Genomic DNA, 72089 nt, shown 5'->3' with positions numbered 1-72089 from the left:
AGTCTGCTGAGTTGAAACCCCGAAAGGTTGGCTTAGGCAAAAGTTGAGACATAAGCTTACTAAGTTGAAAACCCGAGAGGGCAACTCAGGCAAAAATAATAAAAGAGAAAAATAGATATTTGGTTGTATGCGTGCAAGAGAACGAGGCTGCTACCAAACCGTTGATGGATTTTGTACATGTCTAACCCAATGATGTTGTCAGCTAAGATGACTGGAACTGGATTTGTTCCATGCTCTACCTAATAAAAAAGGCCAGCAATTCTAATATCTCCCGCTCCTTGAGGAGAAATCATAAAAAATTGGGCATAGACAAAAGCCTAGCATCCTCAACTAAGCAAGTGCCCATTTCCTTCTTCTCACAATAAGAGATTAAGGAAGTGAGAATAATTTCGCCAACAAAATGAGAAAGTACCTTAGCTGGGGGCATGTTGAATAGCTCTACCAATTTGTTAGGAAAATGATCATCAAGCCTTGGCAAAGCAATCAAAACGGTAAAATCTTTGGGGCTTTCGAGAATGGCAGAGAACTCTTCAATCATGGGACACAATTCTTACACATTGAATCAGAAAACATGGTCTGTTAGGCACCAAAATTTAATGGTAGAGTGAAGAAATCGATAATCAAACTTGATGTGTTGTATATCATTAATGGAGGAAAGGTGAAATTTTCCAAGTTTGATCCATTCATCACCAGTTAGGGTTTTGAGAAGAGTTTGGAGGGCTTTTGTGCTTTTCTAAGTCATGATTCTTTTTGAATTTAGAGATATGAATAGTGTATAGGGAAGTATGAGGGGTGCACCTGTATTTAAAGGCCTAAAAATAATGTTTAATTCAGACTCTGCAACTGCAGAGCCGAATCGGCTTAGCATACAGCCAAATTGGTTGTGTGATGTCATCAAGCAGTTTTGCGGTTTTTTTGAGGGATTTTCGGCATTTTCTCAGCCACAAGTCATATATACACCAAAATATAAAATGTTGTGAAGAAAATAATATCGGAGCATGGATCAAAATATCAAAAGTGCGAGATTTTATATCTCAGAAAAGTCAAGTTTTACAAAAAAAAAGTATCAAAATAGGGCAAAAATACAAAGAATGATAGAAAAATCAGAAGTCGGGGCTCTCTCCCAAGTTTTCCATCTCCTCATCAGAATCAGTGTCCATCCCCTAGGTCCACAAAGTAGATAGCTGGAGCGTCAGAGTGTCGATCCTTTGCTATTGGGCCTTGATCTGCCACTGGCAATCATCTACCTACCCTCGCATACTCTCAAGATCCCTTTGAAAAAAATCAAAAGGAGTTTAGTTAGTATATTTCATACATGCATACATGATAGGTCATAAATAGTTATACTTATTATGTTTAATTCCCTTACGATTTGGTTGAATAATGTACTTAATTATGAAAATTTTGTTTATTCTGACTTAGGTGATGAAATATCAATGATGGAGCAAAATTCAGTCTAAAGACATGTTTTAAGTCATCACTTGTCAAGAACCAAGTCTTTTGGAGGAAATGCAGAAATTTGCACAAAAGATCATTGTCGATAAGGCGTGACCACGCCTTACAACCCATGAGCTCCGCAGAAATCTATACAGAAGACCACTGTCAACAAGGCGTGACCATGCCTTACAATCCGTGAGCTGCTGGAACCTGCAGAAGAGAGCTTTGAATTTTTCAAGATAAATTCGTAGTGGAGCCACTTTTATATAATTTCCTCTCTTTTTGGAAGTGCTGGATAAAGAGAACTTTCTCTCATATATTTAGGATTTTAATTTGTTTATATTACTCTTTATATTATCCTTCATTATAGGGATAAGATCATATAGGAAGTTTATTTCTTTTTAATAAGGATTCTCTTATTAGGGTTTAGGTTTAACTTCCTATATAAGGAGGCTAGTTCTACCAAGTAAAGTACGGCTGAGTACTTGGATATTCTTATTCTTCTTCTATTCTCTACAATTCTTGTGAATTCTTGCTCCACCATGAGTGGCTAAGTTTTTAGTTTCTAATTCAAGAGTGAATAAATTCTAATAAGTTTTTACTCTTTTTTAATTCAAGTATTCTTTATTTTTTATTTTTATTATTTATGAATTTTTGATATTGATTGAACTGACGACTCAACTTTGATATTGATTTTTCTATTGCTAAACTTTGAGTTTGTGATCCGTAATTGTTATGAATGATTGACACAAGTAGCAAGGAGTTGGCTCATGTGTGTGTGATTGCGGCTTATTCGAATTACATAGCTTGCATGATAGGCTTTAGGGAAATAAAGGAACAAGGTTAATTCAATTGCAGTTTTCTCAATTATTTAATGTTGGTTTAGTCATTCTCATTATTCTTAATGCTATCATTAAGTTGATATGGAACGCTATCGTGCCCAGTTGACTAATGGTAAGTTTTGATTTGGATGTTGGGTTTGAGTCAACTATATTAGGAGAATTAGACTTTTTGCGGCTTTTTCGAATAAGTAGACTAAGTACTTGAATAGAAGAATTGATATTTTAGCCTATGATCATGATTACAATTGGATGGAATTAGCACTCTTGAATTGGAAATTAGTTAAGATTGATTTTTATTTACTTTAATATTCAGCCTTCATTATTTTCTGCTTATTTATAGTTTTGATTCAAACATTCAAAATCCCCCCATTTTTATTTTACTTTAAGAAGCTATCCACATTAGTTCCCTTGGGATTCGACTTGGTTTCACTTTTTCTACAAATTAGTTTAAGAAAATCAGTAATTTATTTTGAAGGCCTTCGACAACCCATTTAATACATGCATACACTTTGCATTTCATGATTCTTACCCGCTAGTCCTCATTGAGGATAAATAACTTCCTCTTTGTCGCTCCGACCAGCCGATGTACATGCTCGAATTGATCTCTCTAAACTTGTATGATTATTTATATATGTTACTAACATTTCAGGAAAGAAAAGATGTGAAGAATCAAAAAGGAATAGAACTTACATGCGTTCAAGTACTCATAGTGAACTCCAAAGATGCTCTATGGCAGCAGCGGGACTCTAGTATCAGACCATCGGATCTAGGAGAAATGCAATACTCCCAAGAACCACATCTGATATTGTTGTGGGAGGTGTGTTATCACTAAATCTTTCAAGTCAAATATTTAATAAGCCCGATTATGAGACATTTTAGCTTATGGAATGCTCTTGAATAAATAACGCGTGTCAAACCTGTGGAAACCGCCTCGAGGATCACCCTTGAAGTCTTGGGACACCAAAAAACCACACCTTAGCTAGCACGAGTTTGAGCCTAAGTTGGCATGAGGTCAAGGCTGAGCTAGCAAGAGCTCAGGCCAAACCTATATAAACCGCCATCCACCTTTACTTTAAAACACACATTCTACATATCCAAACCCCACACTCTCTCTCTAATCCTCTCACCTCTCTTCAAGCTCTCTCTACACACACCCTACATACCAAAACCTCTCTCTCTACAGACCAAGACCTTTCTCTCTCTACACTCCTCCAAACACAAAAATCAACCCAACTTTATTCATCCCCAAAAAAGATCCTATAAAGTAGTTTTAAAGGTTTTATACTCGTTTTTTATTTAAAGATATCATTTTGATTATATATTCAAATCCATCACTTGAAGGCCAAATCTAATATTATTTGATATTCGGTGCAAATTTCTTTTAATTTTGTTTCCATTTTTGTAATTTGGGGTGGAAGACCCATTTGCTCTTTCCTTTGTAAGGTGAACACGCGCGAGCTCAATCCTATACCCGTGTGGGTTTAACCTAGTCCTTTTAGATTTAAGTTGTTAGTATAAAACGCAATTGTTTTAGCACTTTCAAGCTTCTAGAAGCTTGACCTTAATAGCCTTGCACACTTATCATTTTTTTATTTTACCTCGCCATTTAATCTTTGTATAATAGTATACATAATTATTTGTAGCTCTTTATTCACCTATTTTGAGGACTTGAAGGCCGTGGTTTTTAATAATTTCCCCTAAGCACCTCGATCTCTCCAATCTCTTTCTATATATGTTTAAATTATTGCTAGGATCTCACCTCACATGTAAATAAATAAATAAGATTGGACTTAGCAATTATTATGATCATCCCACATGCTAAGATAATAAAATCGGAGGCTTACCAAAGTAAGCCCCCGTATCTCGCATGTTTTTTTTACCTCAAATGCTAAGGCTAAAATGAATCTGGCACTAGATTAGGGTTAATAAAAAATGTAAATGATGTGGGCACCAAGACATGTCAAAGATAAAAACCTAAAACACCAATGTGCCTCCCGATTAGGAATAGTAAAGGCACCAATGTGCCTCCCATCTAGGATTAGTCAAGGTACCAAAGTACCCCATCCTTAGGTTAGTTCTTGTCTATCTCACTTCAGATGCTAATAAGATAAAAAGAGGTTGGTGAATAAAATGAATATAGGGTAAATTTAGGCTAAGACAATTTTATTAGGATAGGCAAAGGCTCGTCTACTCTAGTGGAGGCTAGGCTTCATCGCCTAAGCAGATAGGGGCGCTTTCAAAAACTTTCCCTATTCATACCTATCTTTTTGAACCTAGAATCTTTGATTTTAGGGAGGGGCAAACTTAGGCTCTTCACAAGGGGTACAAAGCCATCATCCTCACTCCTGAATTGTCCCAATCTCATCGGTTGGTGACTACTTCTCCAAGATGGTCTTGAGAACTTTTTGTAATCCCTTAAGGCCCTCAACCGAATAGATCATTTCGAAATAGGCCTAGTATGAAAGAGCAGTCCCCGAACCAGCAGTGGAAACCTCATAGAAAAAGTTGGCCGCTCATAGTGGCAACTCCGTTGGGTACTCGAGAAGTTAACTCTAAGGAGTGGATGAGCTTTTGCCTTTTCTAACATTATTAACTTAGCGCTGCATTGCATTTGCATTAGAATTAAGGAAGACCCTATATTCTTAATGGCTTCGGTGTAAGGGATATCCATGTTTCACTCTAACAGGAGACGACTTGCACTAATGATGGCCACCACCCTTGGCCCGTACTAAGGAGGTTACGCACTTATCATATTGAGTAGTGCCAACATAATTCCTCGCTAACTGCAAAAGGAATAAGTTTCTTTGAAGTATAAAAAGGTTTCTATACTTCCCTTTTCTTCAAAAGGGAGTTTTTGTATATCTTAAATAATTCCCTTTTTTTGTTTGATGTTCCCCTTTCTTCTACATATCATGTATACATGCATTTGCATTTACATTCCATATATACCTTTCTGACCCTTTATGGTCGCAGTTGCATCATCGTGGCTTAGTTTAAAAAGGAAGGGCGACCCACACACGAACAATAAAAATGGCAGGAAGTAGTTCTACTAATGTACGAACACTAGGAGCCGAGATGGATGTTGTTAAGGATCAGATAAAAGACCTAATGGAAACTGTCAAATAGCAGTCATATCTCTTGAAACTGGTCATGTTCAGTAGAAATGCAGCGATCAGTAGTACTGCTATGGCCAATATTGACAACGCCAACAACGACGGATAACCACCCATTACTCTAGATTTCACTACTCTTATCATGGAAAAGGACAAAGGAAATGGCAATAAATCTGATTAACACATGGACAATGATGATGAGGTGCGATTCCTTCCGGCATCTTCACCAAGGCTCACCAGTATTCCTCCCAAAAACTCTAAGTTGGAGGAGATGAGAAAGCAACTGGATAATATGTAGAAGTTGCTCAAGCTAAAAGGTAGGAAGCTGATGTGTGCTACTCGTGTTAGCTACAATCTAAGGCAGTGTACCTATCGATGCAGTCTAGCACTAATGGCGAGTATCAAGGTCGTATTCCTCGGGAAAGTGAAAGCCCAGAGTTACTCCTTTGTTCTTTGTTATATTAACCTAAAATTAGCGATAAATAATTTCTAAACTAACTAATAGCTACAAGCTAAGTCCTAAGAGAGATGCAAGAGTGATTGATAAACGAAATAACTAAGGTAAGAAGACAAACCCAAAGGGAATCTTAACTAGTTGGCAATCAAACAAAAGATAAAGGATTGGTGAGTCTAATTATGCTACCCGTGGATGAATTCTTAACCGAGTTCGGTTTCTCTCTCGAGATAACCGAATTCCTAAATCTAATAACCTAAAGTTGGAATCTCTTCCTAACGATTGATTCTTAAATTAGCATTAAGCTTTAACCCGCCTCTATTAAGCTTTGTTAATTCTTAATCTGGCTAGTTAATTATCCTTATCTCTAAGCGATTATTAACCAGTTCTTGCTATTCAAAATTCCAATTGCCAAACGGATTTCTCAATCTCATAAAGCAATCTAAACATCACAATTCACAACGTCTCATGAATAATGCATTATCTTATTAACACTGCAAACAAGAAGAATACAAAACAAACTCAAACAATCCAACAATATAATATCAAGCCAACATAGTAAAGAAATCCCAATGGATTTAATCAATCTAGCTAATCATGTTCATTCTCAAAATATACAAGAATTCAATTACAACAATAAGCAAAGGTAGAGAAAACCCGATTACACCCTTGGATGAGAGTAAACAGCCCCAAATCATTTTGCTCCAATTGAATCGATTCTTGTTCCTCTTGCTCGATTTGAAAATCAATCAACAAACCTCGCCCAATCTTCGATCCTTCAAGGGAATCCGATTGAAACCTTGATCCAAGTCTCCTTTCCCTTGGTTTCAGCTCAAAAAACCCTTAGAGAGAGAAATATTAGGGTTTAGGATGTTCTAACCCTAGCCTCCTTCTTCTTTCCTCTCTTTTTTTCTTTTAACTAACTCCCATGTCGCCTCCAACACGGCCGTGTTCCTGGTCGTGTACCCAACACGGGCTGGTGTTCCTGGCCATGCTCCCTAAAAGCTTCTTTTTCTTTCATGTTTGACGCATACAACACGGCCGTGTTGGTGGCCGTGTTGGTAACACGGCCAATGTTAATCCAACACGGTCGTGTTAACCTTCCACATGGGCATACTTAGCTCGTTTCGGTAGCTTTGACGTCCAATTATGCTCCAATTCTTTCCTTTATCATCCTTTGACCTCTTTTGGACCTAATGCACATAAACATACATATACGGTGAGTGTTGAGACCAATTCACACCCAAATGTCCATAAAATCAATCTTAAAAACCCCATTTAGATGTGTGTATTTTACGCACATCAAATAACCCCACACTTAGCTCATTGCTTGTCCTTAAGCAATCAAAAGTAAAATAAGGAAAATAAACTACTAAGGAACAGTACTTAAACTGACAAACAAGCTAGAGAGCTCCTGCACATATCCTTAACAAGCGTAAGTCAAACAAAAAGAATAGAAGCAATCAATTCAAGTATCACAACCAAGATGCCAATAATTCACACAATACTGTCTCAACAAAATTATTCAGAACCAACTCTTCACCAGATTCACTCTAAATCACTCAAAGTGTTTAAAGGGTAGTGTTTAATCGCTCAATGCATCAACTACTGCCTTACTTACTATATGCTTGCTCTTAAATCCTACTCCTACCACTTATGGAGAGTCAACAACCATGTCAAGAGGTCTTTATAAGGGTTGTAATGGGGATTAGGTAAGGGTAGGTAAATTTGGTCAGAGTTGAACCTATGGTGTTCTGCAATGAAATACATGACATGCACATAAGTCACAATGATCACAAGGGGTAAACAGTGGATAGTAGTCCAAGGTGGGAAATAGGAATCAAGTCAAAATGTTTAGCTCACTTACTTTCTTTCTTTTCATCACCTTTCCCTCTTATTCTTATTTTTATATATTTTTCTTCTTTCTTTTTTTTTTCTTTTTTTTTCCTTCTTTTTTTTGCTAAGGGAAGAACATTCACATAATAGAGTGAATTTCGTTTTGGATTGAAGTAAGCTGCTACAAGATTCTAAAGCTATTCCCAAGACAAAAATTCCCAATAAAAACAACTCATGTGCAAAATCATAACCCAAAGCAGAATAAAACTAAGTGGTAATGGAATATGATAAAAAATGGTGAAAGAAAGGGTTATCTACAGAATCAATAAACGAATGAAGGCTATTTGGCTAGAATGAAAAACCTAAGTGCCTTTATCATACCAAAGTGTTAAACTCTCCTTGTGGCCCTCATAAGCATTACCGAGCAAGTTCTAAAAGTAAAGAGCGATGGTGGCACTCTCAACAAGAAATAAATACAAGCATATAAAGTGTATGCTTACAATTTAGGCTCAATTTCTCACAAGTGTGCTTTTGAGTAGGTTCTAAACAAAAATCATCAAAACAGAATTAAATAAACCAAAGCAACTTAGTGCAAAACTCAAACTAATTATCTTACATTCTTCCGCAAAACTCAACACTATCGGTTTTACCCGATCACATGGACATAAACATGATTTCAAAAGTAAGTCAACAGTAAGAGCATCGAAACAAATTGAAAAATTTTCAAACTTTTACAAAGAAATTGCACAAAGAATAAACAAATAATTAAGATGGGATAACTATCACCCACCCCACACTTGAAGGACACACTGTCCTCAGTGTATAAAATATAAGAAATGCAAAAGGGAAAAGAACTAATACTGCCTTGACTATGGCTCCGGAGTGAAAAGAAGTGCATCATTAGGGATATCAGGGCGCTGGCTAGTCTGTGGTAGAGGAGTGGCTGCAAATAATAAAATAAGGAATTAAAATCGAAACTGAAACAAAAATTAAATAAAAAATGAAAACTAAAACTAATAAAATGTTTCAAAATGAAAGGGTAAAAAAATAATTAAAAATGAAAAAGAAATAAAATTTGGGGTGCCTCCCAAAAGCACTTCTTTTTTATGTGATGAGTCTTCTTAGTTGGACTCATGGTGAAAAGCAAACGATGGGGATTGACGACCATCCATCCTTCTTCCAAGCAAATGGCTTCAAGTATCCGCTTAAAGGGATAATCGTCGACTTCCTCTTCCGGACTGTCAAGCAAGCTGCCAGTATGATGGGCAAAACTCGCTCCTCATATAATTGAACGTAGTTATGATGCTCTAGGGGCTCTTCCAATTTGAAAGCTGGAGTTTCAACAATTGGAAGGATCGATGGTTGGGCAATTTCTTCAGGAATGTCAATGGTTTTCTTCAGTCCCTGGCTTGGTTCACTTGCTAGAAGAAACTCGAGCTCCTCCAAAACTTCTTCATTCAATAACTCGTGCTCATCTTCCATCATCGAAGGGACTTGTGGAAAATCTACCAACAATTTCTCTAACTGCAACTCAGCATCATCAACTGTACATTCCTGTTGATAGTCTTTCAGAGGAATCATGTTTGCCTCTTCCTTTTCTGGTTCTATCTCCATGTTCAAGAAATCATCCTGCATAGAAGCATCATCGTCAAACATAGTAGATAAACCAGGAAAATTCTCACCTGAACGCAAAGTGATGGCGCTCAAATGCTCCTCAAATTCAGTAGCGTTTGATGGAGTTCCCAATTGCTCTTCAGCTAGTAACTTGAAGATCAAGCCTACTTGATGCTCTATATTCTTAATTGAGGCTTGTTGACTTTCAGTACCCTCTCTGTTTGTTGGAATCTATCATCAAGACTTGTAATGAACCTCATCATCAGCTCCTCCGACACTAACTCTTCATCTTGAGTTGAAGGTGCAAGATTAGGCTACTGATGTGGTTGCTGAGATTCTGGTGGTTATGGGCCATCTAAGCTCCATCCAAAGGGTGAATGAGTGCTCCACTCTTGATTGTAGGTGCTTCCATACGAGTCATTTGGCCAACTTCCCGTATAATTCACCTGTTCAGAGTTATAAGAACAATGAGCAACATCACTATATAATGGACAATAATTACTCAAATGTAAACCATAACAAAATTCATAAAAAACTTGAGATGAAAGGATAGGAGTGGAGAGTTGATCGGTAGCCCTGCAAAACGATTCCACTCGAGCTTCTAAAGATGCACGGGTATCCCAATTTTTAGCACTCTCTTGGTTCCTAATCCCATTTTCCAATACGTCATACAAAGAGTTTAAGTTTAGCATTGAACCTCCTTATCATTCACTATCTGAATCATAAACTTAAATTAAATAAATATGTACAAATAAAATAAAATAAATAAACAAATAAAAATAAAAATAAAAAAATGGCTAAATTAACAAATAGCAAATTTCACTCTAGTTTTCATACAATTCCCCGGCAACGGCGCCAAAAACTTGATGTGTGCTACTCGTGTTAGCTACAATCTAAGGCAGTGTACCTATCGATGCAGTCTAGCACTAATGGCGAGTATCAAGGTTGTATTCCTCAGGAATGTGAAAGCCTAGAGTTACTCCTTTGTTCTTTGTTATATTAACCTAAAATTAGCGATAAATAATTTCTAAACTAACTAATAGCTACAAGCTAAGTCCTAAGAGAGATGCAAGAGTGATTGATAAACGAAATAACTAAGGCAAGAAGACAAACCCAAAGGGAATCTAAACTAGTTGGCAATCAAACAAAAGATAAAGGATTGGTGAGTCTAATTATGCTACCCGTGGACGAATTCTTAACCGAGTTTGATTTCTCTCTTAAGATAACCGAATTCCTAAATCTAATAACCTAAAGTTGGAATCTCTTCCTAACGATTGATTCTTAAATTAGCATTAAGCTTTAACCCGCCTCTATTAAGCTTTGTTAATTCTTAATCCGGCTAGTTAATTATCCTTATCTCTAAGCGATTATTAACCAGTTCTTACTATTCAAAATTCCAATTGCCAAACGGATTTCTCAATCTCATAAAGCAATCTAAACATCACAATTCACAACGTCTCATGAATAATGCATTATCTTATTAATACTGAAAACAAGAAGAATACAAAACCAACTCAAACAATCCAACAATATAATATCAAGCCAACATAGTAAAGAAATCCCAATGGCTTTAATCAATCTAGCTAATCATGTTCATTCTCAAAATATACAAGAATTCAATTCAACAATAAGCAAAGGTAGAGAAAACCCGATTACACCCTTGGATGAGAGTAAACAGCCCCAAATCCTTTTGCTCCAATTGAATCGATTCTTGTTCCTCTTGCTCGATTTGAAAATCAATCAACGAACCTTGCCCAATCTTCGATCCTTCAAGGGAATCCGATTGAAACCTTGATCCAAGTCTCTTTTTCCCTTGGTTTCAGCTCAGAAAACCCTTAGAGAGAGAAATATTAGGGTTTGGACGTTCTAACCCTAGCCTCCTTCTTCTTTCCTCTCTTTTTCTCTTTTAACTAACTCCCCTGTCGCCTCCAACACGGCCGTGTACCCAACACGGGCTGGTGTTCCTGGCCGTGTTACTCTCTGTGGCCGTGCTCCCTAAAAGCTTCTTTTTCTTTCATGTTTGACGCATACAACACGGTCGTGTTGGTGGCCGTGTTAACCTTCCACATGGGCATACTTAGCTCGTTTCGGCAGCTTTGACGTCCAATTATGCTCCAATTCTTTCCTTTATCATCCTTTGACCTCTTTTGGACCTAATGCGCACAAACATACGTATAGGGTGAGTGTTGAGACCAATTCACATCCAAATGTCCATAAAATCAATCTTAAAAACTCCATTTAGATGTGTGTATTTTACGCACATCAGAAGCCATCGAAGACATCGATGAGTCCGTGCTAAACACCCCTAAAAGAAAGGTGAATCTCCCTGATCTGCCAAATTTGATGGCTTCGGTGATCCCCAAGCTTTCTTGAATGCATACCTGGTCTGCATGTCTACTTGTTCCAACCTGATAAGACAATAAATAGTCTAGTACTTCGGTCTCTATTTAACTAGAGCTGCAGCCTAATGGTACTGGCAATTGGATGAGAAAGTCAGCAGGACTGGAAAGACATGGCTAGGAGATTTATGGACCAATACAAGTACAAGACCAAGGTCGAGGTGGGCACCCGGGACTTGGAGACTACTCGGTAGCTCTCTGGTGAAATTGCATCTGACTACATCTTACGATTCTGTACTAAGGTGGCAAAAATGACCAACTGGCCAACAAAAGGGGATCAAGTGTGCTTCGCCATAAATGGTGTGTTACCTTACCTCTATGATAAGGTTGGCTCCCTATCCCATCAAGAATTTTGAGGATCTGAGGGATTGTGCTATTAATGTTGAAGAAGTTGAGTTCAACAAGAGGACCTATAGGCTGAATAATACAACTCGTCCCGTTAATTTGTATAAACAATTTGCATACTATTAATTAAGCATTTTTATGATTATTCTATTTGCATATTACTTTTTTATGGCCCATCATTCATTTGATTCAAGCATAACTGAGGTCACATTCACAAGCTAGCTTAATTCCCGAGGGAAGGGTGAGAAAAGAAAAAAAAATGTTCAATTACCAAAAGTGTAAAATGTCTCATAAGTAGACAGGATAGGAAGCGAGAACACACGTCAGCGACCAAGAAGTCATATAAAGCAATCTAAACACCACAATTCACAACGTCTCATGAATAATGCATTATCTTATTAATACTGAAAGCAAGAAGAATACAAAACTAACTCAAACAATCTAACAATATAACATTAAGCCAACATAGTAAAGAAATCCCAATGGATTTAATCAATCTAGCTAAACATGTTCATTATCAAAACCTACAAGAATTCAATTACAACAATGAGTAAAGGTAGAGAAACCCGATTACACCCTTGGATGAGAGTAAACAACCCCAATTCCTCTTGCTCGAATTGAATCGATTCTTGTTCCTCTTGCTCAAATTAAAACCAATCAACGAACCTCACCCAATCTTCAATCTTTGAAGGGAATCCAGTTGAAACCTTGGTCCAAGTCTCCTTTTTCTTTGGTTCCGGCTCAGAAAACCCTTAAAGAGAGAAAGATTAGGGTTTGGGACGTTCTCCCCCATTTTTTTTTCTTTCCTCTCTTCTTTCTTTTAATTAATTCGTCTTGTCGCTGCGAACATGGCCGTGTTGATTCCCGTGTTGGGAACACAGGCTGGTGTTGATGGGCGTGTTTGGAACACGGCTCCGTGCTAATGCCCGTGTTACTCTCTGTCGTCGTGCTCCCTAGCGCCTCTTCTTCTTTGATGTCGAATGCACCCAACACGGCCCGTGTTGGGAACACGGCCAGTGTTAAAACCAACACGGCCATGTTCAAATTAGGGACGAGCGATTCGACTTGTTTCGGCAACTCCGACATCTAATTCTGCTCCAATTCTTTCCTTTATCACTCTTTGACTTCTTTTGGACCTAAAGCACACAAACAAACACATAGGGTGAGTGTTGGGACCAATTCACATCCAAATGTACATAAAATTAGCCTTAAAAACCCCATTTAGATGAGAATATTCTATGCACATCAGTCATCATCGTCGAAAGTAGTCAAGGGGCAAGTAACTCCAGCTCCTTGTGCAACCATACTCTCAAAAAATGAAAAAAAAAATAGAGAAATACAAATAGAAAATAAAAAATGAGATACCTGCTAAGTTGAAAATCCCTAAAAGGACGGCTTAGACAAAACTTAAGGCAAGCCTACTAGGTTGAAAACCTAGAAAAGGGTGGTCTAAGCAAAAATTAGAGCAAGAAAAGAAAAGAAAGTGAAAAATAGTAAGAATAAGAACGAGGGTATGGCTCGCAAATAGGCCAACAAAAGGCATCTCCACATCTCTTCCCCACGATGGTTGAAAGACAAGCACCTGCAAAGCAAGAGCACAGTCTCTAGACTCATCAAACTGAAAGCTAATGCAAGAAGCAGGATTCGACTGCATCTCATCGAACATACATAAAAAAGTTCATAAGATTACTGGCAAAAGTACCCGCGCCCAAAACCACCAGAAGTAGGAAGAATCCAACCGAAGTTTTGAGAAGCTGGAGTGGAGAAACCATAGAAGATCAAGTCTATGTCTAGCTCTCAAAAGCACTGGATTATGCCCACTCTGAGAATCCCTCACAGCCTCCACACATCAGCATCCTCTCTCCTACTCCCAATGCAAACAAATCATGCATAATTAGAGTAGACTCATGCATACATAAACAAACCTATTGACACAAGATATCAAGCTGGAACACTCAAACAATCCTCACGGTTCGGACACAGGCTTCGATCGGGCAAGCAAAGATACCGCCTAAATAAAGCAATTCATGTATGATTCTTGCACCCCCCATTCAATATAGAATACTAACCACAAGCTATTATCATTTTCATATACAAGCACAACTTATTGGCCTCTCGAATACCAATCACCCTCTCAAAAGACCTAGGCATCGCGCCCCAGGCACCCTCAATAAAAGACTTTGGCATCGCGCTTGAGGCACCCTTTAAAAGACCTCGGCATCGTGCTTGAATCACCTTCAACCAAAGACCTCGGCATCGCGCCTGGGGCACCCTCAACTAAAGACTTTGGCATCCCGCCCGAGGCACCTTCAACCAAAGACTTCGGCATCGCGCACGAAGCACCCTCAATTAAAGACCTAGGCATCGCGCCTGAAGCACCCTCTCAAAGACCTCAGTATCACGCCCGAGGCACCTTCAATAAAAGACATCGACATCGCTTGTGAGGCACCCTCTAAAAGACCACAGCATCTTACTTGTGGCACCTATAAAAGACCTCGGCATCGTGCCCGAGGCACCTCACTCAGCATCACGCTCGAGTTACCCTCAACCAAAGACCTTGGCATCAAACCCGGGGCACCCTCAACTAAAAACCTAAGCGTTATTGACCCAAGCACCTTCTCAAAGACCTTAGCATCGCTCCCTAGGAGCCCTCCAAAGCATCACGGCAACATGCTTGTGGCACCCATAAAGTACCTTAGCATCGCACTCGAGGCACCCTCAATAAAAGACCACAGCATCACGCCTGAGCCACCTTCTAAAAGACCTCGGCGTCTAGCTCAAGTCACCTTTAAGCAAAGACCTCGGCATCACGCCCGGGGCATCCTCAATTAAAGACCTTGGCATCGCACCCGAGGTACCTTCAACCAAAGACTTGGGCATTGCATCCCAGGCACCCTCTCAAAGACCTCAGCATCACGCTTGAGGCACGTTTAATAAAAGACCTCAGTCTCGCGCTTGAGGAATCCTCCTAAAGACCATAACGTCGCGCCTATGGCACCCATAAGAGGCCTTTGCATCATGCTAGAGGCACCCTCAAAAGACCTGGGCATCACGCTCCAAGCACCCCCAAAAGACCTCCGCATCGCGCCTAAGGCACCCTCAAGAAGACGACGGTATTGCATTGATGCACAGCCAAAAAGAAGGTATCATACTGACATGTCAGAATAATAAAGGTACGCATTCCACAACCCTACTCTTAAATTCTTGCTTCGATCACATTGATGCTTTCCACAAATGCTTTTCAACACAAAGCCGTCATCCTCACTCCCGAACTGTCCCGATCTCATCGGGTGGTGACTCCTTCTCCAAAATGGTCTTAAGACCATTTTGTAATCCCTTAAGATCCTCAACTGAATGGCTCATTTCGAAATGTGCCTAGTACAAGAAGCGAACCCCTGGACTAATGATGGAAACCCCATAGAAAATGTCAGTCGGTCACAAGGTGCCTCAGATGCAGAAAGCATGTAAGGGTCCTAATGGCGGTGCTTACCCAGCCAATCATTACGAATCTGTAGATTGCAAAGGTAAGTAAGTAGAACTTATGAAACACATATATAACTAATAAATTTTCTTTTTACCTTGTCCCAGGTTAGGGAGTTGATCCACATGCGGTGCACATGGACCTGCGCCCACTACAAAGGGTCGCTCCTGCTCGAGCCCCAGCGGCTTAAATGCGAGAAAGCTCAAAAAGGGCTGAGCCCACCAAAAGGCCAAGCTCCAAGGGCCAAACCTGTAAATCAAGAGTCAATAATTACTACACGAATTCAAGAAAGCATAAAAATGAGAAGATAAATTGGATAGAAGTGATGTGAACCGCGTGCCAAAAATTACAAATCCTCTTGCTTCCACAGACTATAATGTCCATCTAATGGTACAGGAAAGCAAGAGCTGCAAATCCCTAATTGAAAGAGAAGACTTGGTCCAAATCCCACAAAGGGGCCAAGTAATGGAAGTTCAGTGAATTCCTCGAATCACTAAACAAAGTGGTCACAAAAAGGTACACCAAGAAGGCCCAAGCCATCTGATCCACCTCTTGAGCATTCCAAACCGTGAAACCCTTATAGTGAAGTGAAATTTTCTAATAAGCTAAGCACCAAGTGTTCTTCCACACCAGCAAGAACCCAAGTAAGTTTGTGATATAATGCTCTCGGACATTAGATTGTTGATTATGGATCGCATCATCAAAAGGTATAAGCATACCTGTGAAGTCAATCCCTGTAATGGCAGCAAAAGAAAGTGGGGAGAGAGTCAGTTCACCAACCGGAGTGTGGAAGGTGTGGGTGGTGTCCATCCACTTCTCAAGTAGGGTGTAGACTAAAGTATGATCCATCCTCACAATGACCGACGAAATTGTAGCAACAAATCGGCAAAATCTAATGTTATTCATCATAGCCTGTATAGAGTTCGGTATCGTGAAAATTTTTCCAGCGAACTTGATCAATACGACATCGCTCTAAAAAAGTACAAGCATAGGTATGTAGACACAATGCACACACATAAAGACCTAAAAAGTAAGTACATTGTCTATTTATCACTATTTTACATTAAAAAACTCAAAAAAATGGTTCTCAGCATGTGCACAGTTATTTCGAACTATATAGAGCCAATCGACTCAGCAAAGAGCTGAATCAACACTACACAGAGCTGATCGGCTATGCACAAAGCCAATCGGCTTTGTGGGTTAAGGCACGATTCTTTTAACTCTTTCATAATATTTCATGTGTTTTGAACTCTTCGACGATTCAAAACGGCCGGTGAGTGTTCAATTTTACCAAAAGAGGGATTTCCTCCCCTTTAACAAGCTTGAGGTCATTTTGGTGAGAAAATGGTAGAGAAAACTCCCAATTTGGTTCGATTAGGTGCATCCATTGAAATCTAGATGAAGAGGCATCCATTTCAAGACTAATTTCACAAAATTTGGTCAAGAAATGAGAGAGAAATCAAAGAAATAGTAAAAGGGGATTTGATAGAAAAGTAAAGAAGAAAGGGATAAAGTAAATTATGAATGAATATGAGGATATATATATGTCCTAAAGAAGGTAAAAATGTCATTTTGGTCCCTGACCTATTAGAATTGCACTTTAGTCCCCAAATGGGCCAATTACCAATACAAGTCTTTAAAAAATATCTAACCGATTAATTTGCACCCTAAGGTGCGGAATTTTAGAAAAATATCATTTTGGTCCATGACCTATCGAAATTACACCTTAGTTCCTGGATGGACCAATTACAAATATAGACTTAGGAAACAAGGAACCAGTTGAATCAAAGATTGGATGAGAATCTGTACCCTTTATATTATAATTTTTCTTAATTTATTCAATTGGTTGACTCGTTATAAATTTTGATAATCCGGGGGCACCTGTAAGCATCCATTTTTTGGATCTAGATATCAAGGGAATCATGGAAAACCCTATGACTAAAGTTACTACCTTTCTCGAGTCTGGGGAGATTGAGGGCGACTGAATCCAAATTAGGGTTAAGAATAATCGAGCTAAAATCCCTTTTTTAGAATCAATTTGAGTTTACTTGATAAAAAAAATTAACTTTAAGGGGTAAAACGATAGTTTTCATAAGTTCAAGGACCTTTTTCTCACAAAGCCAATCGCCTCTACACAAAGTCGATCAGCTAGCATAGAGCTAAATCAACTTTGTGTAGAGCAGGTTGACTCTACATAGTGCCAATTGGCTATTTTTAAAGATTCGATGCCGTAGGTTTTTTTATGATAATTATTGAGATTTTTATTGGATATTATCGACCGATAAAGGAAAATACTTTTTTTCTTTTAAAAAAATAAAAAAAGATTGAAGTTTATCGCTATATTCTTTTAGGATTTCTAAGCCTTAGCCTTATATAAGAATCATTATACCTTAGGTTTAGGGTTAGCTATGATCCTTAAGCATTAGCAACACTCTGTCAGTAGACAAAGATTTTTAAGAGAAAACCCTACGTATTAAACACAAAGAGTTTTCTTTTAGGAAATCACTAAGAAAGAGCCTCATATTAGGAAACATTTATTTTAGAACGAAAGTAATTTTTTTTTATCTAAAGCAAAACTGTATTCTCAGTCAATCTTTGATTCGACTGCTTCCTTGTTTCTGAGACTCGTAGAACATCAATCTATGGTGACAACCTGAGGGTTCCCCTACATCCATAAAATCAACATCACTCTTCCCCTACTCGTTTGTTTATATTGATTTATGAATTTGGAAACATGATTAGATTTATCTTTGAATGTATGACATGATTCACATCATTAGATTAGGATTTCTCTTGATTTAACATGTTGATTTTAATGGGTTTGAAATATGATAATAGGAACATGTAGGGTTTTGAATTTGATAATCTGATTTTATTGGATTTTCATTCTGATTAGTCAAATGATTAGGAAAACATAATTGACTTGTATTTCTATCTAATTCGATTAGATTTCTAGGGTAGATGATTGAAGTAGGGAATCTGTCTTAAGAAATTATATTTGCCTACTGTCAATCTTGATTTCTAGGATTTACATGTTTTTATGTCTTCTCAATTAAATTTTAATTTTTTAGGTTTCTTACTTCATTTTACATATTTTAATCATTTTTTCTATTCTTTGTGCATATAAAATCGGCTCCTTCGCATGAGAAATTGGAAGAAAATTGCAGAATTGACCTGTGGAAGCCCTAATGCCGATTGGCTCATTACAGAGCGGATTCGGCTCTATGCCTTTGAACAATCAGCTTTACATATTTTGGCCCTAATTTCTTAGTTTTTGATGTATTTGAGCAGTGTTAATATGTTGTACTTAGTTTTTAGGTGTTTTACTTTCATTTTTTTAGTTACTGGAAGGGTTGTAATAATTAGATTTAATTTTCTACACTTTTATTTTTTATTATGTTTGATATATGCCAAAAAACTGTGTATGTAATTGCCTAATTAAAATTGGACACATAGACTCTAGGCTCTAAAAACTGGACCCAACATGAAAATTATAGTCTATTAGGTTAAACATATGGTAATTGGGCTAATTCTAAAATCAATATAGACATAGTGGGTTTTGCCATGCTTTAAATAAATCAATTGGGCCATGTTAGATTTGAGATTATATAATTGAGTTGTACATAACAAGTAGTCCATTTAGGCTTGAAGGGTGAAATCAAAGCATAAATTGAAATTGGGCTAGACTAAGTAAAGCCTTGTACATAATCAATTAGTAAAATAGATTAACTAATTAAACTTGGGTTAGGGCTTAATAATATGGGCTAGACTTAAGAGGACCTCACATGCTATAATGAATGCTTATAAGTATAAACTGTTGTATTTATATGGAATAGCTCGTTATATAATAAAATTAAAGACTAAGATACACAAATAAGGAAGCTGGCTTCTAAATCCATATCTGGATGTGGCGAAGCTTCCTTATAGAATCTAGTACGCCACTTAAATTAGTAAAAGTTTCCCTAAGAATTACTCGAAATGGCGACTCAATCTTTGCGCTAGTCTTTGTGACTAGTTAGCGTGTTTCCAATTAGGTTGAAAAGTATTGCAGTGTTATAGTTGCTAGAGACACTTGGGTATGCGCTTGAAACCGACGCTCACAAAGGATGATCTCTTTTTTGCTCCTATGAACTTCAATTTTGCTTGCTTGTGTGATGTCTTTCCTTATGGTAGTGGGCATTTTAATGATAATGACATGTGCATGTTTGACACTAATTCCATTCAAATTGATTCATTTGATTTAGCCATAGATAAAAGTCCAAGGCATATTTCGATTGCTTATGATATAACTCTTCAGCAGAGGATATAATTTGAATAAATAATAGAAAAAAGAAAATTGATATTATCTCAGTCATACGACGATTTGCCAGGGCTAAACAGAAATATAGTAGAGCATTATAGTCCGACCTACCCGCACATCAAGCCTGTCAAGCAGATAATGAGAAGGCTGAGGCTAGAGTGGGCAGAGAATATTCGAGATAAGGTCACCAATATGTAAAAAGCTAATTTTCTCGGTGTAGTTGACTATCCTGAATGGTTGGCGAATAATTTCCCGATCCCGAAGAATGATGGAAAAGTTAGGATGTGTTAGATTATCGGAACCTGAATAAGGCATACCATAAGGAAGATTTTCCTCTTCCTCACATAGATATTATAATCGACAATGTAGTATCAAGTGCAATGTATTCCTTAATTGATGGGTTCTTCAGATACAACCTAATCATGATGGCAGTCATAGACAAGCTGTAAACGAGACTCATCACCGAGTAGGGTACGTACTGCTACAAGGTTATACCTTTTGGATTAAAGAATGTGGGGGAAAATTATCAAAGATCAGCCACTACCTTATTTCATGATATGATGCAGAATGAGGTGGAGGTGTACGTGGACGATATGATGTTAAAATTTGAAATAAGGGAAGGGCACTTTCAAGCTCTTAATAAGTTTCTAAAATGAATGGAAAGGTATAACCTAAGGCTTAACCCGAAGAAGAGCGTGTTTAGAGTGACATTAGGAAAGTTGCTAGGGCATATAGTAAGTCAACAAGGCATAGAAATTAATCTAGAAAAGGTTAAGGCTATTCAGGAAATGCCAACACCGAAGACAGAGAAAGAGGTCAGACGATTTCTAGGATGTTTGCAGTACATCAGTAGATTCATTTTTAAGTTCACGATGGTTTGTGATCTTATCTTCAAGCTTTTAAGGAAACACTAACCCGTTGTATGGGATAACATTGTCAGAAAGCCTTCAATGGGATTAAAGAGTACTTGATGAAACCACTAGTAATATAGCCACCTAAGGATGGTAAATCATTGACTCTCTACATGGCCTTAGAAGAGGAAGCTATAAAAGTAATGGTGCGGCAGTATGGGCCCAATAACATGGAGAACGTGTTCTATTACCTCAAGAAGAAGTTTTTACCCTATGAGTCAAAGTATAATCTCGTAGAGAAGACTTGCTCGGCTATGATATGGGCTACGAGGAAATTGAGACACTATTTCCAATCTTATAGGATTGAGGCAGTTTCAAAGATAGATGAGTGTGATCCCTTAAACAAGCATTTTTCTTTAATCAAGAAGGCATAGTCCTTTAATTAAGCAGGCTTAGTCCTTTAATCAAGTAAGCATAGTCCTTCAATCAAGTAGTCATGGTCCTATAATCAAGCAGGCGTGGTCCTTCAATCTTTAATCAAGCAGGTGTGGTCCTTTAGTCAAATAGGCATGGTCCTTCAATCTAGATGAGTGTGATCCCTAAAACTCAATAGGTTTGGCCCTAAATCAAAGGTAAAGATCTTGCACCAGCTCGGGCTAACAAAGCATGGCTTCTACAACTCGACACAACTCGACATCATATCATTTTTGTAGTATCCTTGATATTGATGATTTTTCTCAATTTATTTAAATATATTGTGTTTATAAATCTTGATATACCGGGGGCAAATGGTCAGCATCGATTTTTCAGATATAAAATATTGAGAAAATTACTAAAAACTTGATGATGAAAGTTATTACTTTTCTCAAGTCTCGAGAAGTTAAGGTAGGGCGAATCCTAATTAGGGTTGTGAGTAATCGAACTAAAATTATTTCTCTGAATTTGGACTAAGTTTATAGAAAAAATTAAGTTTAGTGGTGAAATTGCAGACTTTGAAAGTACAAGGACTAAAATGCAAAAATTACAGAACTTATTGGCCCTTGAGCCAATCGGCTCAACGTACAGCCGAATCGGTTGTATATAGAGCTGATTGGCTCAGTATAGAGTCGGTCGGCTCTATGTAGAGCCGAGTGGCTCTATACAGTCCCGATTGGTCCTTGTTTTGATTTTTGATGTTATTTTATGTGTTTACTCGATTTAAAACACCGAAACACTCCTTATAGAACCTATTTTAATAATAATTTGAATTTAAAAGGATTTTATTTGGATATTTATCAAATATAATATCGATAAATGAAAAAAAATTATATTTCATTTTCCATGCGATCAGGTTTCCTAGGGTTTCCTATATCATACCCCTATAACTAGAAAAAGAAGGCTCTAGGTTTTAGGGTTAGCAATTAGTAGTTGTTGTTAGCAATTATTAGAGCAATCATTAGTAGTCGATAGCAATTAAGAGCAAGAGATAGTAACTTAAAACTCCCTTTTTAGTAACTCTCAAAGAACGAAAATAGGTTTTCCAAAAGCAAAAAAGCACTTTCTACAATCAAACACCATAAACAAACCCCAAAACCTCTGGATTCATATCCTATATTTGACTTTACCTCCTCCTTATCACCTGAGACTTATAGATCAACACAATATGGTGACAACTTGAGAGTTCCCAAGTCCGACATCATAACCATTGTTTCTACCCTTTTCTTTTAATTTATGTTATTAGAAACATGTTAAGTGGATTGATGATTATGTTTAATATTTTGTATGTTTTGTATGTTTAGATCTAAGGTTTAAGTAATCTTACATGCTTATGTACGGCTGCTAGGGTTTGAATCTAAAAACGTGTTCAACTTTAGGTTTTGGGTTTAATGATCACATAGGTAGGATATCATGGTAGGATTGCCTTTTTTTTATCAATATATACATATGTGGATGATTATATCTAGTTTCAGATCCATATGATAGGTTTTTAGAAAATTGCCATGAAAAGGATTGTCTACTGTAAGCTTATTTTTGGTAGTTTTAGATGTTCTTGATTTAAAATCAATTGCTTTATGTCTTTATTTCGTGCCTTTTTGCATATCTAATAGAATTTTATGTGTTCCATGCATGTAAATTGAATTATGAGCGAGAGAGGACTTTAAACTAAGCGAAATTAGCTTGAGCAGGAGCCTAGAGTCGATTCACTCAGTGCACACTGATCGGTTGTGCATTGAGCTGACCGACTCAATGATCTCATATAATCCGTATTTCTTGGAAGTTGCCCTAATTTGCGGATTTTTGACCCCTTTTGGCAATTTTTGCATATTTTGGCCTAAATCAACATCCTTTTAGTTTATTAGTTGTAGGAAGGGTTGTAATATTTAGACTCATCTACTTTCTTTATTTCTTTTACTTTATTTTATGCTTTATTTTGATGATGTATGATAAATAATTGATTATCTAATTGTTAATTAAAATTGGATATCTGGACCTAGGCCTTAAAATTGGACTTTGGCATGATATCTATAGTCTATTAGGTTAAAGAGATGATAAATTGGGCTTAAGCTAAAATCCATATAGACATAGGTGGGTTTTGTGATGTTTTTAAAGTTAATTAATCAATCCACTTAGAGTAGGATGAACAAATTGGGCCTTGACATGCAATTGATAGTCCACTTAGGACAAATACCTGAAAGTCAAAAGTATAATTTGTAATTGAGCCAGACTAGGTGGGCTTCATACATAACAAAATAGTAAAAGATAAGCTAACAACATAAACAGGACTAGGCCTAACTAAAATGGCTAGACTTAGGTGGACCTCAGAAGCTGTAGTGGTTATTTATAAGGATATAATTGTTGTGTTTATAGAGAATAGCCTGTTAAATAATAAAATTAAAAATAAGGATACACGGATAAGGAAGTTAGCTTCCAGATCCATCTCTGAATGTGGTGAAGCTTCCTTATGGAATTGAAAAACACTACTCAATTAGTAAAACTGTCCCAAAGAATTACTCAAGTGGCGACTCCCATCTCTGCACTAATCTTTGTAATTATTTAGCATATTCCCTATTAGGTTGAAAAGTCTTGCAGTACTATAGTCGCTATATACACTTAGGTGCAAGCCCAAAACTGCCACCCACAGTATTACTAAAATTTCAAGAAGTAAAATATGTAAGGCAATAAAAAGAAGATAACTCACATGAGTACAACTACTCAAAGTAAACTCTGGAGGATGGCTCGATTACCAGGCTAGCTTGTGGTCCACTATGCCGGAAGGGCTCTAATATGACACAATAGGATTTGGGAGGAATGGGATACTCTCCAGGATCACACTGAAATCACTAGGGGAGGTGCCTTTGAAGCTACACTTATTAATGAACCCGAGATGCGAGTGTTCCTAGGATCGCAAGTAGGTCACCCCTATTTTGACTCAAAAACTCTAGGAGCGCCGGGACATGAAAACTGTAATACAGGCGTAAAGCTTAAACAACTATATGATAATAACCAAATAAAGTGAGAATGCTAAGAAAGTACTTGAGTGATAGCGTCCTAGTCTAGGGGTATAGGTCCAAAAATTAGGTCATGAAAGACATATAGTCAATGCTTTGTGACCAGATGGTGAGGTCCTCGAGATCATCATACCCCTCAAGGCACTCTGCCCACTCTTCATCGACTCAATCGGCTATCTAAAACATGGATAGAGGAGGAGATAGGGGCACTAATTGCTGATTGGGCCCTCTTTCCCATTCATAGATTTGCTTGGCTAAGTACCACACCCGATGTGTAGGACCAACAAGGAGTATCCTCTTATACTCAATGTTTGCAGTAGACAACATGTAAGGATCCCAATAGCGGTAATCCCCAAGCCAATCTAAAAATGCAAAGGTAAGTAATCGAACTCTAATTTTATAAATCAAACTAATATGTCTTTCTTTTATCTGATCCCAGGATAAGAAGTCGATCCACATGTAGTGCACATGGACTTGTGCCCACTCTAGGGAAGATGCTTTTGCTCGAGCCTAGTGGCTCAGGCGGGGGAAAGCTTGAGAAGTGTTGATTGGCCAGGAACCTACCAAAAGGACTATCTCTAGGGCCCACACCTACATTCAGATAATCAATGATCAATGCACGGATAAAAGAAAACAAGGATATCCATAACAAAAGGGAAAACTGATGTGAATGGCATACCGAAACCATAGAGCCTCTTACTCCCGCGGACTGTAATATCCATTTGTTGTGCAGATATGCTAGAGTAGCGACCCCAATTTTAAGAGGAAACCTGGTCCACATTACTCAGAGGGGCTAGGTAGTGTAGATTCAACGAGTTCCCTGAGTTACAGAACAAGGTCGTCTTGAACAAGTAGACTAAAAAAGAACTGGCCCTTGGTCGACCTCTTGTGTCGACCGAGGGATGAACCCTGAAATGAAGAGAGATGCTTTGATATGCTAGATAGTGAGTGTTCTTGCATTGTCGATAAGAATTCTAGTAGATCAATGATATACTAGTCCCGAGCAATGGACCTATGATCATAAATGGCATTGTCAAAAGGCACAAGCATACCTGATCCTCCTAATGGTACAGACCAAGTCGTGATCATCCTTTTGATGGTATAGGGTAAGGTGGCAACGAACCGATAGAACCCAGTGTCATCGATCTGAGCCTAGATAAAGCATAGCAATTTGTTAAACTATTTTCAGGCACCATAGAAATTCTAGGCAAACCTAATCGACACGGTGTTGCCGTAGAAAGCATAAAAAGAGGTATAAATATACACACATGCGTATCAGAGTTAAGAAACAAGTAAGTATACTGCTTTTTCAAGTTTTTCAAGCCAGCCCAATTTTTTATTTTGCAAATTTTCTCATCAAATTATGTTTTGTTTGAGTTTAAAAATGACAACTAAACAAGTTTAGCAGAAGATAATACCTCATTAATGGTCGAAAAAGCCCGATATGTGCTCAATTTGGCTAAAATATGGATTTTTTCACTTTTCACAAGTCTTAGGTCATTCTGGTATGAAATTAATGGTGAAGAGTTCCAATCTAGTGTGATTGGAGTGGCACTTATAGATCTCGAAAAAGAACTTTCCATTTCAAGACAAATTTTAAGAGATTTGGTTGAGAAATGGAGAAGAAATCAAAGAAAAAGTGTAAGAAAGAGTTAAAGAGAAAATAAGTGAAATAAGAAGAATGGATAAAGAAGATAAATATATAGTCTAAGCAAGAAAAAATGCCATTTTGATCTCCGGCATTCATAATTACACTTTAGTCCCCATACATGAAAATTACCAGTTTAGTCTCTAGAGACAAAGATAGTCAAATTACATCTTGAAGTAGAAACTATCAATCTAAGGTAAAGCTTATGCAAATTCAACACCTAGAAGTGGAAAACTAACCTGAAATGGAAAATAAATTTTATTCATTCTCGAAGTAGTAAATGATCAAAAAGCCAGAGGGAAGTCTTTGCAAAACCTTTATTCTTGGGCGTGGTCCCTAAAATCAGACAAGCGTAGTCCTACAATCAGACGGGCCTGTTCCCTAAATTAAACAGGTGTGGTCCTTTAATCAAACAGGTGTACTCCAATCGAACATGTGTGGTCCCTAAAATCAAACGGGTGTGATCCCTAAAGTCAAACGAGTGTGGCCCCTAAATCAAAGCTAGATAGAAAATCTGCACCAATTCGGGCCTATAAAGCATAGCTTTTATAACTCACAAATATATTCTTTTACCGTATCCTTAATATTTATATTTGTCTTGATTTATTTAATCATATTTGGGCTTATAAATCTCGACAAACAGGAGGTAAACTGTCAGCATCTATTTTCCAGATCTAGATATCGAGGGAATTACGAAAAACTCAATGGTGAAAATTACTACTTTTCTCGAGTCTCGAGGGGTTGAGGGCGGTTAAGTCCCAATTAGAGTTGTGAATATTTGAACAAAATATTATTTTCTGAAATTAATTTGGACTAAATTGACAGAAAAAATTAAGTTTAAGGGGTGGAATTGTAAATTCTAAAAATTCAGGGACCAAATTATAAAATTTCTTAAAATTTTCCAACCCAGAGCTGATCAGCGATCGACTCTGTGGGGACCGATTGGCTCCAAACCTGAGATCCGACGTCGTTTTAAGTATTTTTACTTTGAAATGCCAAGATAAATATAAATCTTTTAAGAATATTTTATTGATAAATATTCAAGTTTTTAATGATTTCTTTTATTTATTCAGTATTTATCATTAAACACTTTTAATAAGTCCAAAAAATTTATTTATTTTTAATTATGTATATTTTTAAAAAATAGAACGTATATCAAAAGCCTCTAGGGTTTCCTTAAACCTTTCCCTATAAATAGAAAGGGAGGCTCTAGGCTTAGAGGTTGACAATTCTCAAAAGAACGACAATGAGTTTTTAGAGTCGATACACATTATAGGCAATGGTTTCAGGGCACACCCAAGTATCTTTAACGACTACGACACTGTAAGGCTTTTCAATCTAACTAGGGACACACTAACTAGTAATTGAGACTAGCGCGAAAAGATGGGAGTCGGCACCCAGGTAATCACCGGGACACTTTTACAAATTAGTGACGTTTCTCAGATTCTATAAGAAAGCTAGATTCGGAAGCCAACTTCTGTATTTGTGTATATTAGTCTTTCATTTTATTGCTTAACAAATTATTCCCTGTAAACATAAGCAGTTCATATACAGGCATACCAAACAACACACATAATTTACCTAGGTATATCCATTTTATTCAAGCCCAACCCATAATAAGGTTGTTAGTCTATTTTACTAATTAAGTATGTATATAGCCCACTTAGTCTAGCCCAATTACATATTATGCTTTTGAATTACCCTTAGGCCTAATAGACTACTTATTATAACAAGGCCCGTTCTGTGTAAACTTAGTTCTAAAAAGCCCATCTCTAACTAAGACATGTAAAAGCCCACTAAGTCTACTTTAATTTTAGAGTTTAAGCTCAATTAATGTTGATTAGCCTATTGGATTACAATGTTCATGTTGGGTCCAATTTTAACCCTAAGTCTGTGTGGATCATTTTAATTAATCAATCATTCAATACATATTTAATCATAAAGTAGATGCAAGAAATAAATTTAGTTATTGCAACCCGGCCTACAACTAAAATTATAAAGGAAAAGACCTAAAAATCAAATACAGTATACAACAAATACATCATCAAAACTCGATAAAAAGCCAAAATTAGGACAAAATGTTGCATAGCCGATCGGCTCAACACAGAGCCAATTAGCTCTACATTGAGTCGAGTGACTCTAGGGTTTCCATGTAGATTATTTGATTCATCAATGTATTCCTCGCATTTCCAAATCCGTTTTTTACATGCACAGAGCGTAAATATTAATTAGATATGAAAGAAATAAAAAAATATAAGAAATAGAAATCATAGAAAACAATCGATTTAAATCAGAAGCCCTAAAACTAACACAAAACCCTAAAACCTAAAAGAGCAGTAAACAAAGATATTAGATTAATCATACAATTATAATATACATATTTAACTACTTAATCATAATAAAGATATAAATCTAATCACTAATTCTATACATGTGTCTACTCAAATTCAAAACCCTAATTTTGGCTAAATTATCATATTCAAAACCCTATTGTTATTATTATCATATTTCAAAATCCAATTAACTAATAACATGCAAATCCATAAGAAACCCTAATCTAATCATATTAATCATAAAAATAATAACAATAATAATAACCCTAATCATGTTTCAAAGAAAATATAGAATGATGATGGATGTATTGTTTGGAGGAACCCTCAGGTTGTCACCGTAGTTGATAGTTCTGCAAGTCTTAGGTGATGAAGATTCAGTTGAATCAAAAACAGGTTGGGAATCCAGTGTTGGAGCGATGTTGAGAAACTTCTGTCAATTAAAAAAGTTCCAAGAAAAGAGGTTCTTTCTTAAGTAGCCTTCTTTCTTAGTGACCTAGATCTTCAGCCTAATAATGAACGATATTTTTTTTTTCAAATTAGCTTTTATTCCTTTCTCTCTCTTTCTCTATATTATTCTTGTTATCTCTCTGAATTCCCTCCTAAAACCCTAAATACCTCTTTCTATTTATAGAGGTATGGTTTCAAAGGAAACCCTAAAGGGAACAGTAATCTCTATTAATTTAAAATAAAAATTGATTAATATCTAAATTTAATTCTTTAAATTTAAATAATATTCATTAAAAATCTATGATAATCATCAAAAACCTTCTAGAATCTGTATCTGGACGTAAAATCGTCAAGAAAAATGACGTTAAAGTGAAAAAGCCTCAATCGGCACTGTGTAGAGCTGGTTGGCTCTATGTAGACCGATTAGCTCTACATAAGGAAAGTTTAAGAAAAATTTATAATTAGGTCCAGTAACCGATTGGTGGTTTCGAGCGTGCACCCAAGTGTCTTTAGCGACTAAAGCACTATAAGGCTTTTCAACCTAATCTGGAACACGCTAACTAGTCCCTGAGACTAGCGGAGATGGGAGCCGCCACCCGGATAATCACCGGGACACTTTTATTGATAAGTGGCATTTCTCAGATACTATAAGGAAGCTTATGTCACAAGACCCATAGATGGATTAGGAAGCCAACTTCCTTATTTGTGTATATTAGTCTTTAATTTTATTATTTAACAAATTATTCCCTCTAAACACAAGCAGTTCACACACAGGCATATCAAATAACACACATAATTTACCTAGGTCTATCCATTTTATTCAAGCTCAGCCCATATTAAGGTTGTTAGTTTGTTTTACTAATTAATTATGTATATAGCCCACTTAATCTAGCCTAATTACACATTATGCTTTTGATTTCCAACTTTTAGGCCTAATGGACTACTTATTATGACGAGGCCCGTTCTGTGTAAACTTAGTTCTAAAAAGCCCATCCCTAACTAAGACATGCCAAGGCCCACTAAGTCTACTTCAATTTTAGAGTTTAAGCAAAATTGATGTTGATTAGCCCATTAGACTACAATGTTCGTGTTGGGTCCAATTTTAACCCTAAGTCTATGTGATCCATCTTAATTAATCAATCATTCAACACAAATTTAATCATACACTAAACAAAAAAAGTAAATAAAATAAGATGCAAGAAATAAATCTAGCTATTACAATCCAACCTACAACTAAAATTAGGGTTAAATACATAAATGGTACCTAAACTACGCTCATTGTTTTCATTTGGTACCACAGGTCCATCATGACAATTATTAGTACCTAACATACACATTAATGATTCAGACCATAGTTTTCAGTTATACGCTTATGTGGCAACTAGTTTTGCTGACTAAGTGCCCTACGTCCTTATACAAGCTATAATAGGATCCTAGTCAGATTTAAACCCAAAGCTTTATATATTCCCCAATTTGCCCCCTAATTTAACCCCTCCCTTTTTCATATCTCTTTTTTTTTTACAACTTGTACATCGAAGAAAGGACTTTTGTAGCTCATCTTTGTCATTCCAAAAACTAAAAGAAAGGAAGCCTCTTAGCTCAAAGTAAGAGGAAATCCCCTTAGCTTGTTTGAAGGCACCTCTAACATTTAGCTTGATTCAAGCAAACTGAGTACTCCTATAGCTTAATTGAAGGTTACTTTCTCCTAAGCTTACAATGTCTTCTAATTAGCAAAAGAGAGAGGATGAACCACCAAGATATTGTAAGTGTCTGTAAAGAATTCTTCTTAATCTTCACTGCATTTAGAGTTTTATACTTCATATTAGAGTGATTGGTTGATAACGTGATATGGATTATAATCCTATAGTGTATAAATAGGAAGATTATGTTTGTTTTTAGTGCATTGCTTTTTTTTTTTGAAAATCTATATGTTGATTTATGCATTTTACTTATCAATCCATCCTGAGTATTTTTCAATACAGTGGCATACTCTATATGATACCAATAAGTGTGTTGATGTTAGGTGGATAGACTTCTGTTCTTTTGATGAAATCTCTAAATTGTAAATTGATACGATGGCGAGTGAACTTGGTTTGAGGCTTGAAGATTTCAAAATAATGTGAAAAAATCTTTAAAAGACATTATTTAGGGGGTGTAGGAATTTAGACACTGATAATGACACAATTGAGATGTCCTTGTTTGTATATGAGACCAAAATAATGCATGTTTATTATAGGAAGAAGGAAGAAGTACTAATTGCAGGTAATATAGGAGATAAAAATGCTAATGATTCTGGTGATGTTAACACAGAGGATGAAGGGTACAATACAGGGGAAAATAGTGATTAGGAGAGGGAAAATTTAGATGAGAGTGATTTTATTGATTCTGATTATGAATTAAGAGAATATGATGTAGATAATGATGATGAGCTTTTTGAGCAGTATGTGGACAAGGAAATAGAAAAGGAATGGGACATTTGGAGGTGGCAGTGGTCAAGGTGGGGATTCAGGAGATGATTCTTACCAAACTGTATATGCTCCTTCTGATGAGCTGAAGTATTGCTCATCAAGTGATAATGAGAGTGATAGGGGTTCAAAGAAGCCTAAGTCGGAAGTGTTTAAGGAAGAAATTGAAATGTATAAACCAAAATTCAAATTAGTAATGCTTTTTACTTCTTTTAAGCAGCTTAAGGAAGCTATAAAGAACTCTACCATTAGAACTAGGGATCAGGTTATATTTGGACCTAACAAAAGGATAAAATGCAAGATGCAAGAAAGGTTGTAGTTTCTATATCTGAACATACCTAACCAAACCAGATAAAAGTTTGTTCAGATTAAGAGTGCCAATTTTAATCATACCTGTAGGAAAGAGAACTAAAACAGTATGTGAATGCCAAGTTTGTTGTTGAATACTATCTTGAGAGTTTTAGAGCAAATCCAGCTTGGTCCATTAAAGGTATAATTGTTACTATCATTAGGGATTTTAATGCACGGGTTTCAAGACTTCTAGCATGGAGAGCTAGAGAGAGAGCTATGAGATTCATTGATGGTGATGAGAAGGAGCAACTATCAAAGCTCCACCATTACATATTTAAGCTGTTAAGGAGCAACCCGAGTTCTACCATTGTGTTTGACTTGGATGTAGGAGTTTTTAAGTCAATGTATGTTTGTCTAGCAGCTTTAAGAGAGGGGTTCAAGAAGTGCAGGGCACTCATTTCAATTGATGGAACTTGGTTGAAGGGCATTTTTGGTGGGCAGCTGTTAACAATAGTTGGAATAGATGCCAATGATTGCACCTATCCAATTGCTTGGGCAGCAGTGCAAAAGGAAAATAAGGACAATTAGAAGTGGTTCCTTAAACTTCTTGCTAAAGATGTTGGCGTTGGACATAGCAGGCATTGACATTCATGTCTGACAAACATAAGGTTAGTACTTTAATGATTGTTCTTTTTCTTTCATTGAATATATCATTGCTTACTGAAATTGATATTGCATTTACACCTTAGTTCAGGGTTTGATTCCGGCAATAGAAGAACTCTTCCCTGATGCAGAACATAGGTTTTTTATTAGTCATATTTACATAAACCTTAGGAGGAGATTTCATAATATAAGAATGAAACCACTAGTTTTGGCAGCTGCACTGTCAAGCTATTTACCTATGTTTGAGAGTGATTGAGGTAATTAAAAAAGAATCTAGGGGGCTTATGATTACTTGAGTAACATAGGTTACTATCATTGGAGTAGAACACATTTTAGAACAACCCCTAAGTGTATATGCTATTAAATAATCTATGTGAGTGTTTCAATAGCTTTACATTAGAAGCTGGGACTAAAGGGGTGATAAGAATGAATGAGATTATAAGGACTAAACTGATGAGAGGAATACACTAAAACAGAGATGCAATTTTGAGGGTTGCAACTGTTTTTTGCCGTAAGATTTATAAGAAACTTGATATGTCAATACAGGGAAGTACTAAGTATACCGCTGAGTGGTCAAGGGGTAAAAAATATCAAGTTGTAGGACCTAGTGGGCAGTATGTAGTGGATAAAAAAGATAGGAGTTGTACCTGTAGAAGATGGGATTTAACTAGAATCCTTTGTGCACATGTTATTAGTGCCATTTACTACCATAATGACAATCTTGAAAAAAAATTTGGATGACTACTACAAGGTTACAACATTCTTAGATATTTGCAATCATATCATAAATCTAACTACATCAAGTGACAATTGGCCTAAGGCCACTACCCCACCTATCAATGCCACCTGATCCTGTGCATATTGTGAAGCTTGAAAAGGGCAAGCCACCTCTGAAGAGAAGACTTGGAGAAGAGGAGATTGAAGCCCTTATCAAGAATGAAAAGGTAAGAAAGAAAGGATGTGTCATGCATTCCTCTGTGTGTCAAAGCACAAAGCATAACAACACCTTCCATAAGAAGGACAAGAGTGTTGCCCCTACAAGAATAAAAAAGAAATTGATTGTGAATATCACATTTGTTCACTCAAATGTACAATTAATTTAAATGATTATTTTATTTACTTGAGAATATATTTCATGTACTTAGGTGAAGAAAAAGAAAGTTGGAAATGTTGAATCCACAGACCCTAAACCTGATAATGTTAGTAATGAATATAGTAATGTTTTTAAATGGTATGAAAAAGTACTAATTGCAGTTACTATTTTCAATGTTGATACTGAGTTAAGAATGTTAATTGATGAGTATAGATGAGAATGTTGGTGTACATGATAATGTTGGTGGAGAAGAACATGATGATAATGAGTTTGATGGTCCCATAGGAACTACATCAGCCTTTGAATGACTATTTTCAATTATACCAAGTTCACAAGTCTATTTTTGTGTGTTGCTCTAATACTGTGTATAATGAGTTTCCTATATTACTGTGTATAATGAGTTTGCAGAGCTGTGTATAATTAACTTGGATGAGATGTGTGTTTGTGTATTTCTATTTGAGTTTGCAGGTCTATTTCTGTTATGCTTCTTAAACAGATGCAGAAACTGACCTCATCTGTTGACATACCAAGCAACATGGTGCCTGTTGATGAAGTTTTTGGTAGTTGGTTGGGGAGACATTCATCCCCTATTGCATCACCAGAAACATATCTTGTTGCTTCCCTAGATTCACAAAGATGCAGAAGTATATATGACTTACCTAGTGATCTACCTCTTTTTAGAAGTCAAGTTACAAGACTATCCAAGGAGAAGACATTTGGGACCAAAGAGAAGAATCTGCAGAAGAAAAGACAAAAAAACCATCTCAAGCTGCTGCTGGATCTACAAAGAAATTGCAGAAAAAGCCAAGTCAAGTTGCTGAATCTTTTAGCCAGTAGAAGAAAGACAAGAATGATAGTTTGTCCAAGAAAGATCAATCTGCTCAAGCTCCATCCAAGAACCCTAAATCAACTTTTGCTAACAAGGGGCAGAAGAAGTTAGATGAACCAGCTGCAAAGAAAAAACCATGGCTGCCTTTATACAACAGTGGTATTAGGTTTAAGAAAACCTAGTTTAGGAGATTTATATCTGGACCATACTGTATGGTGGACCATAGTGGCTCTGTTTTTTCCCATTGTTGACTATGTTGGTCTTAACGTTTCTATTCGTTTTTTAGTACTATAATACTTTTAAGCATAAGAATCAATTACTCTTTTTATGTTTGTTTTTTTGCTGTTAAAATAGTCTTAAGTAGAGGAATCAATTACTCTTTTTGATGTTTCAATGCAATGTTATTATTTAAGTAGATATTTTATTTTCTTATCAAGTTCCCACATATTTAAATATCATGTATTTATCAAAAAAGACAAGGTAACAAAAGGCATTGAATGCTCCATATATTAAATTTGAGATAACTGCCATACATATATTGTGTTTGTAATATAACAATGCAAACTACTCAAACAACACAAGACAGAGCATAACACAACCATTACTACTTAGGACTACATAAACAGCTAAAACAAAATAACCATCTTACAAGCTACAACTATTCAAACAACAGCTCCTTTTAAATAGCTAACAAGCTATATCCTATAATAAAACCTTCAATTCCAGCTCTAGACTCCCATGGCCAAAATACAAGCTCTAAAAATTCTAGCTACAAATGCAATCTTAGTTTTCTGCTTTCCCAACATCAGAAATCCTTTTTCTTCTTTCTTTAACTTCGCCTTATGTCACATCCTAATCTCAAAATCACAGCCAACTTAACTAAACTACCGCAAACCTTCCAGATTTACATAACCATCATTCTTAGTGACAAATATATACATGAAACTCCAAAATAACTTAGTCTACATATATTCACACAATCCTAACTCCAAAATATGTTCAACAAATACAAACTATTAAGGTAATGTTGGCATGACCTTCAAATCTACACGCGGAAGGGAGTTAGATCAGATATCTCCAAACTATCTCACTCCTACTAAACTGAAAGTTTAAAATTTGAAAACGTGAGTTAGGAAATACTCAGTAAGTAGACTTGACATTGATGAAAAGAATAATTATAACATTAACCAATAAATCCTTTCTTATGATCTTGCAATACATATTTCCAAAATAATTGGAATAAATAAGAATTTAAAAATTCATTTCTTAAATTATATCATAAAATAAAAATACTCATATTTAATCATGTACACACTCAGGATATTAACAATGTACATCAGCTTAAAGTTAATCCATCTAATATGTTAATCCACCAAGAAGTCATTTCATAGCATTGGCGGTAACCCATCTAGTATGTTAATCAGTCTTGCCTTCATGTCATACATGCATGTAGAACTACCCCCAAAAGGTAACCACTAGTTACACACTCCAAAGGCATCATGTGTATTCCAGTGCTGTCCCAAAGACAGTATATCGTATATCATATTTCCACACCACATCATCATCAATTCATTATCACTAACAGGAATGTGCACCGTAAAAATAACATTTCGCATACTTGCTACTTAAACATTTCAATAAGATATACTTACTCTCAATAATTAGAAAATTTATATTCAAAACGTACTTAGATCTATTTATATAACTTATATAAAATTACAAGAAAAGCTTTTAACAACTTTCAATCCTTCGAACTCATGATCATAAATCAAAATTATTTTTATAAGCATTTGCATTGACAAAAGCCAACATAAATAATAAAAAGATATGTACAATCCCTACCACTCATGTTTCTTAGCTTGAATCTTCGGCCTTATGAGAATCGCTTTAATTAACTCCTAAATCATCATTAAATTCTCAACTAAGAAACTAACTTAGGTGAAGTGAGGAAATGATGATGCTATGTATTATTCCATAGGTAAGGTTTTACACATTAGAAAATTATGCCATTTTATACACATATAGTAGACATATAAGGCTACAAGATATCCGAAATCCAGCTCAAAAGGAGGTCTCTAACCCCTTCAAAAGAAATAATCTTCAGATAGGTGTAAATCAGCTTATTTATGCCAAACTTGCTGCTTTCATTCTTTTAAGTGATTGTTATAGTTTTGTACTTCTTATCATAGTAAAAGAAAAATAAAATAGTATAAATTTTATAGCCTAAACTCATTTATACAAGAGAAAAATCATGTATTAGACTAATGAAAAATTGAAGATTAAAACTTACTTTTAGATGCTATTTACTAGATTTTCAGCTTGATTATGCAAAACTTCTCTTCTTTGTCATCTTTCCCAATCTTTCTCTTTGAAGAATCCTAATGATTAAAGCTCTTTATAGATAAAATCACTTACTTTGAGGTAAGATTTTTTTATTTTTAAAAGATAATTATTAAGATTCGTGGGTGTAGTGTTTGAAAATTGATGTTGGTGAGAATTTTATTATTGAGTTGTAAGGCGTCTTCTTCTCCTAAAAGAGGAGTTCTTCCCGTAGGGTATATGAAAAAGCTAAATTCCAAATACAAAGATGGTTTATTACTAGCCCCAACCCTCATTTTTTGTATTTTATCCATATTAATACCTAAAGTTATTTACTAAATGATTAAAATCCAAAATTATTAGATTAATTTTACACACAAATTCTTTACGCCCATATATGTCTCATGCTAAAATATATGTTATGAATGCAAATCTTACACCTTCACTATTTTATATGCCTCCTTGAAATGCTCGAACTCTCCCTCAACACACTGAAGCTGAAATCTTTGTCCCTCAATTTCCCCTTCAAATTCTTCAATTCTCAGCTTGCACTCTCTGAGTTGCTCCAATTTAAACTCGTGTTTTGCAAAGGCTTCACTAGCTTAAACTAAAGCATTGTTCCTTTCGTCTCTTAGGTCATCTAGAAGATTCAAGACACCCTAAATCCATGCCATTTTCTTTTCATTGAATCCTATTGAAGCTATGTGGCTTCGATATCTGTAGCTTAAATCCTCATATTACATTTTCCCTGCTTCTCCCATTTTATGCTTGATTGGATGATGGAGAATAGCAAAGAAGATGAAGAAGATAGAAGAGAGAAGAGAATTGCAATTAGGTTCAGATTGGGAGGATAATAGGGGAATTAGGGATTTAAATGCTAACTACGAGCGCTTCTAGACATGTTGTTGACATGTATTCCAGTCTTAAATTCTAGCTGCCACATCAGCTGAAGATTGCCAGGAAGTGTAATTATACTGTCATCTGAATCATTAATGGGTATATTAGGCACTAATAATTGTCATTATGGACCTGTGGTACCAAATGGAAACAATGGGCATAGTTCAGGTACTATTTATGTATTTTACCTACTAAAATTGTAAGGAAAAAGAACTAAAAATCAAATACAATATACAACATACATCAAAACTCTACAAAAAGCCAAAATTTGGAACAAAATGTTGCATAGCCAATCGGCTCTAGAGTTTTCAGGCAAATTTTTTTGATTCGTCAATGTATTCCTCGCATCCTTAATGCCGATTTATACATGCATAGAGAGTAAAACATAGTTAGATATGAAAGAAATAAAAAAATAAAAAAATAGAAATCATAGAAAACAATCAATTTGAATGAGAAGCCCTAAAACTAATACAAAACCCCAAAAACTAAAAGAGCAGTAAACAAATATATTAGATTAATCATACAATTCTAAAATACATATTTAATTACTGAATCATAATAAAAATATAAATTTAATCATTAATCCTATGCATGTGTCTAATTATATTCAAAACCCTAATTTTGGCTAATTATCAGATTCAAAACCCTAGTGTTCTTATTATCAAATTTTAAAACCTAATTAACTAATAACATGCAAATCTAATCTAATCATATTAATCATAAAAATAATAAAAATAACAATAGCCTTAATCATGTTTCTAAAGAAAATAAAAAGGGACAAATAAACTAGTTTAGGATGATGATAGATGCATGTTTGGAGGAACCCTCATGTTGTTACCGTAGTTGATAGTTCTACGAGTATTAGGTGATGAATATACAGTTGAATCGGAAACAGGTTGGGAATCCAGTGTTAGAGCGATGTTGAGAAAACTTCTTTCGATTAAAAAAAGTTTCCAAAAAAGAGGTTCTTTCTTGAGTAGCCTTTTTTCTTAGTGACCTAGATCTTCTACCTAATGATGAGTGATAGATTTTTCTCTCAAATTAGCTTTTGTTCTTTTCTCTCTTTTTCTTTTTGTTATTCTTGTTATCTCTCCGAATGTCCCCCCTAAAACCCTAGATACATCTTTCTATTTATAGAGGTAGAGTTTCAAAAGAAACCCTAAAGGGAACGATAATCTCTATTTGAAAAAAATAAGTTGATAAATATGCAAATTTAATTCTTTAAATTTAAATAATTATCATTAAAAATCCATGATTTCATTAAAAACCTTCTAGAATCTATATCTGAACATAAAATTGTCAAGGAAAACAACATCGAAATGAAAAAGCCTCAATCGGTACTGCGTACACAGTTTAAGAAAAATTTATAATTAGGTATCTGAATTTGTGAAATCCCTCATTTTGACTCTTAAACTTTATTTTCTTAACAATTGGGTCCAAATTAATTTTGAAAAGGTAATTTTAGCTGGATTAACCTCAATCCTAATTTTAGATTTACCCGTCCTTCATCTTCCGAGCCCCGAGAAGGTAGTAACTTTCATCACAAGATTTTCTGCAATTTCCTCGATATCTAAATTCGGAAAAAGGGTGCTAACACATATTTTCAAAAATCAAACATAAAAACTATTAAACACTATGGATTCCAATCCTTTATGATTTCTTTATTAAAAATATGTTAGAATTTTATGGATTCTTTCTACAATTATTATTTCTTTTAATGTTATATGTGTTAGAATTAGATTTTTACATGATTCACATGTTTCTAAGATATGAATGTTTCCTAGATTTTGAAATGGATAACTTCTGATTCTTGGATTTTGGATCTAATAATCATATGTATAGATCAACATGCTTGTCTTGTTCTCTTTGATGATGATTTATGTGTATTGACATGAGTTGATTATGTTTGAATGATTAGTTCAATATCTATGTTCTTAGAAAATTGCCATGATAAAGAGTTTTGTCTACTGTAAGTTTGCTTTTTAATTATTTTATGTCTCCTTACCTAAAAAAACTTAGTTATTTTACGTGGTATTTTATGTCTTGCATGTGTACTAATCATGTTTTCCATGTTTTATGCATATAATATCGCACTTTCAGAGTTGGAAGACCTAAATTGAATCAAATCGGCCTAGAGAGAAGCTTAAAGTCGATCGGTTCTCTACACAGTTGATCAGTTGTATGATGTGGCTAGCCGGTTGTTCAACATAAATTAGCCCTATTTTGTAGATTTTGAGCCCTTTTGAAGATTTTTGCTGATTTTGATCTATTTTAGTCATTTTTTAAGTTTATTAGTTGTATAAAGAGTTGTAATAATTAGTTTTACTGCTTTTCTTTATTTTGCTCTTTATTATTTTGCTTTATGTTTAGTGGATGACAAATACTTGTTGTATGATTGTCAATTAAATTAGACGTCTAGTCTTAAGTTCTAAAACTTGGGCTCTGGCATGAAATTTGTAGTCCATTAAATTAATATATTGATAAATTGGGCCTAAGTTAAAAACCCATTTAGACTTAGCAGGCCTTCCCATGTCTAAATTAATTAATCAACTCACTTAGAATAGGAGAGCAAAATTGGGCCTTGGCATGAAAATAATAGTCCATTTAGGGTAAAGACTTAATAAATCAAAGCAGAACTTACAAGTGGGTTAGACTAGGTGGGCTTTCTTATGCATAATTGAATAGTTATTTAGGCTGTAAATTATATCCTAGACCCGAGTACATTATGCATTATATACATGGTGTCCAGAACACGGTCGTTTCATTTAAATGAGGGAGCTGAATTTTAAAACACACGTGTGAGAGACTTTCATTTCAAATACAATGCCTAACTATTATTGCCGATTTAAAATAAAATCGCAAGCTTCCTTTCAACAATTTGATTTGATTTGTCTTCTCGTTTCTCGATTCTCCACTATTTAAAAATTCAAATTAGATTCTATAAGTTGTTGTTCTTTCTTCATTCTTTTCTTTTTTTATTCTTTATTGCATAATTTTGTTGTTCTTATTTTTTTCTTTCTTTTTTGTTCTCATACATAGATTATGCATATTTGCAGATTTCACAAACTTATTTTCAACAAGTTGAAATTCTTCATTTTCTCTCCATTCTTCAGACCTTCAAATCATATTCTACAAGCTTTAATCCTTTCTTTTAAAATATGATAACAATTTCATTACTGAAAAATAATAGGTTTACTATGTAGAATATTGAGGTTCATTATATATGAACTACAAGTTTATCATGTTGTTCATAATTTTGAAAATAAATTTATTTTTGAAATGGAATAGGTTCATTTCATAGTACAATGAATCTTAATGAATATAAAAGTTTTACATGATGAACATATGTCATATGTGCATAAAAATAAATCAGTATTAATGAGTTATAATGAACGGGTTCATTATCTTCAAACAACATGTTCATTAAAGTATCACTTGAGGTTCATTATATATGAACTATATGTTCATCATGTTGTTCATACTTTTGAAAAAAAAATTATTTTTGAAATGAAATAGGTTCATTTTGTAGTACAATAAACCTTATATCATTAACAGATAAATATAAAAGTTTTACACAATGAACATATGCCATATGTGCATAAAAATAAATCAATATTCATGAGTTATAATGAACGGGTTCATTATCTATAGACAATAGATTCATTAAAGTATCATTTGAGGTTCATTATATATAAACTATATGTTCATCATGTTGTTTATAATTTTAAAAATAAATTTATTTTTGAAATGGAATAGATTCATTTTGTAGTACAATAAATTTTATATTATTAACAAATGAATATAAAAGTTTTACGTAATGACCATGCCATATGTGCATAAAAATAAATCAGTATCCATGAGTTATAATGAACGAGTTCATTATCTATAAACAACAGGTTCATTAAAGTATCAGTTGAGGTTCATTATATATGAATTTATCATGTTATTCATAATTTTAAAAATAAATTTATTTTTGAAATGAAATAGGTTCATTTTTGTAGTACAATGAACCTTATATCATTAATAGATGAATTTAAAATTTTTATATAATGAACATATCATATGTGCATAAAAATAAATCAGTATTCATGAGTTAATAATAAACGGGTTCATTATCTACAAACAACAGGTTCATTAAAGTATCACTATAGGTTCATTATATATGAACTGCAGATTCACTATTTTGTTCATAATTTTGAAAATAAATTTATTTTTAAAATAGAATAGGTTCATTTTGTAGTACAATAAACCTTATATGATTAACAAATAAATATAAAAGTTTTATATAATGAACATTGCCATATATGCAACAAATAAATCAGTATTCATGGGTTAATAATGCATCCATTATCTACAAACAACAAGTTCATTAAGGTATCATTTGAAGTTCATTAAATTTATAACCCAGTTTTACACTAGCAATAGGTTCATCAGCGTATCACTTGAGGTTCATCAGATATAAAATAGAAATTTATTAATTATAGCTTATAATCAAGAAATTTATCATACATACATAAAATGTTTTAAAGGAATTTTTTTTTCCATACAAAATAAATAATATATTCATCAATAACAAAATCTGTATAAAACATTGGTTTTTCAGTTATAAACTTTAGTTTCATAAAATTTAAACTGTAAATTCTTTATATTTTTGCAAGCAATTTATGTGATTGTATTGAAATGCTATTTGAAATGAATATAAATATGTTTACAAAATAGTAAAATTTGTAGAAATCTTAAACCTTGAAATATTAAAATTGAAAGCCAACAAAATTGTAAAGATTGTAATTTAAGAATAAGATGATGTGTGTAAAATAAAAATGCAGAAAAAAAATAAAAGAAGTTAATTTTTTAATATTAGAGAAGACAAATGTGTGTTTTAGTTGAAACAAAAAATTGTGTACACTTAGGTGTGTTTCTAATTAGAATGAAAAGTCTTGCGATGCCATAGTCGCTAGAGACATTTGGCTTCGCGTCCGAAAATGCCGCCTACACCTACCCATTGATATTCCTAGCTTTGTTGACAATGATAAACCAACTTTTGTTTATGAATTTAAAGCGATTCTTCATGGCCTTTGATAAGCTACTTATCAAAATCTTTTTTCTTTCAATCCTCTAAGAATACATCAAATAAAAACACTTACAGTACAATCAAATAAAAGGATTTTTATAGAAATACCTCTTTTATAAGAATAATTGTATTTTTACCTCAAAAAAGTTCACAAAAATATCTTTTTATAGAAAATATATTTACAGAAATACGCTCAAGTGAAATATACTAAAAATCAACTAAACATCAACCACTAAAAATCTATATTAATAGAACTTTTTTTACTTTATGTAAGTATTTTCACTTATATCAATAGAATTTTTCTTTCCTTCAACTTCAAGATGAAAATTATTTTTCTTAAGAGGATAAGATTATTAATGTGAAATGAAACTCAATATTTTTCAACACATAAACATAGTTTTTCAATAAAAAAATTAAATTTCTAATATTTGGAACTTATTCAATGGGTAAATAACGATTTAAGAAAAGAAATTTAAGATAGATCTTCGTATATCTGAAAATCAATAAAATATCAACCAAAATAATATAGCCTAAAAATTAAAAGACTTCAAATTAATAATTTATTTTATATAAAATGTAATACTATAAATTTTTCTTTACTAAAGACAATATTAATAATGATTAATAAATAAATTTTATTTAAATTAATTTAGTTATATTTTTATTCGGTTTAATTGGAATGATTTAAACGCAATTTTAAAATTTAATATTAGACAAATAAAGGAATTATTTCTATATCCAATTAGTTTGATTTTTAAGGAGTTAATTAAGTAAATTATTTGAGAAATAAATTATATTTTTGGTCATTCCAAATTTTCTCTAAATGTATATATATATAAATAAAATTATATATTGGAAGAATTTGTAAAGCATGTTCATATAAAAGAAATTTCTTGGAGAAATTGGTATTTTAATTAGCTAGTGGTATTTAATTTTAAGTTGGAAAATATTTAGTAAATTGGTTATTTAATTTAATTGTGTGTTAGGACTAAATTGGAAATTTATTTTGGAATAAGGATTAAAAGTATAATTTCATTAACATGGGGTTTAATGAAAATTTGTATGTTTGGTATTTTTGTAATTAAATATGTCGGTAAGGGCTTTTTGGTAATTTTACATTTAAAAGCAAGGGTATATATATAATTGTGTATTTTCAATAATTCTAATTTTTCCCAAATTAAATAGTTAGGAGCTTAATTGAAAGGCTAACAAGAAGTTTGGGGGTTAACTGGAATTTTTTGCAGGACGAAATTGTTAATAATTTAAAAAGTTGAAGGACCAAAAGGTAAGAAAGAAAAGTTTAGGGACCAAAAGTCGATATGGAGAAGAAAGATAAAGAAAACAGATTAGGGAGAGAGAAGGCGCGAGGGAGAAGAGGAAAGAAGGGCTACGGGCGTCGGAGGCAGAACTCCGGGGGCACGGAACGCTAGTCGATGAAGCGGCGGCGAGGAGGCCGGCTTAGGACATCATTCGGCCTTGTCGGCTGATCTCGGTGGCGATTGGCTCCCCTCAAAGAGCTTCTTTTTGGCGGTAGCGGCGTCGATTTTGGTGGCCGGAAGAGGGAGTCCCGGCGAGGTGTTGGCAGCAGCATTTTCGGGTTTTTCCGGCGAGCTTTGGACGATCGGATGGCGTATCCCGACTCTCATCAGCTTAAAATTCGCAATTGCACCAGTTTCGTGGCGATCGGACATCGTTTGCAAATCGATGACCGAGATCATCCGCAAATCACTCCGGGTGATCGGGGATCGGATCGAAAAATCGGAAGTGGGGATCATCATCAGCTCGTCGTTTCGAGTCCGATGGTATGTTCGGATCGTCGATCGGATTCCGACGGCTGGAGGCGAGTTGACCGAGCAATCAAGCGTCTCGGTAATTTTCTCTAGCCATTGATTTAAGAATTCTTTGATTTAATTTATGGTTACTGATTTGTGTTGAGTATTAGATGATATTTGTGAGTTAAAATAATTGTTTGTCGGTTTGCATGCCGTAGTCGTGATTTTTGTGCTCTGTGGCGGAGTCGGGAAATTAGTGAAGTCCTGGGGACCCAACTTCCGTTATATTAAATTGTTGGATATTTGAAGTGTTTTTCTAGTAGGTCCTGGACCCATTTTATGGGGGGTAAACGTCTGTGTTTTAGGGGAGATTCTATCTAATTTTCGGTAGAATTTACTCGAGTCGAGATTCTTAGACAGTCAGTCTTAGGAATCTAGACCTAGGGTCAATTGTCAATTGTTCAGCGTTATTGATAAATTGTTTTCCGTGATTAGATAATCCGTCTGTTCGGCTCGCTCCAACTGAGGCACCGGAGCAGAGTTAGGAGGTCGCCAAAGCTGTAAGTTAAAGTCATATATCGATTATGCACGTGTCATGCATAAATTTTTTATTTGCTATCGTGATTATTTTATTGCAAGTTCAAATTATTCATTTAATTATTATTCATTTGTATCATGCTTTTGATTACTATTCATTTATATATCATTTTCTTTACCATTGATTTTATTATTGCATGATGACACGGGATGGGACGACAGTAGAACCTATTGGTATAAATCCGTGAGTGATGGAAAATGGGTAAAATGGTAAATTTAAAAGGAAAGTTTAGGACTTGCCCTGGTCGAGCATCGCTCTCTAGGCTTAGTAGAGTGTGTTTGTCGGAGGTAAGGTCCCTGATCGAGCTTGCTCTCTAGGCGCCGGCTTAGTTGGAAATCAAGTGTTCAGGCTGGAGGTAAGGACCCTGATCGAGCTTGCTCTCTAGGCGCCAGACCTGTTGGAATAAGAGAGCCGAAAGGCTAAGACAAGTGACCAGACTGGAGGTAAGGTCCCTGATCGAGCTTCGCTCTTTGGGCGCTAGTCTTATTGGAATGAGATTAGTTGGGATATTAGAGTTGAGATTAGTCGATATGTCAGTAATGAGATTGATCGAGATGTTGTGTTGGGATTAGGGTTCTATTGAAGTACTACGTCCCATTGTGTGTGAAAATTATTTTATTTAAGCATGGCATGACACGTATGTTTTTACATGACTTATGTTTATTTCAAATTAAATAAATATATGATCGAAGTATATGCAAATATCTTTGGATATATGATTTTAACTTACTCTCGAGACTGACAGTCTCAATTTTACTATTTTCCAGGTCCGTGACTGTTAGTCTTCCCGCGACTCTTATTTAATAACTCGACTCCTTCATCATCGGGTGGTGTATTTGATTTGGTATGTTAATTTGTAAAATCTTAGATTCTCCGCAGTTGAAATAGTAGATGTATCAGTTGTAATGCTTTGTAGTTTCGGGTCTAGCCTAATTCTTCTGACAGACCCAATTAATTGTGTAAATTTAATGGTTACGAAATTGTGGAATCAATAATATTAAATGAGATGAGATTTAATTGAGTTAGTGAGTGTCAGGCTTACTACGGGATTCTGTGGCCTTATGCCTACCCATTCCCTAGTGCTAGTCACGGGCCCACAGATCGGGTCGTGACATAAAATCTTTTAAAAATTTAAATTTTACATAGAGAAAAATCTAACAAATTTTTAAAAAATTTCAAAATGACAATATTTTTTTCTTTTACATAAAAAAACCTAAATGATAGAGATTAGAGAAAAAAAAAATTGATACTCATAACAATTCAAGAAAAAAATTAAAGACAATTCTTCATAGATGTGAAAATCAACCAAACATCAACCATACCAATTATAAAATCAATCACACATCAACTAAATATCAACCAAAAATAAATAAAATTATTTAAAATAACTATATAATATCCTAAATTTTCTTGACTTATTATATTTACAGAATTTGTTCAAAATAAAAAAATAATAAATTAAATGTGGAATAATTTAGCAATAATATTATTTTCAATTGTGTAATTTTTCATGTATAATTAAGGATAAAGTTCAAAAAATCACAATGTGGTTTTACACTTTTTCACTTAAGGGATGGAGACACTTTTTGTATCAAATGAGTACCACGTTTTTTATTTTTCTAAGCATTTTGTAGATACACATTTATATTTTTATTTCTTTTATATAGTTTTGCATATATTTAACTTGAACCATTACTAAATTATGATTTTATAAGCAATGTGGCATTTAACAATGTGGCATTTAACAATGTATCATTGAATTTAAAAAATATTAAAACTTTATTTTAAAAAATATTGATTAAATTTAATTAAAATCAAAAATTTATGTTTTAACAATTTGATTTTATCATAAAATATATAGGCAAATGCTAAATTACTTAAAAATACTTATTTCATTAAAAATTTACATTTCTATTAATATCTTCAATTTAAAAAATAAGAAAAACAGCTAAAAAATAAAAGAAATATTACTCCTTTGATACAAAAATATATTTGTCCCTCAAATCTAAAAGCGCTAAACCACATAGTAATTCTTAAAATTTTATCTTATAATTAAATTAAACAATTAATATAGAGTTTAGTAACAAGAAATTAAACATATAACTGTGTGTTATTAAAGAAGTATGGTGAGTATTAAATTATGATAATAACTTATGTAATTAATTTATTTGAATTAATTTAATCAAATTAAAGCAGTAATTATATTAAATTAATATTTAAAATATAAATGAATAACAATGGTACAAACTTAATTATGTGGTAAAGGCTTAGTGCCTTCATAGTCATAAACCAAGTTAATTAGTTGATATAACTCTTTAAATCACTATACATTTGAGATTTTATGTCATTAAGAAAAAATTCAAATAATTTATCAAATGTTAAGGGTTTAATTGATACAGCGGTTAGTTTTAGTTATTTTAATATTGATTGGATTTAAGTCAAATTTCTTTAGTGAACTTTGCATTGACTAGATTTATTAATTTTTCAACTTCTATTAAGACATATATTTAGTTCCTTAATTTATTGGCTTTCTTCTTCGAATAGATATTCAGTCTCAGTAGCTTGATACGATGATATATTTACGTTTCAAATTAATTTCATGTTTTAGAGGGAGAATGACAATTTAAGTGACAACTGAGTATCAAAATCAAATCTGCACTCGATGCATAAGGTAAAATTCTAATTTTATTAAAAGATAAAAAATAAAATTAATTTATAAATACTAAAATTCAATCTACCAAATGACTAATTTTAATTATTTTGGTATTAACTGTATTGAAATTATATCGAAATTAAATCCTATTAACATGCTCTATTTTATATTCATTCATTTAATTCCTCCATTAATTAGTTATTTAAATGCTAATATTATAAATATATTGTCTAACAATACTCATTAAAAATCTTCCTCAAATTAAATTAATATATTAATTAGTATTTCTATTTTTAAATTAATAATTAAATAAAAATATTTTAAAATTTATGCAGATTTTTTATAAAAAAGTATTAATTAATATGATTTTACAAAATAAAAATAAAAAATAATTATAATATTTACGAAAATAGATGTAAAGGTGGAAATGCGGAGAGAAAGAGAGATATAATATGGAAAACATGAAAGTATAAAAAAAAAGAAAAAGATTTTACAAAAAATTAGAGACATGTATCAACTTTTGTAAAATGGGATAAAAAAAAGTAAAAATATAAAAGGAAAGCATAAAAATATAAGAAAGTAAAAGGTGGAGAAATTTTTTTATAATTAATACCAAATAAAAACCAATTTTGAGTCCAATACTACCAACAAACATATCAAATTAAACGTAACTCATATAACCCATTTTGTTAATAACGTAACTCATATATATATTATTTGAGTTGGTACTTTTCCGTGAGTTGATGAACTGAACAATAAGAAAAATTTCAAAAAGATATTTTTTTACGGATCGAAGATTGTAGAAAATATGTAATATTATGATCAATCACCTGACTCAATGCGTGATGAAGTCTGCAAATAGAAAGAAGGAGATGACTAATTTTAAAGAGAAGCTTCTGGGCTTTTTCTTAATTTAAGGTTTTTAAAATAAATAATTTTTATTTTAGGATAAATTTTAAAAAATTTCCAATTTTAGAGTGATTTTAAAATAAATAAATAAAAAGTGTTTTCAAAGCCTGTCTGCCCAAATAACCGGCAGATAGGGGTGTGATATCAAGAAAAATTGAAATATTCATTCTTAATAAGTAAAGTTAGCTGCATGATGCAGCTTGAGATGGTATTTTATAAATATGTAATTATTTTGAATATATTAACTATTTTTTATTTTCCAATCGTCTGGAAAGGATAAAAAAAATATATTGTTCTTTCTTCAACAATTTCTGATCTCTAGTGAATCTCTCAGTAGGATTCGAACCCAAATGAAGTTCTAACAATTTTCAAAGAAAAAAGAACGAATGGATCTTATAGAATTTCTAAGAAATTTTTCGATTTCTTCCGAAAGCAGATGATTATTCATCTCCTTCTCACCTTCCGTAACTAACGGGGATATTGAAAAATACTCATAAAGGTATTTAAGAAATCGGTATGATTCTATCTTTGTTCGTTCTGTTTGAAGAAAGAAAGGATCCCAAAAAATCTATTTATTTTTTAGTTGTTGAATCTTTTTTTGATTGATCAATATGTGATATTCTAAATCCTCATTACTAATAGAATCGAAATGATCTCTGGATTGATCAGAAGATCCCTTCAATTGGCTAGAATTCTTTTTTTGAACGAAACTGGATATTGTGGGATCATATTGAATATTTGACAATATATTTCGACAAATTATAAAATTTATATTTGATCAATTCTAATAAATTTAAAAAATAAAACAATTAAAAATATTTTGTTAAAATAAAAGAAATAAATACTCATTCATCATACAAATTAATTAACGATTTGGAAATATAAGTGGGAGAAAATGAAGAAAACATGGTCGAAGATTATGAAATTCATTCATGAAAACCCAAAGGTGTAGTAATACCAAAGATATGTTAGATTTTGACCAAATAGACGAAGTTACTATGCCTGAAGTGCCCTTAATAACATCTATAACGAACTTATTTTTTCTTTCTTTCTTGTTTTTGGGAGTGTCTTTCTTTCTTTTTCTTATTCTTTTTCCGTCTCTTATTTCTTTTCATATATTTCCGTTATAACAAATTATTTTATTTTCAATAATTTAGAAAAAAAAGGACAATATTTATTATAAATCTGAATTGTTGTGTTAATAATTTTTTCAACAAATAATCCACTTCTCGATATTCTTAATAAATATGAATACTGTTATATATATATATATATATATATATATATAATTATTTTATTAATTTAAAAATTAATTTTACTTATCTAATTTAATTTTATACTATTTACTTTAACTATTTATTTTAAAAATTAGAGATAAATAAGACACTGGAATTAAAAAAATTAATAAAATCAACTACAATTAAAATATATTTAAAATTAAAATAAATACTTTAGTAGAAAAAATATATACAATTAAACATATCACTATAAATTTTATAATAATTAGAAATATTAATTATATAAAAAAATTAAATAAATTTGAACAATAAATTATTAAAAACACTCAATATTTAATCCTAGAAAATCTATTTCAAAATACTTGTGAAGTTTTTATATAATTTTCTTTTAAATATAGCTTTTGTCCAGTAGACAGAAATGTCCGCCTCAGTAAAAATCATCCAAAATGAGATATTATTTTCACACTACCCTAAAAAAGAAATCTTATAAAGTTTCACTCTAAAATAAAAATCTTAAAGAAAAACCCCGAAGCTTCTTCTCAAATTATACTATATAAATACTGGGAACCAGGATTTGACTTTTAATGTATACAAAATACTGGGATCCATGTATCACTCTGCATTTGTTTTTCGTTATTCCGTTGACACTCGAAAGCTAATTACGTGAAAAGAGACAAAAACCATACACAACACCACTGGGTTTAGCTACGGCAGCATAGATAATGATGGTTTAACTTATTAAAATGCAAAAACAAACATAAAATTTTAAAGATGGCCAGTTGGAATCAAAGGCCTATATTCATAGTTTTTCTTCAATGGCTCGGAGAGACTGAATGGCAGCCTGAATACAGAAGGTAAGAGGTCCATCGACAGAAGCAATTTCTTACTTCACATCGTCATCCACAGAGGGCAGCGGTTTGTTGGGATCCGCATCAAATGACTTAGCTTGCTCAAGGTATTTGTCCATACAGGGAGTGGCAAATAGTCGTAGGCTTTCCATATTACCTCTTAAAGCAAAATGCTGGCGATCGTGGGACGTCTCAGAGGAGAGTGCAAAGGGACGCCCTTGCTTTTCATAGATTTCTTGTGATTTCATCAATTTTAAGAGTTGTTGCAGTTCAGAACTCAGCGTCTGAACTAATGGATTAGACTCATCAACGACATCCTCCAAGGAGTTCTGTGCTTCAACCAGCTTGTCTCGAGCATCGTCTAGTTTACTGTCATCAGCCATGACTCTTGCTTCTTTTATCATTCTTGCAGTCCGGAGACGAGTCTCCTCAGTTAATACCTCCGGCTTCTCTTCCTGATCAAGTGATGTCCCAGAGCGGCGTACAGTAATGGTTGCAGGAATGGCTTCAAACGGTTTTCCATTGATGCTGCACATGCATATATATGTCATTCATTTTATAACTACATAGTTTAGGTAAAATGTTAGTTGGGATTTATTAGTACCTATATGAGTAAGCGATTTCAAGAACATCTACGCATTGCTCCTTACTAACAGGATGGAGAAGAAGGTACACTATGACCTTGGCCACCTGTTTACTATAGAGATCGCCAAATGTAACAGTTACAGAGCCAACACCATCGTCCTTGGATTGTGGATAGTTTCCAGCAGCTACCTGCTCTATTGTCGATTCATCTTTGTATCCTGTAACCGTTAGCTTCAGGTCCTGAACGACAATTGTGAGCAGTCCAGCCAAACATTGGGAAAAAGCTTTGTTCAAGTTGTCCATATTTTGAACATCTGAGAATGTTCCTCCTATGCTATTATGTGCAATAGCCTTGAGCACCTATTAAAATATACGAACTAATTATTAGGAAGTTATAAAACAAGTACTTTGGTTCTGCTTAATATGCAGTTCCTAAGAAAAGAAATTTGTCAATATCTTGGTCTCAAATGGGTGGGGAAATTCAAAAAGTTATTCAAGGTACCCCTGGTTCGTGATAAGCGCCAAAACCGAATGTGTGTACGGGCACATTTCCGACTAAAATCTGGTCAGCATCATCGCCGTTGTTTTGCTCACTACTGGACACAAGCATGATGGTAGCCACACGCCCGCCGGTAAATCTACGGTCATTGAGCACTTTTAAGCCAGTTTGAAGGCCAGCGGTGATGTTGGCTGCACCATAAGCATGTAAGCCGTTGATCAAATTTTCAAGGTCCTTTTGAGAATTTTCAGTTATCTGACGCAACGGGCACAACCTTCTGGCGTCCCTGGAGAATGTTACAATTGACAGACGGTCAATGGAACTAAGTTTCTTGATCATAAATAGTATGGCAGCTTTCAGTTTTTCTATCTTCTCGCCTTCCATGCTTCCACTGAGGTCTAAGACCACCACAAGATCCAACCCGGGTCTATCATTGCTGGAATCTCCACCCGTGAGCTCCAGCATCACCTTGAGTTTGCTTTCTTCAAGTGGTGCCGTCGTACTGTTCATGCATTTCAGCTGTACTCTTCCTGGTACAATTGGCGTCCGTGTTGACCCTGAAAATATGCAATTAGTTAGCTAACTAAACATGAATGAAATGGCAAAAAAGAAGCTGATTATATTAGTAACTGCTAAAGAAAACATAATTAGAAACCTGAGTCTTGAGGGGTAACAATCATCTCATCATCGTTGAAACTCATTTTCTTTCCCACAAAACTTATGAACACTACAACTATGAATTTGGTCAGTTTTAATTCCTTGCAGGATTCCACAAAAACACCTTCCAATATATAATGTGGCCAGGTCGTATTTGTTCCCTGAAGTCTTTTTATATTCAAGTCAACGTGGAACCCATCAATAAGTCGTTTTCCTTGCCCTTTATTATAAGAGGATCGAATTGGTAGACATCATATATTATAAGAATATATATATAAATAAATCCTATATTTCGAATTTTTTTAAGCTACAAATAACATGGTACGTAACTGTTCTTATTTCTTTAATTTATAAATAAAAATATAACAAAATTAATAAAAGTTTTAATATCTAAATTTATTATTCATATTTAAGAAATGATATAACAATTCGGCCAGATTGTAAATATTCACTCAAATTTATTTATTTTATTTTTTTTAATATCAACGCAATGTTGAAGTCATCAATATGATTAGCTCTGTGACACATTATAGTGATTGGTGGAAGGATATCATGTATTATTTAAATGTTAAAAATATAATTAATATATTAATTCTCAGAATTAAGATTACTGTTGAATTAATATAGTGACTCATTAATTAAAATTTTAACTATATATTATTTTTGAAATAAAAATTATTATTGAATTAAAAATTAGATATTAATTATTAATTAAAAATTAAATTAATAATTTAGAAAAATATAAAAATTATAAATTGAAATTATATCTTTTGTATTAAAAATAAACGTAAATAAATGAAATCTCTTACATTTCAGTGCTTATATAATATAATATAATATAATATAATATAATATATATATATATATATATATATATATATTATATATTATCAGGAGATATTTTATATGATTTTTGACTATATCTATATCTTCATTTTCTTTTTTATAAAAAAAATTCCACTTGCAAGTGTAATGATCTAATTTCTTAATTGACATTACAAAAAACAATAAATTTTTTTTTAAAAAGTTTAATCTTCTAAGATACAACTTAATGAGATTGATTAATAAAAAGGATCGAAAGAGATGAGATTGATTAATCAGCTCAACTTAAGTATTGAACAACCTGATTCACAAGACGTAGACCATAATTTAATGCCATTTTGAGAATTCAAAATGACATTTTATTTAAAAAACCCATAAAGCGTTTAGACCATTAGCAGATCTCTTTTTCGAAACAAATACACTCATTTGAATGCATTAAAACCCTAACTAAAATATTGTACTCCTATTTTAAAAACATAGCCTATCTTTTATTTAGAAGCAGATTAAGAAATATACATTTTGTATTTATTGTTATTATTATTTCTCTAAAATATTTTTCTTAAATTTTTTTAATAAACTAAAATTTTAAAATATAAAATATAAAAATTAATTACTGATTTTGAGTGATTTACCTTTGACTAAATTAATGATTTGAATTGTAAAAAAATCATGTAGTCCGAGTAATAGTTAATGAAATAAATCCAGGCTCTAGTTTTAATTATTAGATCTTCAAAAGAAGTTATTATTAGCTTTAAGTTTTTCTTTCCTGTTAATTATTTATTCAATTACAATTATTTGATTTTGTTAGATAGTGGAAATACAATTAGGGTTGGTACTTAGTATCAATCTCCTCATGCGAACGATATTTATATTCACTTTTTACTACTTATTGTGATCCATGCACTTGTGGAATTTGCCTAATAATTACATGTAATAGTGTCTATGTTAATTAATAAAGAGTATTTTTAATAACTAATTATTAAATTAACAATTTAAAAAATTACTCTAATTTGAAACGAATAAAAAAAATTATGATAGGCTCATATTATATATATATAAGATATTTTAGTGATTTATTGGTATATTTTTGTATATATAATATGTGAAAATATATGCTTATTACCTCACTTTAGCTTTATTGTCTAGTTTCAGGTTGTAATAGCCAAAAAGAAAAAATATGAGTTTAATATTCATAAACAGGCTTAAATTGGACCGCCATTATTGAAACTCAAAATGAAGATGCGTGGATTACTAACTTCATAGGCCTAGCCGAAAATACAAGGCCCATAAGGAGAAACTAATTAGACATTATGTAATTATGAATAATTACTTTTTTTAGTTGTTTATTTTATTTAGTATAGTTAAGAGGATAACTATAGGAGTGTTATGCTTAAAGAATGACTCTGCAAAAAGAATCTCTACAAGTAGTGGAGATTAGGTAAACTAAGAAAGAGTCTGCACCTGTCCATTATTTGTTTCTCTACAAATTCTCTACAGTTCATCTTCTACAAACACTTTAGTTAGTTTTTGCATTACTCTTTAAAGATCTAAAAAGCTTTTCAAGAAGTGGAGATTGAAAATCAATCATCTTCATACCTTGAAGAAATTCTAGATTTTTAGGGAGCTTTAATTTTTAGTTTTATTATTATGTCTTTCTATTTAATTATAATGACTATTGGATTAAATATGTCAGGCTAATTTCCATTTAAGTGTTTAGTTTAGCTTTTTACTTATGTATGAACCTTATTTATTTATGAGTTTAATGAATAATTTTTTTACCTTCATAACTTTATTAGTTTTATCTATTATTATTGGTTGACCATCATATCGATTTAATAATAATATTTGTTATGAAAATCTTTAGGTTAAATGTATTAGAGATACCATCTTTACTTTAATCTATATTTGTATAAGAAACCTAGGTTGCATCATTAGTTTGAGTGACTTAGGGAAAAGACACTTCACCATCTCATTCATTAGATGTGGGCTTAAAGGAGAAAATAAAGGGATTACTAAGTATTGGCTAGACTAAATACTATTTTATCATATAGTTTACAATAATCATTCCATTTGCATCTTTACTTTATAGTTTATTAGATTTCGTTTATAAACATTAATCTATTCTCAAAACATTGGCTTAGAGTGTTTTGATTTATATTTTAATATTGTTTATGTGATAGTTAGTCTTTATAATACATGCTCTAAGTTTCTTCTGAGATTGACCTCATGGTGAACTTGCTCGTACTATCATTCGGTTCGTAGACTTGCAAGTACTAAGTTTGAGACATCAAGTCTTTTGGCACCATTACTGGGAACTGTGTTAATATTATATTGATAAATTGTGAAGTTTTGTTTCTTGTGTTTTTGTATGTTATTCTTTTATGTGTTTTTGTTTTGTCTTTAAAATTTGCTTTCAAGTTTTAGATCTGAAATTTTTCTTTTGATTTTGTATGCCTAGCAGGAAACAAGATCAGGTGATTCATCAAGGTTAGTTGTTAAAAAGGCAGAAGAAGATCAAAAAGTAGAGAGTGAGTTTGTACCTCCAAGACTAGGATATAATAATAAGAAAATAATAACCTAAATCATACACTTCTAATTATACCAATCTCAAATTTGCTAAACTGCTCATCATGTCCATATGCAAAAAATGAATACTTGATCATTGAAGTGTAAATAACTCATGAGTTCACATTTATATATGTTTAAAAATCAATTCAGGAACTCAAGGATCAACATAATAGCATTCTTTCATTGATTCTTTATATAAAATAATAACAAAAAGCTAAGTAAAAACATTTAAAATTTTATAAAAATTAATCAAAAGTTACTAAATATATAGCATATCTAAATAAAATAAAGAAATTATTCTCATTCTCCTCCCTCATACTTATTTTTGACATTGCCCTCAATGTCTTAAGCATATACGAATAAACAAATAATGGATAAAAAGATAGAATACTTCCTTAGTAAGTTGGAGTGCCACTCGGTTGCCATATGTACTCAAATAAGCATCATCTCATAATCACCTTAAATAATCTTAAAGAAACATTATTGATAAGTAATACATTAGTTAAAATAAAATATTGAAATTAAAACATAATCATAAAGTTATAATTACAAAACAAATTCATAAAAGAAATCCTAATTAGCAAGAAAACATAGCAATCCTAAAGTAGCTAAAAGCAAAAAGAAATTTCCTGAGATAGCTAGATAGCTAAGTTCTAGAAACATAATAATAAAAGTCCTAATACAAAAACTAAAATCAATGATGAGCATCAAAGTCAACCTATTCGAAATAGCAATCGAGCTTGTAGGCTTATCGGCATTGGCTCCTCTCCATATTAGCCAAGCGAGAATCGGATGCGTCGAGCCTTTGGTTAAGATTGGTGTTCATTGTTTGCAATTGGTCCAATACTTAGTGCCAAACTTGACTACCCCATTCTTGCTCTCTACTTCCCTCATGATTTGATTCTTCTTCACTTTCCTCTCTTAGTGGCTCATCTCTAGCCGTACTAGTACTACCTCCCATACTTGATCCCGAATTAAAAAATATTGGTCCACTATGACAATTAAGCAAATTAGCTCTCACCAAAGCATTAACATCAAATTCTCCAAAGATGGTAGTTCTTCAAATGAGGAATGCTCTGATCAAAGGCACAAAGATGAATAGCTAGACTCATAATGATATATCCTAAATCAATACAATTTTTGGGTGTAGCCGGTGTCTTCAATAAGCTTTCCATAATAAAATACACAGAGGATATAGATTTATGGTTGTCTAAGCGCCATAAAAAAATTTAGTTCTTGTTTTGTCATCTTGCTTGTCTCTTTCCTACCAAATATGCCTATATGCATAAACTTTGAAATAAGCAAATAACAATGATCATGGAAGATATTATTTGGCATGTTATTGATATCATGTTTATCTTGACCCGTTAGTTTCTTCCAAAACTTGCCAATTTCAAATTTATGGTGTTCTTTACATATACCTCCCTTCTTTAACCCTAAGGCTTGCACAATAGTATCACAAGTAATAGTATAATATGCCTAAATAATCTAACCTTAGTCTCCTTATTATTAGAAGGGTCATATTATAGAGTTGTGAAAAACTCTAGACTCAACTTATTATATGATGGTAGTGCTTTAAAAGCAAAATCCTTCCAACCTAATCTATCTAAAAGGATCCTCATTCTCTCAAAAATATTTTATTTAATAACTGCAGGGACATCCAAGAACTTACATGGAACTTGCTCTCTTGCGATAAGGCTTAAGAATCTATTACCCTCCTCATGAGTGTAAATGTCAAAAGGAGCTCTATAGGTGGCCATTAAGATTGGTTCTTCTTCATTGGTGCTTAAGGCTATCTCCTTGCCTTTGTCTTTCCTTATTCTTGTCTTTGCAGCGGTCTTTTTTCTTTTTGAGATGTATAGAAGGTTTAGTGTTAATTATGAATGAGAAATCTTTTAGAACTTGAGAGAAAAGTGTAGATTTGTGAAGAAAGAAAAAATAAAACGAGGAGAGAGAAAACTTGAATTTTGTATTAATGAAGGAGAGTAATGTGAGAGAGAGAAAGAGATCTATTTATAAGGGAGGTTTAGGGTTTAGGAATTTAGTATTTTAGTTAAAATAAATTACTTATTTAATTATTTATTATGTACTAAATTAAATTTCTCTTCTCTTTTCTCTTATATAAATATACCCAGAAATCAATTTAATAAATAAATAAATAATTAATTAAAATTAATTATAAAAAAAATAGATTTTTAGCCTACATCATCATCGCCCACGCCTAGCGGCTCCTTTGGATCCATGACTCTTATGAGGCAGCAACTGTACCCTTAATCGTTGGTCGCTCTGCGTCCCGCTGCTCATCCTGCTGTGCAGGTTCCACGCCTCGCAGCCAACATCTTCAGTTCTTGTCGTGTGCGCCTGCCAAACTCGTGGGAGCTACTGCACCTCGTGGTGCATCGAGCGGCCCACGCCTCGCAGAGGACCCACGCCCTCCTACTTGTTGTGTCTGGCCTGGTCATGGAGGCTTCCGCAGTGGCTCTTACTCCTACTAGCTGCTGGTGCACTCGTGCGGGCCCATGATGTTCCTGTCGTGCCTCTGCTACGGGCCCGTGCAAAATTCTCGCTGTCGCAATGTGGCTCGCTTCAAAAATATTTTTTTCTATGTAGTTTTTGAATGATTTCTTACTAACTTTTATATATTCAAGGGGTGTTAGTTTAATGATAACTATGTAATTAAGTGCCATTAATAAATGTTAAAAATATAAATTAATTAAATAACTTAAACTAAAGGATTAGGAAAATTATACTAAAATTTAAACTTTATTAATAACTTAAACAAAAAAATAAAATTTAAAAATTTAAAAATCTAAATCCTAACTAAGATGACTAAAAATAAAAGTAAATTCTAACTGAAGACAAGCAAACTAATGGGAAATTACTAAGTCCTAAACTAGTTATATTTCCTTGGGCATCCTCTCCCTCTTTTTGTTGTTGGTGGTGTGCCATCCTTCATTAGGCATCCACGACCTCTTTTGGACAATGATTAGCTCAGGTATGACATATTCATACTTCCTTAGACTCCTCCGACCCCTTTTTGGATATATGCTTATTTCGCACTCACTTCTATACTCATTTTCACTATTCTCCTTCACATCTTTTCCTCCCGAAGAGATGTCAACAATTAGATATTTTTCTTGATACTTTCTTTTAGATTTTTCAATTTTGATTATTTTCTCAAGAGTGAGTGGCCTTTCCATTAATCTTGAGTAAGCTCTATGATAGGCATAAAAGGCGGTGATCTCTTCGGGCGTAAGGTCGTACTCCGTCTTAAGCCTTTTTCTTGGGCGCCAATCTTTGGAAAATTCAAGTGGAGGGAATGTTGTAGGTCTGGTCCTTCTAGCTCTTTCCTCATGCTTTGAAGTTCTTCTTAAACCATATGGAATTGATGGTGAAGGGAATGGTGTAGGCGCCCTCCTTCTAATTTTTCCAAATTTCCTAGAGGCGAGTCTTGAGCTTAGTGGCTTAGATTTTAGTATAGAGTAATTTGCTGGTACTGAAGGTAGTGGAGAATTTACTTCCTTCTTGACACTTCCTTTCCTAGAGTTCATGATTATTAAGAGCTATGAGAATAAAGGAAATTTTAAAATAGCTCCTATAAGAAAACATAAATCCTAGTCCTATATAATTCTATACATTTGTATGCTATATAATTAACAATTATGAAGCATATACTAAGAATAAATAACAGGTATGCAATACACAAAATTTAATGAACATTTAAAGCACAATATTGACTAGTAAATTTAGTGTTACCACATGAAGTTTCTCTTTTGTACTTGATGATCCATGCAGGTACTAGGATACTTGAATCTATTGCAGGTTCTAAAAAACAAAAGTAAAGATACTGTACAATTAAAATTTAAAGCATAAAATATTAGAAAATACTAAATATATAATATACAATTACTAAATTTATTGTCTATAGCTGAACATTGTCGAGTGGAGCTCAAGTTGATAGTGCATCAATACACTCCACTCATGTCCATATAGCATTGCCTCATGATATGGCTTTAAACAATGGCCATTTACTTTGAATTGCTCTTGTATTTTATTGTTGCATAATTCTACCGCAGTATGGGGGAATACTGTTACTACTTCGAAGGGGCCATTCTATCTTGATTTAAGCTTTTCTGAAAAAAGTTTAAAACATGAGTTAAATAATAGAACTTTCATTCTAGGGACAAAAGACTTATGAAGTAAATTCTTGTCATGTTGCCTTTTGGTCTTTTCTTTGTATAGTTTATGTAATACCCGAATTTTTTTTTAATAATAATAATGGCAATAACTAACAAGAATTTTTATTTAATTCAATTTTAATTAATTGAATTGGGATGATTTAAAATAGAATTTTAATGCTAGATAAAAATAAATGGATTTATTTATCTATATCTAATTAGTTTGATTTTTTCAAGAAATTAATTAAGTGAATTCCATAGAGGATAAATTATATTTTATATATGTATAGGTCACACTCAATTTTCTCTCAATATGAATATATGAATTAAATATTATATTTGAAAGTTATGAAAGAAATAGTAAATAATATTATTATAAAAGAATTTATTGAGGAATGGTGGTGTTGGATCAAATTGGAAATAGTTAACAAATTGATTAGTTAAGTTAATTAAGTGTTAGGATTAATTTGACAATTAATTATGAAATAAGGGCTAAAAATATAATTGTATTAATAATGGGGTTTACATGAGAATTTTAAGGTTAGTATTTTTGTAATTAAATATGTCGATAAGGAAATTTTAGTAATTTCACCATTAAAAGCAAGGGTAAATAAGTAACTCTCTATTTTTAATAATTTTAATTTGGCCCAAATTAAGTAGTTAGGGGCTTAATTGAAATACTAAAGAAAAGCTGGAGGGTTAAGCAAGAATTTTGTAGGGGATAATAGTAAGTAATTAAAAAGAATGAGGCACTAAATGGTTATTAAGTAAAAATTGAGGGGCCATTTTGCGATAAGAAAAGAAAGAAAATAGAAGGAGATTGAAGAAGAGGAGGAAGAAGGGAGAAGCTTCCGTCGGCATTAATGGCGAAATGGTGAAGAAGGGCTTTCTAATGGGGGCAGCAACATCGGCAATGGTGAGCGGAGAAGAGAGTTCCGATGAAGTGAAGACAACCGAGTTTTCAGACATTTTCGGCCATCTCCGGTGAGTTATGGTCGATCGGCGTTCATGGATGAACTCCCCTCAGCTCAAGCTTTCCAATGGCACTAATTTTGCAGCGATCGGACTCTATTTGAAAATCGATGGTCGATACTGTTTGTGATTTTCTCCGGATGGTCGGGGACTAAATCGAAGAATCAGATGCTAGAATCATTGTCTGTGTGTTATTTCGAGTCTATATGCGCGCTCGGATCATCGATTGGACTCCGGCGGCTAAAGGCGAGTCGACCGATTTATCAAGCATCTCAGTAATTCTCTACCCGTTGATTTTATAGATTGTTAATTAAAAGTTATTTGATTAATTATAGTATTGTATACTAGAAAAATTATGTGTGAATTGATTAGCAAAATAATAATGTGTCATACCATCTGCCAATAATTGTGATCTGTGATGTGTTGCGGAATCAGGAAAAGATAATGTAGTTTTGGTGGCCCGACTCCCGTTAATTAATTGATGAATATTAGAATTGTTTCTAGCAGGTCCTGTACCAGTTATACGGGGGGTAAACATCCGTATTTTAAGTGAAGTTTTGCTGAATTGTCAATAGAATTCTTCCGAGTCGAGATTCTTAGATAGTTAATTCTAGGAGTTTAGGTCTAGGGTTATTTATTAAATTTCTTACTTTTATTGATTAAACTATTCCCGTGAATAGATAATCCATCATTTCAACTCGCTCCACCGAGGCATAGGAGCAAAGCAAGGGGGTCATTAGAATTGTGAGTTAAAGTCATATATCTGCTATACCGTGTCATGCTAAGTTTTATATAGCAATTATGATTTATTGATTTAAAGATTTAAATTATTGATTTATTTACTATTCCTATGCCATTTTCTATATCATTGATATTTTGAATGCATGTTGAGTCGGGATGAGACGGCAGTAGAACATGCCACCTGACAGGTTGCATTAGGACCACATGTGCACCGGTATAAACCTGAGACATGTAGTAAAAGAATATTTTAAGACTTGCCCTGGTCGAGTTCAACTCTCTGGGATATGTAGAGTTTGAGTGCCGGATTAAAGGTTCCTGGTCCAGCGTTGCTCTGAGCGCCGGCTTTATTAGAAATTAAGTGACCAGACTGGATATAAGGACCCTGGTCAAGCTCCGCTATCTGAGTGCCAGTCCTATTGGAGTGAGAGAGCCGAAAGGCTAAGGCTGTTAGTATTGGGGTTAGGGTTCTGCTGAGGTACTCATCCCATAGCACGTAAAATATATTTTATTGAATTATGGCATGACACATTTTTTACACTAATATTTTATTTGATTAAAAAAATATTTTATTAAAGTGGTTGTGTTTATTTGTAGATATATGATTTTAACTCACTCTCAAGACTAACAGTCTCAAATTTAACTGTTTTTCAGGTGTTTGTTAGTTTCCTACAGTTTTTTTTCCTCTAGCATCCCGACTTCCTTCTCTAGCATCCCGACTTCCTTCACCTCCGGATTTAATGTAACTAATTTTATTGGTATGTTTAATTTTATAAATTCTATATTCTCCGCAGTAGTAATTTCAAACCTATCATTCTGTAATGGCATGTAAATTCAAGTACTTCCTATTTATGCTGGCAGACTGGATGAAATATATAATATCTAGATGGTTAAAAATTAGTTATAAAATAGTGTTATAAAGTACATACTCGAGATTATACTTTGATGGAGTTAGCGAATGGTCAGGCTTGCTATGGTTTTGGTGGCCTTACGCCTACCCATTCCCTAGCGCCGGTCACGGGCCCACAGATGGGGTCGTGATAGTTTAGCATTCTCATATGCTTCACTATGATTTCTTCTAGCTCATTTAAGTGCAATAGGCACTCTTCACCTGCCTTGGTTAAGTCCATATCAAGCTCTTTAATAGCCTAGTAGGCTTTATGTTCTAATTCGACTAGCAAATGGCAAGCCTTACCATAAACTGGTCTATAAGGACTCATTCCAATTGATGTCTTATACGTAGTGTGATATGCCCAAAGGGCATTGTTTAAGTGTACAACCCAATCTTTTCTAGGTGGCCACACTGATTTATCTAGTATTGACTTAATTTGCCTATTACTAACTTCCACATGTCCTAATGTTTATGGGTGATAAGGAGTTGAAACTCTATGAGTTACTCCATATTTCTTAAGTAAGGTGCCAAATGCCTTATTGCAAAAATAGGTTCTCCTATCTCTAATGATAGCTATAGATGTCCCAAATTTGCTAAAAAAAAATTTCTTTACAAATATGAATACAGTATTAACATCATTAGTTCGAGTAGCAATTGCTTCCACCCATTTAGACACATAATCAATAGCAACGAGTATATATTAATAACCATAAGAAAATGGAAAAGGTCTCATAAAATCAATGCCCCACACATCAAACAATTCAATCACAAGATTAAAAGTTTAAGACATTTCATTTCTTTTACTAATATCCCCACTTCTTTGGCATCTATCACATTTATTACAAAAAATATTAGCATCTTTAAATAACGAAGGCCAAAAGAAACCTGACTGAAGAACCTTGTAGGCTATTTTCTTACCACCAAAATGACCTCCACAATGCATCTCATGGCAAAAAGCAAGAATTCTTTGTTGCTCGTCCTCAGGAATACATCTTCTAATCATTTGATCTGAATAATGTTTAAACAAATAGGGGTCATCCCAATAATAATGTCTATAAATAGATAAAAATATTTTCTTTTCTTACCATATTAAATCAGGTCTCATGATACCATAAGCCAAGTAATTTATAATGTCAGCATACCATGGCTCATGATTTACAATAAAAAATTGTTCATTAAGGAAAGGTCTCATTAATTACCTTTTTATAACCAAGGTTATCAAAATCAGAAATCAACCTAGAAAGGTGATCAATAACCACATTTTCATTACCCGTTCTATATCAAATTCTTGCAATAAAAGTACCCACCTAATAATCCATGGTTTAGTATTAGCCTTAGTTAAAATATATCTTAAAGCTACATGATCTGAATGAACTATAACTTTAGATCCTACCAAGTAAGATCTAAATTTGTCTAATGAAAACACAACAGCTAGAAATTATTTTTCAGTTGTTGAATAGTTCATTTGGGTATCATCAAGAGTTTTACTAGCATAATATATGACATGGAGATCTTTATCAACTCTTTGGCCTAGAATTGCTCCTATAGCATAATTAGACGCATTACACATTAATTCAAAAGGAAGAGACTAATCAACTGCCATAATAACAGGTGCACCAGTCAACTTTTCTTTCAAAGTATTAAAAGCATACATGTATGCATCATCAAAGACAAAGTTAACATCCTTAGCCAGCAACTAAGTTAAAGGGCGAGAAATTTTAGAAAAATATTTAATAAAACGCCTATAAAATCTTACATGACCAAGAAAACTTCTAATGCCCTTTACTGAAGTAGGCGGAGGCAATTTAGCAATTAAATTAATCTTTGCCTTATCAACTTTGATACTTTTACTAGAAATGACATGTCCTAGCATAATACCATATTTGACAATAAAATGGCTCTTTTTCCCAACTCAAAATCAAATTACACGCAATGTATCTTTCAAGCACACGAGTTAAATTATTTAGACATGCATCAAATGAAAAGTCAAAAACTGAAAAATCATCCATAAATACCTTGATGCAATCTTCTAATATATTAGAGAAAATAGAAAGCATAAATCTCTAGAATGTTGCAAGTGCATTGCAAAGTCCAAATGGTATCTTTATAAATGCAAAAGTTCCAAAAGAACATGTGAAAGTTGTCTTCTTTTGATCTTTATATGCAACGGGTACTTGATAATAGCCTGAAAGTCCATCAAGAAAACAGTAAAATACATGTCCTGCTAAACACTCTAAAATTTGATTAATAAAAGGAAGGGGAAAATGATCCTTCTTTATTACAGCGTTTAGCTTCCTATAGTCAATACACATTCTCCACCCTGTAGTCATTCTTGTGGGAATTAACTCCTCCTTTTTATTCTTAAAGACTATAATATCTGACTTCCTAAGCACTACATGAACAGGACTTACCCAATTACTATCAACTATTGGGTATATAATATCCATCCAATAGTTTTTAGACTTTCTTTTTCACCACCTCTTTCATGTTAGGATTAAACCTTCTTTGGATATCTCTAACAGCCTTGGCATTGTCTTCTAAGATTATTTTATGTATACACATAGTTAGACTAATTCCCTTAATGTTAGAGATTCTCCACCCAATGGCTTTTTTAAGTTTTCTTAACTCTCTAATAGTTGTCTCTTCTTTTGAAGGGGAAAGATCAAAAGCTACAATTACTGGGTATGTATTCTTCTCTCTTAAGGAAAATATTTAAGTGTGTTAATAAACTCCAAAAGCTCAAGTTTAAGTGGTTCATTAATAATTTCTATTTCATTTTCAATGGGAGAATCTAAAGGTTCAATAGTGCTTTCATTAAGTGATATTGGAATAACTTCATCTAACTTATCATGAAAGTTTGGGACTTCCTTATTTAAGATTTCTTTTATTTTTTTCCAATATTAATGCAACTCTAACTTATCATTCCTATTATGTAAGTATGTTTCATATACAAAATAATCCAAACAATCAACATATGAACATTCATCAATTGAAGTGCTAGGAAATAGAGCTAGAGAATCAAACACTTTAAATCCTACAGTCTCTCCCAAGATTGTCATAGTCGGCTTCCCATTGTGCACATCAATAACTGTTTTGGTAGTTGCCATAAAAGGTCTACTAAGGAGTATTGTTTGCTCCTTATTCATTGCTGGTGTATTTTCCATATTAAGAACCACAAAGTTAGTAAGGATTATCAGTTTACCTACCTAAATCAGCAAATCCTCCACTATACCTCTTGCATACTTAATAGATCTATTAGCTAGTTGTAGAGAAATGATAGTTAGTTTCAATTCTCTCAAGTCAAGTTGTGCATATATTGAATATGGAATCAAGTTGATACTTGCTCCTAAATCCAACATGGCTTTAGCAACTTTCTTATCCTCCATTGTAATATCAATGGTAAAGCTCCCATAATTTTTCATCTTAGGGGATAATTGTTCTTGGAGAACGGAACTTGCTATTTCAGAGACAATAACTTTTTCATTATTCTCATATCTCCTTTTATTGGAATTAAGCTCTTTAAAGAACTTGGCATAAGCTGGCATATTTATAATAACATCCAATAAAGGTAAATTTATGTTAACTTTAGAAAGCATATCAAAGATTTTTAGAAAATTACTTATCTTGTTTGCTTTCTTTCAATCTATTAGGGAATGGAATAGGAGGCTTATAAGGTTCAGGTGCCTTATGGAACTTAGGTCCTGAAAATGCCTTCTTATCTTTCTTCTTTTGCTCAAGATTGGGCTCTACTCTTTCTTCTTTATACAACTCCTTCAGTTATTTTCACAACAACTAATCCATCTTCTTTTGATGTACCTGCATAAGAAGAATCTTTCTCTATTATGGTTTCAACATTATTATCAAATAACTCACCATCTTTTAGAATGCTGATGACTTTGGCTTGTTGAGGTTGACTTGGCAATTTTTCTTTCTTGTTTTCTTGTACAGCTTCAGCAATTTGCTCAATTTGAATTTTCAATTATTTCATTGAAGCTTTAATGGAATCTATTTTCTTTTCATTCCTCTCCATTCTATCATGGGTAGCTGTCATAAAAGAATGGAGCATTTCCTCCAAGCTTGGTTTTCTTTAAGAAGCTTTTCCTTGATTTTGGAATGGAAGATTTTGATTTCTTGGGTATTGAAGCTCTTGGTTTTGATATTGGGGCTGATTTTGATTCCGTAATAACTATGGTGGATTATGGTCATTATTTCTCCAAAAAAAATTTGGATGGTTTCTCCAACCTGGATTATAAGTGTTGGAATACGGATTATTCCTAGGTTACCTAGGCTAATAAGATTCCATCAAGTTAACATGTTCATAATCATTTCCTGCATAATTGTCAAAAGATGAGCAAACAGTAGCACCATGACCATAAACACCACATATACCACAAACTTTATTACTTAGTACATTCTTAGTTGAAGCAAGTATTTTAACTTGTTTAGTTAACTCAACTATTTGCATAGCCATCTCATTATTAGACACGACTTCATTCATCCTACTCTTTTTATTCTCACACTCTTTTATTGTGAATTGGCTCCTAACATCTCAAAGATATCATAAACCTCATCAGTAACTGCATTATCAACCATACATTGATATTATTGAGTTAAACCATCATAGAATGATTGGCTAGTTACAAGAAGTTGGTATCTATGTTGTGGGTATTGTAATAAAAGTGACTTGAAGCAATCTCATGCTTCATGAAAGGATTCAGTATCCTTTTGATAAAAGTTGGAAATTTCAGCCCTTAACTCTTTAATCTTTTGATGTGAGTAAAATTTATTTATAAATTTTTAATATACTTCTTTCCAACTTCTCAACTTCTCAAAGAATTAGGAGGCAAGGTCATCAACCAAGCCTTCATTTTTTCTTCTAATGAGTAAGAAAAATATTGCATCCTTAATTGGTCCTAATTTAGTATGGATAATGGAAATGTATGAACTATAGCATATAATTCTCTAATAAATGTTAATGCATCTTCACTAGGCATACCATAGAATGGATAGAGCATATTAAAATGGATGTTCTTAAGTTCATAATTCCTAGATGCATCACCTAGAACTATGCATGAAGTGGTGTTACCAATTATAGACGAACATAACCCGTCATAGCTATTTACCTTTCAGCTACTACTTGTCCTTGGTCATTAGTTATTATTTCAACCTCTTCTTCAAATTCTTCTTCTAGCTTTTCTTCAAATTCTTCTTCTTCTTGGCTTGCCCAAGATTGTGAGATATGATATGGGCAAGTTAAAGCTCTAAGTTTTATAATCTACTCTGCTTATTTTGGTTTCTTAGTAACTGGAGATCTTCATCACCAATGTCGATTTTTTCATAAAAAGGCAATTAAAATTATGAATATGCAAAACATCTTGATATATGTTTGTTGAGTAACCAGGTGGATTCATTACCCATGTTTGTATTTGCATAAAAAGGCTTGACATCTTAAGAAAGAAAATAATCCCCAAATAAAAAGATAAAAATTCAAGGGGTATAAAGCAAAGAAGAAAAAAAAATAAGAGCTTGAAAAGCAAGTGAGAAATATAAATGCCTATTGATCTCTTATTAAGAATGAAGGTTTCACATTTTTGAATAGAGTTATGATAATTGGGATTATGCTTCAAAGTTGTATTCTTTGAAGATGAGTTAGGCTATTTGTTGTAAAACATATGTAGACAAGGATGCTTGAATCTTTTGACTAATTATGATTGAGTTTACATCTTTTTAAGAAAAAATTTATAATTCAAGTTTTCTTGGATTGGTATAATATTTTGCATCAGTGAGATTCTTTTTCTTCATTGTTTTTGCAAGGGTTAATTCTTAAGTCGCTATTTACTTAAGGATAAGTAAAGGTTTAAGTGTGGGGGTATTTGATAGGTTCATATTATATCTAAGGTCTTTTAGTGATTTATTGGTATGTTTTATATACATAATATGCAAAATTATATGCTTACTGCCTTACTTTAGCTTTATCGTCTAATTTTAGGTGTTAATAGCCAAAAAGGGAAAATATAAGCTAAATATTCATAAATGGACTTAAATTGGACCTTGCGAGACATAAATGGGCTTTAATAATAATATTTATTATAAAATATTTAGGTTAAATGTATTAGAAACACCATCTTTATTTTAATCTATGTTGGTATACAAACCCTATGTTGCATTATTAGTTTGAGTGACTTAGGAAAAAGGCACATCAGCATCTCATTCATTATATATGGGCTTAAAGGAAAATAAGGGGATTACTAAGTATTGCCTAGACTAAATACTATTTTATATAGTTTACATTAATCATTCCATTTACATCTTTACTTTATAGTTTATTTAATTTCTTTTATAGACATTAATCTATTCTCAAAATATTGGCTTAGAGTGTTAAATTTATTTTTCAGTATTCTTTGTGTGACAGTTAATCTTTATAATATATTCTCTACAGTTCCTTGTGATATCAATCTCATAGTGAACTTGCCCGTACTATCATTCAGCTCGTACACTTGCGAATACTAAGTTTGAGAAATCAGATTATCTTTCTGACATGGAAAAAAATTATTTCCCTTTACTTAATTATTTAGAAAAAATCTGAATTTTGGACTGTTTAGCAATTTTATCTAATTTACAAAATTAAACCCAATTTATTTCTTTTTTCAAAATCACTCTCCTGTGGTAATAGAAGTTAATAAGATATTAAAATTAAAATTTTGATGATCTACTTGTTTCTTAAAACACCTTTTGAATAGAAAAAGAAATTACATTCTTCTCCAAACCCACTGTAAATTAAAAAAAAAAATCCGTTTCTTCTTGCATGTTTCTCTTCAAGGAGTGCTTTAGACATATTTGCTTAGAAAATTAACAAATACTATTTTCTCCATGTGTCACGATCCAACTCGATAATGAAAGGCACTGGGACTTGGAAAAAGTCTAAACTATCAAGGCGTCTAGTAAGCCTAATTCAAATCATCCTAATAGTAATTCATAATCTCATAATTTCACTTTTTGATATAATTAAACATTCAACCTCAAATTCAATATGATTTACATGCGTAACATAATAGTACGCAAAGGACGCATACATAACTTAAGGTGAGCACGATTCGGGGGAAATCCGAAAATTTGAAAATTTTCAGAATCGTTCTAAATATCGAGGATTTCAGAATTGGCTCTCCAGAATTGTATTGTAGCATAAAAACTCTATCCTTGACTATATTAGTTTTTCGAATGGTATGGTATGGAGATTCGGGTCTAATTGCACAGTTCGATTCAGTATGGTACGGGACAATAGAGATTTAGAGATTTTTATTTTAAATAATTAAATTTTTTTTTTAACTTAAATCAATTGGACTAAAATTAAATTAAAATTATACAACAAAAAATAAAATCACTACAATTACATTATACTTGTATTCAACAACTATATAATATAGAAGTTTATTTTCATTCTAATATAATATTGTATATTAAATAAATGTGTATTTAATATTTTCAATCCACCAAGTTGAATATTTGCAATATGTCATTGCCCAACTGATAAATACATTTCATTTGACCCCTTTAATGTAATATAGTGGTGTTTTATTAAAAAATATATTATTAATAAGAATTATTTTATAAATATGATTAATGTCATATATATTAACACTATATCATTATAAATTAATAAGTTAATTCATTCGATACGAGGATAATTTTTAATTATTAAGATTTAAGAAAAATTAGATTCTATATTTTTAAATTAAATGAACGATAATGATATGAACTTATAACTTTACTTTAAAATCGAGATAAATATAATAATTAATATTGTAATAAAATATAAAACTTGTGCTTCTATTTTATATTTGGGGCAATAAGCTTAAATTTGTTAGACTAGAATTGTTAATTTTGTATTTGGTAAGACTTTTTATATTTGATTTTAAGTTTGAGCTTAAGATTTGAACTTATCTATTATAAATAATCATATATATAAATAAATAAAATTTTAAATCGGTTCTAGTTTCGGTTCTTTAGTTCGAGACAATACGAATTCGTTTAGTACGATTTTCGGTATAGAGAACTAATAAGATCCAAATCGTACTAAAAGAAAATTTTGATACAGTATGGTTTGAAGAAAGTCAAATAGTAAACAAATATTTTCGGTTCGATTTTTTAGTAAGGATCTCCAAGTCCCTTGCAAGAGAGAAAATCAAATACCCGAATTTTGGTCTCCTAAGCCTACATGCCAAGAGAAACAGCAAACCCACGATGGATCGCCTAGTTGACTATCTCAATTGGCAAAACCATCCTACACAGTTTGACATAGTTTCAGTGTGTTAGACTTTATAATCTATAATAACAGTTAATGAATATTCATGAAAAGCATATACAAATTATAGATATTAAAATTCATATTGATCATCAAATTCTAATATCTAAAAATTATCATATGCCATAATTATTAAGAAAGTTTAGCCATAAATATCTGTCTCCATTATAGCAATCAATTGTTTTTGGAATGAATGATGAACGAATGCTTGAAGCAATAAATATGGCTTTCCTCAGTCAAAATTTTGAATTCTTTAAAGTTTATTGCCTTTTGTCTCTAATGGATAAAGAATAGAAGTTGTCGTATGAATTGACGTATTGAAAACTATAACCTATGAGTCTTTATATACTAACCTAATATGACCCCATTAAACCTATGTGGGTTAGAGACTGGTATCCATCCATTTAATCTATACCAAAATCTAGAAGTCTATGAGTTGTACATAAATGAATCACTTTAAATAAGTCCACTAATAAAATAGCTATTATATAACTGTTATTAAATATGTAAGCCCGCATAATAGAGATTAAGAAAACTTAATAATCTCCCACTTGGGCTATATAGGAAACTTGATACAATTATATTAAATGAAATTCCTTATAAATACATTATCTTGCTATTTCTTTAGACTTCCAACTTAGGTACAATCTGGTCCATTTTCTACATCAATATGAGATCATGGCGGCTTTCATCACATACAGGCGTGACTAAACCTTCCATGTTCACCATATTAATATATTCAATAATATAGATCAAGTATGGATGAGTGGCATGGAAATTACATGCAATGTGATCTCAAAACATGCCTATTTCCAACTGGTTCTACTTTATTTTTAAGAGAGATGAATCCATAATCACAATGAAATTCAGAGGTATATAAATAAAATGAATCATAAAATTTATTATGCATAATTATAACTATTAAAACATGTGTCAATCCATAGAACATCCAAAAGTAAAACTCTCACTAAATCAAGGTATCACAAAATATGCCTACATCCATATGAGCAGTGTGCTCATAAAAGCCCTTAGGTGGCAATTCCTTAGTCAACGAATCCGCTATCATGGAATTTGTCCCTATATATACTATACAAATTTGACTACTCTAAACTCTCTCTTTAACGTATAGAAACTTGATGTTCATATGTTTTGAATTTACAAAGCTTTTATTGTTAGTGGAATATAAAAGTGCTGATTTATTATCACAAAATAACCTAGCCTTTCAATGCCATTAACTACACATAGTCCTGTGACAAAATTTTACAACTATATCCCATAATTAGATGCCTTAAAATAAGCTATGAACTCCGCAGCCATGATTGAAGAAGCTATGAGTGTCTATTTGACACTTTTCTAAGATATAGCTCCTCCGGCCAACATAAAAACATAGATAATCGCTTAAATCTTCACTTGCAAGTGCACATGGCAACTGTAGTATAGGATTATCAATAAAGGTCGATCATACAAGGATAAAACTGATATTTAGGTCTAAGAAATGTATAGATAAAGTCGTTGATTATTAATTAAGGATAAAATGAATATTAAACAATTAAAATGAATAGATTGATTAGATTTTAGAACACTAGATATTTGGATTTCATTTAATGGGATTAACTATGGATATCAACTTGAGAGTTTATTC

General features: G+C 33.2%; 2 protein-coding genes and 1 non-coding gene across 3 annotated transcripts; 1 reads left to right on the top strand and 2 right to left on the bottom strand.

Annotated features, from left to right (window-relative positions):
• Nucleotides 1-49899: 49899 nt before the first annotated feature.
• On the bottom strand, nt 49900-52101 carry LOC8284080 (uncharacterized protein sll0103). The gene is made up of 4 exons (XM_002519750.3): nt 51974-52101; nt 51322-51875; nt 50839-51179; nt 49900-50762 (listed from the first exon to the last, which is right to left on the bottom strand). Exons 1-4 carry the CDS (start codon nt 52017-52019, stop codon nt 50270-50272), a joined length of 1434 nt encoding a protein of 477 aa, XP_002519796.2. The 5' UTR covers nt 52020-52101; the 3' UTR covers nt 49900-50269.
• A 12107-nt stretch (nt 52102-64208) lies between these two features.
• On the bottom strand, nt 64209-65690 carry LOC107261290. The gene is made up of 3 exons (XM_015719551.2): nt 65378-65690; nt 65126-65293; nt 64209-64330 (listed from the first exon to the last, which is right to left on the bottom strand). Exons 1-3 carry the CDS (start codon nt 65688-65690, stop codon nt 64209-64211), a joined length of 603 nt encoding a protein of 200 aa, XP_015575037.2.
• A 1107-nt stretch (nt 65691-66797) lies between these two features.
• On the top strand, nt 66798-66902 carry LOC112534934. Its single transcript, XR_003079154.1, has one exon. It is a non-coding gene; the product is annotated as a small nucleolar RNA R71 (small nucleolar RNA).
• Nucleotides 66903-72089: the final 5187 nt, after the last annotated feature.

Source organism: Ricinus communis, chromosome 2, assembly GCF_019578655.1.
Source record: "Ricinus communis isolate WT05 ecotype wild-type chromosome 2, ASM1957865v1, whole genome shotgun sequence".
NCBI classification, from domain to species: domain Eukaryota; kingdom Viridiplantae; phylum Streptophyta; class Magnoliopsida; order Malpighiales; family Euphorbiaceae; genus Ricinus; species Ricinus communis.
The sequence above is the reverse complement of the archived record's forward strand: the minus strand, read 5'-3'. Positions and strand labels throughout refer to the sequence as shown.

Bases quoted from the DNA above. Each gene is read 5' to 3' on its own strand.
- LOC107261290 (XM_015719551.2), bottom strand. From the start codon at position 65,690: ATGCCAGCTTATGCCAAGTTCTTTAAAGAGCTTAATTCCAATAAAAGG. The intron at 65,294-65,377 runs GTATAGTGGAGG...AAAATACACCAG, and splicing joins ATCTATTAAGTATGCAAGAG to CAATGAATAAGGAGCAAACA. The intron at 64,331-65,125 runs GTTCATATGTTG...ATGGACTTTCAG, and splicing joins TAGCACTTCAATTGATGAAT to GCTATTATCAAGTACCCGTT.
- LOC8284080 (XM_002519750.3), bottom strand. From the start codon at position 52,019: ATGAGTTTCAACGATGATGAGATGATTGTTACCCCTCAAGACTCAG. The intron at 51,876-51,973 runs GTTTCTAATTAT...GCATATTTTCAG, and splicing joins TGTTACCCCTCAAGACTCAG to GGTCAACACGGACGCCAATT. The intron at 50,763-50,838 runs GTACTAATAAAT...ATGCATGTGCAG, and splicing joins GAAATCGCTTACTCATATAG to CATCAATGGAAAACCGTTTG.